This window comes from Mustela nigripes, chromosome 8 (assembly GCF_022355385.1).
Source record: "Mustela nigripes isolate SB6536 chromosome 8, MUSNIG.SB6536, whole genome shotgun sequence".
NCBI classification, from domain to species: domain Eukaryota; kingdom Metazoa; phylum Chordata; class Mammalia; order Carnivora; family Mustelidae; genus Mustela; species Mustela nigripes.
In genome coordinates this window covers 8,277,455-8,348,293 of record NC_081564.1, presented here as the reverse complement: position 1 = coordinate 8,348,293, position 70,839 = coordinate 8,277,455, and the positions used below count along the sequence as shown (strand labels likewise).

At 47.8% G+C, this 70,839-nt stretch overlaps 2 protein-coding genes across 3 annotated transcripts; one reads left to right on the top strand and one right to left on the bottom strand.

Moving 5' to 3' along the window:
- The first annotated feature begins 15,162 nt into the window (after positions 1–15,162).
- On the top strand, positions 15,163–21,664 carry MYL2 (myosin light chain 2). Of its 2 annotated transcripts, XM_059409942.1 has the most exons (6): positions 15,163–15,246; positions 17,395–17,470; positions 18,591–18,695; positions 19,311–19,389; positions 19,475–19,523; positions 21,566–21,664. In XM_059409942.1, exons 1-6 carry the CDS (start codon positions 15,211–15,213, stop codon positions 21,662–21,664), a joined length of 444 nt encoding a protein of 147 aa, XP_059265925.1. In that variant the 5' UTR covers positions 15,163–15,210. The 2 variants fall into 2 exon arrangements, with proteins under 2 accessions (XP_059265925.1, XP_059265926.1); XM_059409943.1 differs by lacking the exon at positions 17,395–17,470 and having other exon boundaries at positions 15,163–15,255; positions 18,551–18,695.
- Positions 21,665–22,482: 818 nt separating this feature from the next.
- On the bottom strand, positions 22,483–51,051 carry CCDC63 (coiled-coil domain containing 63). The gene is made up of 10 exons (XM_059409939.1): positions 50,978–51,051; positions 47,940–48,129; positions 44,013–44,132; positions 40,203–40,384; positions 38,950–39,131; positions 37,076–37,296; positions 31,624–31,698; positions 28,010–28,202; positions 24,811–25,014; positions 22,483–22,685 (listed from the first exon to the last, which is right to left on the bottom strand). Exons 1-10 carry the CDS (start codon positions 51,034–51,036, stop codon positions 22,540–22,542), a joined length of 1,572 nt encoding a protein of 523 aa, XP_059265922.1. The 5' UTR covers positions 51,037–51,051; the 3' UTR covers positions 22,483–22,539.
- Positions 51,052–70,839: the final 19,788 nt, after the last annotated feature.

The window sequence follows — 70,839 nt, the reverse complement described above, 5'->3', positions numbered from 1 at the left end:
GACATGGGCACCTCACCTTGTTTTGGTGGATGAAATGTATGGAGACTCTCCTGGAGGGCTTCTAAAAAAGATATTTCCCTCGGGCGCCTGGGTGGCTCAGTGGGTTAAGCCGCTGCCTTCGGCTCAGGTCATGATCTCAGGGTCCTGGGATCGAGTGCCGCATCGGGCTCTCTGCTCAGCAGGGAGTCTGCTTCCTCCTCTCTCTCTCTCTGCCTGCCTCTCTGCCTACTTGTGATCTCTCTCTGTCAAATAAATAAATAAAATCTTTAAAAAAAAAAAAAAGATATTTCCTTCCTTGACCGGAAGTAGACAGGCTACTTGGATCCGTGGCCACTGTCTTGGTAGCGTTAAGGGAAAGCCAATAGAATCACAGAAACACCACCAGGAACTCTGATCCCATCCAGGTACCAAATGGCCATGGAACTCCCTATTCCCAAACTCCTTGTTATAAGTGAAAAATAACTGTCTGTTGGTTTAAGCTGCTGTTAATGGTCTTCTGTCTCCTGTAGCCCAAAGCATCCCTTACTCATCCAGGGGTCCTAGCTCTATGTTCAGAACTAAGTTTTCAGCCTGTTCTCTCCATTTGTATTAACACTCACTCACTCACCTTGAGGACAGTCTCCGGGCAATGTACCAGGCAGAACCTTTGCCTTCCCTGGGGCCTGTTCCCCTGGTACGACCAGGATTCACCTCAGAGGCCCTAATTGGCCTCACACCTTCATTCCACAGCAGATTCTGTGATCTGTCCCTCTTTGTCTTTCTTGTCTCTCCTGTCTATTTTTGTCTTTTGTAAAATGCCCCGGACCCTGGCTGGGATACAGGAATATTAGCATGTACTCCTCCTTAATCCCTCAGGCTCCTGTTTGCTTGTCCAAAGTCACCTAAGAGAACAGGGCAAACCTAGCTTTTCTGTTCGGCTTTTCCTGGGGAAATAACATGGCTCCGTTATGTGTCCCAACCCCCAAATTCTCTCCTGTTCTCCTCAACACGCATAGCCCTAGAATTTCTCTTTCTGTCTCAGGTCTCAGAGGATACCTACAAAGGAGGAATAGCAAATACAGGAGCATGTGGCATGCGCCACCACTTTCTCATCCAGCGCCCACGGCAGACATTGCTAATCAATCACAGCACTCTCTCTTCCTGAGCCAGGATGGCCATGCTAAGTTGGAGTTGAGCTGGGAAGATAAGCTGACATCTTTGGTGGTCTAGTTAATTTATTCATTCTTACCCAGTTCCCCAGATAAAGGTCTCCAGCACCAGGCCCCTCTCTCCCTCGCTTAGCACAGTTGGATTTCACATTTATTTGTCTGATTATCTGATGAGCATCTGACTGTTTGCTTGGACTACAGGACAGAGATGGTGCCTATCTTGTTTATCATTTTCCCCCAGCACCCAACACAGTCCCTGGCACATAGTAGCCCCTCAGTAAGTACTTGTTAATTGACTGAATGCCCTGTTGCTACATTTATTGCATCCTGCCTTATCATCTTGCTAGTCTGTCTCTTTCTCTAGAACTTTCCAGGACAGAGACCAGGATTCATTCATCTTTCCAGAGCCCTTCATCCTGGCACATTATAGGTATGCCTATAGACTTGTTCCATAAAACTGAATATGAGGGGCCCCTGGGTGGCTCAATCAAGCATTTGCCTGCCTTTGGCTCAGGTCATGATCCCACGGTCCTGGGATCGAGCCCCACATGGGGCTCCCTACTTGGCTGAAAGTTTGCTTCTCCCTCTCCTACTCCCCCTGCTTGTGTGCCCTCTCTTGCTGTGTGTGTCTCTCTCTCTGTCAAATAAATAAATAAAATAAAATTTTTAAAAACTGAATATGAAAGGGACTGAAGACAGTCCTAGAGTGATTCCAGAACATTTGTGGGAAAGGCCTGAGCACTCTTTTATCTCAGAGTGAGCAGAAAAGCCATGAGCAGACATGTGGCAATGTCTAGAGACATCCTGGACTGTCACAACTGGGTGGCATCTAGTGGGGAAAGGCCAGGAACACTACTCAACATCTTCCAGTGCACAAGTCAGCTCCCCACAACAAAAAATTAGCTAGTCCCAAATGTCAATAGTGCTGATGACCTCACTCTATCCCCCACGTCCAACCATGTTGGAGGGGTCAAGGATGTCAGCTCATCTCCCTTGCCAACTCCAATTTAGCATGGTCATCCTGGCTCAATTAGAGAGGGTGCTGTGATTGGCTAGTGATGTCTGCCATGGGCACTGAATGAGATAGGGGTGTGCATTTACTATTCCTCCTTTGTCAGTACCCTCAGAGACCTGAAAGAAAGTTCTAGGGCCATGCATGGTGACACTGAGAAACCTTGATCTAGATAGAGAGAGAAGGGAAGAAAGGTCTAGACGAATGGAAGAGTCTTTATCTTAAGAGCGTTGGCAGTCATTTAAAAGTATGGGTGGTGACAACCAGCTTTGATTAGGTCCCTCTGGCTGCCATGTGGCAATGGTCTGCAGAGGGCCAAAGGCTGAAAGCAAGGAGACACTTGGGGAAGTTTTTGGAGTCACCCAAGTCGTGGTGGCAGAGATTTGATCGGGATAGCTGTGCAGTCTCTGCAGGCCTGAGCTGAGGGACATGAAATCAAGGGAGAAGTTTTGAGCTGGGCTCCCATTTGGGGCTGAACATTCTAAGTACTGAAGTAAGACTGCTGGGGATTAAATGACCATAGGGCCGTCCTTTACCTAAGAGTGAACAGAAAAGCCATGAGCAGAAAAGTCTTGCCTTTTCATCTAAGGGCAGGCTAGAATACCACGGGAAATAGGAAGGCAAAAACAAAGTAGCCTTTTGTTCAACATGATCTCAATGCAGCCTCACAGCATTGACCCCATGGGGTCAGTAATCTTACCAACCCATTTTACAGATGAGAAAAGAGAGGTTGTACAAGGAATACTTGCCATCCCTCATCCAGCTAGCAACTGGCAGAGGGAGCATTCTACCCCAGATCTCTTCCTTAGCCCTAGATGACAAGACACCAGGAAGAAGGGCCAAGTGGGGGGGGGGGGTTGGTGGACTTCAGTACCCCAAACCACCCTCAAACTCTCTACTGTCAGGGAATCCTCTCTCGCATAGTAATAATTCTCTAGGTGGTTCTCGACCACCAATTCTCAGTGGTTCTCGACCCAGATCATTTCCCCTCTAAGGGGAACAGCTGGCAGTGTCTGGAGACATTGTGGATTGTCCCAAGGCAGGGCAAGGGGCGGGGGTGTTGTTACATGCTAGCCTCTACTGGGTGCAGGTCGGGGATGCTGCTCCGTGTCCTGCAATGCCCAGGACAGCCTCCCTGCCCTTATTAAAGAATGACCTGACCCCAAATATCAGTAGAGCTGAGGCAGAGGCTCCTTCACCAGAATCAAAGCCCCATGAACACCTATGTCCGTGCAGGGAAGGGACAGGGGCCCCGGGCCTGCAAAGCTGTGTGTTGGCTGAAGGTCCTTCACCTGAGAACCTCAGGTCGGATGACGAATGAGCCAGGAGTGCGACCTTTATATAGCTCCAGAGTGGGGCCATGGTGACAGGTTTGGCTGTCACGATGCCATGGCCTCAGCAAAGGGGCTCTGACAGGCGGGCTGTGGAGGGTGCAGAAAAGCTGGTGGGGGGAGGCTGGGGCAGCAGCTGCTGCTGGAATTTGGGCCTCACCGAGAGGAACAATGCCCCCGGAATGCCAGGCATGCCACTAAGACAGCTGAGCCCGTGGGGCGGGCGGGTGTGGGGAGGCGGGCATCTGAAGGGCACCAGTAAAAATGGAATTGTCTGGGTGCTTCTGTCCCCTACACAGGCAAGGCAGGTGACCTAGAGCTAAAAATACCAGGAAAGAAAAAGCCACCAAAGGGCTGTCTGGCTGCCTGGGGCCAGATCCGACCTCTGGGTTCCCTGTTGAGTGGTGAGAGCTGGGGCCCAGATCCCCAAGCCCAAAAATCAGAATATCAGGGTGGGGAAAGGCACAAGGGTAGGGTCTGACATTCTCTTTTGAAACCTGGCAGGCACTTGAAGTGGGCCCTAAAGACTGACCGCTCCTATCTGAGCCTTTGTTTCCTCATCTGGAAAATGGGTCGAATATTAGTATCTTCCTCAAACCTTATTTGAAGATGAACTAAGATGATGGGTAGAGCACTGAGCACAATTCCTGTCACACAGAAAACTCTAGATAAGGGAGAGTCTGGATTCGTTGCGGACCTCAGATTGGCAAGCTCAAGGGGCAGTGACTGGGGACCTGCTCAGACCTCCTATCCCCAGTCTTTACTGCCTATCCCTAAGGATCCACCACCAGATTTTACAGCCCCTCCAGGAGCCAACACATGCCTGCTGTACTCAGCCAGTTCAAGGGTGTCCTTTCTCCGTCATGAAGCTGTCACGGAAGGAGGAACAACTCAAAAAACAAGCACATTTTCCAGGCATCACAGAGTATCTTCCTGCAAGAGCTCTGTGTGAGGAGCCTAGCAGGTGTGTGTGTGGGATGGGGGTTGCTGGAACAGTAAATGAGCCTGGAAAGGTAAACCATAATAACCACACACACACATGCACGTGCATAGGCATACAGGAACCCACACTCACCGTGTGTGTACTCGATGCCCAGCATTATGTAAAGCCTCTCACACACACAGCAGGAGTTGCCATGTGGACGGCACTTGGAACAGTGCCCAGCACAGAGTCAACACATAATAAATGTTAGCTGCTATCATTAGTATCACAATTTTCTAGTTTTACTTTAAAAACCATCTTCCGAGGTCAGCATCACTGTTTCTCCTGTTTATCAAGTAAGGAATCTGAGGTTTGGGGTGATTAAGTCATTGGCGCAGGGCGCTCACAGTTAAGGAAGTAGAGGAGCTGACCTGGAACCCAGCTTTCAATCATTGCACTATTCTGGTAGAGCAGGGTCAAGTGGTAAAAGATCTCCACTGTTGAGCCAAGGAGGGGAGATTTCTTCCCGATGTGGTGGGGAGCCATTGAGGGTTCTGGAACATGTATGGGTCATCATCAGAGTGAGGCATGGAGGAAAGTATTTAGACTGGGGGTGTGTGAAAGATAGGGGTAGAAAGTCATTAGAGGACAGGCCTCAAACCAAAAGAGATCTATTAACATAGTCCAGACCTGGGACAGGACTGGGGGAAGTGAATTTGCAAGACATTTTACATGCAGGGCACCTGAGTGGCTCAGGAGGGAGTCTGCTTCTCTCCCTCTGCACAGCCCCACCACTCATGCGCACTCTCTCTAAAATAAATACATCTTTAAAAAAAAAAAAAAAGACATTCTAGAGGCAAAATAGATAGACTTTGTCACCGGTGGGGCAGAATGAAATTGGCTGAGGATTTTGGTCTGGGTGCCTAAAAGAGCAGTAGTCGTTAATAGAAAAAGGGTTTAGGAGAGGAAGGGGAGAAAAAATAAACTCGTATTTGATCATGTTATCTCTTTGACTCCCATCTCCCCGGATCCAGGTGACAGCCTAGAGTAAGAGCTGACAGTTTCTTGAACACTCCCTGTATGCCCAGCACTGTCCTAGCACTTTCCAAATATCAGCTAACGATACTCATACTCATTCAAACCTCCTCAGAACGTTGAAGGGAAGGACCACTATTTTCCCCACTTCACAGATGAGGAAACTGAGGCAGGCTGAACTGATGTCGCTTGCCCAAACTGCAGTCTGCACACAGCGAGTGTCCCGGTTAATGTGGCTGACCCGTCTCTACTGGGCATGAGGCCTGGTCCCCCCGCGTCCAACTTGCTGGAGAAGCTGCCTTCCCCACTTGGTGGCTCCCGCTGACGCCTGCGGGGCCTTGACACAGGGAGATAGGTGCTATCACTTGATGACAGAGTCTATCAGCCACCAGGCTTGGGGCTGGCAGGGCCTGGTATGCCTTTGTTCTATCTGGAGATGGTTGACTTCACCACCCCCCTTAAAGGCACATGACGCCCCAAGGCATGTTGACCCGCTAAGCCAGTTACTTCCAGTGGTAACATAGTGAGCGTGTATCTGGCACTTTTCTGAGCTAGGTTCTGTCCTAAATTTTAATGTGTTACTAGATTAACTCTTTAACTCACTGATATTAATATATGAACTCATTTGGTTTGTCAAAGAATTTTACAAAACAACCATATGGAGAAGGCTTTCCTGTTTACCTTACAAGGTGGGGCATAACGGCTTGGATCTGAAATCCAGGAGCTAGAGAGGAGAAAGCACCCTACAAAAGAAATTAATTTTAAAATACCCCCAGCTGGGGCTGGATGAAAACTTCTGAAAAACCTAAAAACAGAAAAGACACTGACTCCCACGGCCTCATATAAAATGAAAGATAAAAACAGTGCGTAATGGTCAAACTAGCGTAAGAACATCCCACGATGTTCTGATTTTCCCCCACAATGACTGTTTTAAACCTTTTTAAAAATACAGCTAATCCTTTCCCAAAAAAGTTTGTGGAGTTTTTGTTTTGTTTTTGGCGCCCCGCTCAGCTGGCGTTCGAAAGAGCACATACTAAGTGGGCTGGCTGCGCGACCCGGCCCTGTCGCCAGCCCCTCAGTGGGGCACAGAGGGGAAGACACGCATCCCATTTCATTAGTGAGGTGAGGGCCAGGATTCCTCTCAAGGTCTCCAAGGTTTGTCCTGGAGAGGAAAGGCCCAAGTGGCGTGTGCGTGTGTGTGTGTTTTACCATTTGTGTGAAAAAGTGTATTTGTATGTTATGCATGTGTGTGGCATGATATCAATGTGAACAAATGTCTGTTTGCATGTACAAAAGAGCGTGGACATAGGCAAAAAAAGCTCGTTGCCCTAGACACTTAAGAGACACGCAGTTTCCCACAGGGGCCACTCAGGTTAAAAAAGCAAATGATTAAAAATATATCTGGAAAACATAAGTATTGGTGAGGATGTGGAGAAAAAGGACCCCTCATGCCTTGTTGGTGGAAATGCAAACTGGTGTGGCCACTGCAGGAGACAGTATGGAGGTTCCTCAAAAAATCAAGAATAGAACTGTCCTAGGATCTAGCGATCAATTACACTACTGGGTATTTCCCTAAAGAATACAAAAACTTTAATTTGAAGGGATACACGCACCCCTAAGCTTTGTTGCAGCATTATTCACAAGAGCCAAATTATGGAAGCAACCTAAGTGACGACTGACAAATGAATGGATAAGGAAGATGTGGTTTACATATGTGTGTATATACCTCTCTACACTGGAATATTATGCAGCCATAAAAAAAGAATGAAATCTTGCCCTTTGTAAAAGCACAGATGGATCTAGAGAGTATAGCAAAATAGACCAGAGAAAGGCAAATACCATGTGATTTCACTCACATGTAGAATTTAAGAAACAAAAAAAGTGAACAAAGGAGAAAAAAGAGACAAAACAAAAGACAGACTCTTAACTATGTATAGAGAGCAAACTGGTGGCTGCCGGGGAGGGGTGGAGAGGAGAAGGGGCTTGAGAGCACACCTATCACAATGGGCACTGAGTAATACACAGAATTGTTAGATCACTATATTGCACTCCTGAAATTAACAGAACACTGTATGTTCACTACACTGGAATTAAAATAAAATAAAAAAATTATAAAAACACAAAAACAAAAACATATAGCCTGGAAGATTTTATACCAAACAAAGACATTCATTCCCTCCAGGGAGGATTTGGCCACAGTGATAGAAAGGAAGCTTTGTAGTCGATATATTTCTGTGGTACTTTCAAATTGTTTTATATTAAGAATGCAGTCATTCAGGGGCACCTGGGTGGCTCAGTGGTTTAAAGCCTCTGCCTCTGGCTCGGGTCATGGTCTCAGGGTCCTGGGATGGAGTCCCATATTGGGCTCTCTGCTCAGCAGGGAGCCTGCTTCCTCCTCTCTCTCTCTCTGCCTGCCTCTCTGCCTACTTGTGATCTTTGTCTCTCAAATAAATAAATAAAATCTTTAAAAAAAAAAGAATACACTCATTCACATAGCACTGATTTAACTTTTTGTGGACATGAAACATGGACATAGAGAAGGTCACTGACAGAGAAGCCCAACTCCACAAATCCTCCCAAACACAGTACATCTGTGGAACCAGCACCCAGATCAAGATACAGAACATCCCCAGCAACCCCCCAAATCCCCCAATTACTCATTGCTTATCTCAAATTCTGATTTAACTGGACTTTCTATGTATATATATATTTTTGCTAAATCCAGAAACTCTGTAGATTCATTTTGCCTATTTGACCGTGCATCGTTTTGAAATTTAAATTTTGTTAAGATTTATTTTTAAGATTTTATTTATTTATTTATTTATTTATTTATTTATTTGAGAGAGAGAGAGAGAGAACACAAGCAGGGAGGAGGGGCAGAGGGAGAGAGAGAGAGAGAGAAGCAGACTCCCTGCAGAGCAGGGGTCTGGACGCAGGACTCCATCCTAGGGCCCCAAGAACATGACCTGAGCTGAATAAAGTCAGATGATGCTTAACCAACTGAGCCACCCAGGTGGCCCTGACACTTAAAATGTTAATGTTTACTTTAGGAGAACATCAGGAAAGCCCTGCTTCAACTCCCTGTTCAGCGGCTCTCCCTCTGCCCCTCTGCCTCTCCCCCTGCTCATTCTCTCGCTCTCAAATAAATAAAAAATAAAACCCTTAGCCTCCCTTCTACCCACTGAAAACACAGTCAACAAGGCAAAGGCATTAAATCCAAGTTCACATGGAGACATGGACCCTGAGACACTCCATGGTGCTCCATGACGAGGCTCCAAATGGTCAATGGAAAAAAGACTGTCTCCCTTTCAAAGATTCCTGCCCCTAGGCCTGGGAAAAGGCTAGAAACTTCCTGGACCCAAGTGGCGGTCTAAAAACCAGTCAAACAGCTAGCATTTATGGAGTGCTCACAATGGCCCATTGATTCAAACCTCATCAAAACCCTACGAGGTGAATGCTGTTATCATCCCCATTTTACAGATGGGGAAACTGAGACTCGGGAGAAACTGCAGAAGATCACACAGGCAAGCTGGCCTGAACTCAAACCTCATATTTGGATCGAAGTAGGGACCACCCAATTTTTGCCATCCATCCACTTAAATTTTAGCTTAGAAATCAGGTCTTAAAGCTCTAGGAAGTCACTTTATAGAGTTTCACTTGAATTTCCCTTGGTGTTTTGTTTTATTTTGTTTTAGTTTTAGGGAGTAAACCACATACGCGATTTAAAAAAATAATAATCAAATGAATACACTACTACATTTTTAAAAGAGAATATTGTGCCATATTACAGTTGAAGATAACTACCCACTCTTCTCAGACTTATTATATATGTGTCTCTGCTTACCTGAATGAACTTTTACTGATATCAGACCCTGGAAACAGGACCCGGCACATAGTAAGGCTTCAATAAATATTTAAGTAATTAATATCCTTCAAATTGGGGATCAAAATCATTCTTGCTTTAAAACAGAGTCCATCCACAAGCACTACTTACATTTTTTCCCCTCTCCTCTACCTCTTCTCTTGAAATTGTCAATGGGTAATTTTTTTAAATTACCATTCAATAAAATTGATCTTTTTCTGGTGTATAGTTGCATGAATTTTAACTTAACTTTCATCGTTGTAATTAATATTACTCAGCGGTTGATCTGTTTTTCTCCAGCTGCTCTGTTTCTCCAGATGCGGTATGTGGGTGGCATCAAAGTTTCCCAAAGGCATCCACATCCTAATCCTTGGAACCTGTGACTATGTTAGCCTACATGACTTCTGCCGATGTGGTTACTGAGGGTGCAATCAGGGAAGTGTCTTGGATTACCCAAGTGGACCCAGTAGAGTCTCAGGGGATCCTTAGAAGACAGGACAGAGGCAGGAGGATCAGAGAGTTTGGAGTCAGACACTGGAGGGATGCGGCCCCCAAATGAGCCAACGGACATGGGCAGCCTCTGAAAAAGGCAAAGAAAGGATTCTCCACCCCTGCCAACCCAGTTTCCATTTCTGACCTCAAGAATGGTGAGATAGTAAACTGGTGTTGTTTGAAGCCACCAAATTTATGATAATATTTTTATAGCAGCAATAGGAAACTAACACACTGGGTTTGTTTTCTGATTGTTTTAAAAGTTGCTATTCTTTTTTTTTTTTTAAAGATTACATTGTGAAATGAAATCTTTTTTTTTTTTTTTAAAGATTTCATTTGTTTATTTGACAGATATCACAAGTAGGCAGAGAGGTGGGGGAGGGAGCAGACTCCCCGCTGAGCAGAGAGCCTGAGGTGGGGCTCCATTCCAGGACCCTGAGATCATGACCTGAGCCAAAGGCAAAAGCCCAACCCACTGAGCCACCCAGGTGCTCCCAGAAGTTGCTATTCTGATTCACCTGCCCAGCCTTCTTCTCGGGCTTCTGGGTACCTCAGGTGGGCTAGTTATTTTTCTCTTTGGCTCCATGGGATTTGCCTGATGGGGGAACACTTCTCAGCTATAGGAATCCTACAGGCAGTAGAAAGGTAGAGGGTCTCCAGGGGGTCTTGGGTCTTGTGAGCCTATGGCTCATGGGTAAGATACAGCCCTCTCAGCCCTGAGGACAGAAAGGTTCCAGCCCACCCACTCTCTCCAATGCACTCTCTCTTTTTTTATATATATAAAATATGTTATTTATTTATTAAAGATTTAATTTATTTATTTGTTAGAGAGCAAGCACAGCATGGGGAGCATCAGGGAGAGGAAGAAGCAGGCTCTCCGATGAGCAAGGAGCCTGATGGGGGACTCCATCCCAGGGTTCTGGGACTGTGACCAAAGCCGAAGGGAGACACCTAACCGACAGAGCCCCCCAAGCATCCCTCTCCAATGCACTCTTGAGGTTGATGCTGAAATGCCTGAGAGTCTACATAGACCCAAACCCCAAGTCTTCCCAGATTCTCCACTCCTAGGACTTTGTCTCAGGGCTCCGGGGGGCGGGGGGGTCTCCTCAGTGGTGACCAACCCACGGGCGGGGGGGCACCTCTGGGTCTCCAGTTCTCTCAACAGATCCCAAGGCCTGACACACGACCTATGGGCCGTAAGTCCCAGCAGCCCCCGGGGCTCTGTGCTATTCAGGCCGCCATGTTCCCAGAATCCACCTGACATACATAATCTCACTCACCCCCCAGTAGCCTCATGGGGTGTGCACTATTATGGTCTCCATTTTCCTGAGGAGGAAACTGAGGTCCCAGGAAGTTTACAGCCCTGTTTGAGACCCTGCATCTCTAGCTACTGAACCAGAACTCTCCCCCAGCAACGCCTCCCAAAGATCCAGCTGAATACAACATGTCCACTGAGGACTAGCTGTGTGGGTGCCCTTCGGGGGCACACTGACACACCCACCTACCTCTGGAGGGCCTGAGCCCATCCGAACCCCTGAACTAGGGGCCCCCCAGCCCCTGCCACATTCTGCACAGCCACAGCGGCTGCAACAACCATGTTGCTTGGCTATTTATCGCCCCTGACTGCTCACACAAGGGTTTTAACGAAAATCCATGGTATGCCTATTAGCTAAGGAAACATTTATTCTGGGGTTGTCAGAGAATCTTGGACAGAAAAGCTCTTCTTGACTGAGCTGTGTACACAGGCATGGGTGTGGGAGCGTGTGTGGGGGTGTGTGTGCACCCGTGTGCGCATGAGTGTGCGTGTGTATTATGTGCTGCGTGTGTATGCACACGGATACGTGTACACACACCTGCACACGCACAGAAAAACATACCTTCTGTTATCAAAGATTCTGTTGGAAGATGCTCCTGGGTAATTCTGACGCACGTGTGACTGGAAAGAGGGAAAAGAAAATTTACATCTTTTTTTGTCACGGCAATAAACAGTTCCTGGGTTCATGCCCTTAAAACCGAATTTTGTTTTCAGCTGAGAGGGGTGGTGGGTGATGCCTGCCTGGGCCTCATCTCTTTCCACCCTGCCCGAAGCCTCATAAGGGAGGTCTTTTTGTCATTCCCACTTTATGCACTGAGAGAGGTGAAGTCACTTGTCCAAGGTCACACAGAGCTCAGGTTCAAATGCAATTGTGTCTGCTTTCCCAGCCTGCGGGATACATCACTCCACTCTTCCTGCTTCAAACCTTCTCAGGTTGGAGACATTCTAACAGCCCCCCCCCCCCCCCGTCAGGCCAGAAGGGCAGAATTTGCCTTACTCCTTTATTAACTAGATTGTTCATTCCTGGGAGTCAAGGGTCTTTTGTCAGTTTTCTCCCTTCATCACCCATGGAAGGTTCCAGAACATCAGAGCAGCTGAGAAGGTATCTGTAGATTCATTTGCTTGATAGGGTCTCTCCTTCCATGGTGGTGCTTGTTGGCCTTGTTCCCAAATCAGTATGTTCCGGGGCACTGGCAGCCCCCAGGACAGGTTAGACAAAGGGTCTCCTGCTCTGAACTCCCTTAGGGCTCTCCTTGCATCTGGAATGAAATCCCAAGCCTGTGATCAGCCCGCCTGCCTCGCTGGCTTCACCTGGTCCCCCGGACTCCCTCACTCCCTCAGCTCCAGCCACACAGGTCCTTCTGCTCCTCAAAGAAGCCAATCAATTCACCTTCTGCTCCGAGGCTTTTGCTGTCCCCACTGCTAGGAGCTTCCTCTTCCAGTCTCTGCTCAGAGAGGACCCTTGAGCCAACGAGAGGCAGCTCCTGCATGTTACTTTCACATCTATCTCATTCCTATGTAGGATGAGTTACTACCTGAAACTACCTGGGTTATGCATGTCTTAGTATCTCTGTCCATCTACTCCTTACTCACAGTGTCACCACGGCAGGGAGTTGGTCACTGGGCAGCAGTCTCCCCCTCACTAGCACGGTGCCTGGCACACAGTGGGGGGGATGAAAGCTGGGGACACAGACAATAAGGTGGTCTCTACCCACAGCGTGTCTGGAAAATGAACTATGAGCATGAGACGTGTGTGCATGGTTCCTGGCACAGAGCAAGCACTCGGTAAGTGAAAGATGTTATTTCCTCAATCAACAAGTATTCATTGAGCAGCTGCTGTGCAACTATCATGAGCGAGGAGCCAGGGAGGGAGCAGTTGGGAAAACTGAAAAGGACCCTGCTCTCCTGACCTGACTGTTCACTGACACTGAACAAAATAAATAAGTGAATTCCATAGTATGTCAGGAAGGGATAAGTGTTCTGCAGAAAAACAAAGCAGAGAAGGGGTTCAGGAAGGCAGAGGGTGAGTGGCTATTTTAAACAGGGTGATGGGAGAGGTCTCTCTGAGGAGGGAATACCTGAGCGAAGATCTGAGGGAGGCAAGAGACAGAGCCTCGCAGAGGTCTGATGGGAAAACACTCCAGGCGGAGGGAAGTGCAGGTGCAAAGGCCCTGGGGTGGGACCCTGATCACGTCAGAGAATTGTAGCAGTCTCCTCTCTGCAGTTTTCTTTCTCAAAATTGACAAGCACAAGTGCCTGCCGCCCAAGTGTTGCGGAGAGCGTGCTGCATCTTTCCCTGTGACCCAGCCGCCTGTCTCTTTAACCTTGAGTGCCTTTTTGGGTCTCATGTGTCACTGGGTGGAGAATGAGCTCCCCTTACTTCAGAAGAACGGCATGGGCTGGGGGGGCCTTAGGTGGTGTCCGCCTCACCTATTACTGCCAAAAGTGGTCATGGGGCTATTTTTAAACATGGAGAGGAAGTATTTATTGTTCCCCAGCTGAGGAGAGCTAGGCAGCCTGAGGGATTCTTCTTGGGAAGCAGTGCAGTGTCCTTTCCAAAATGGTGAGTAGTGAGGGCTCTGAGGTGTGATGCCGCGGGGTGGGGGTGGGGGGGAGGTGGGGGGGGGGGGGGGTTAGGAAACAGCACCTGTGAGTAGAGGACAAGAGGGGAGGGGGCGAAAGGTGGCTTTTGAGGGCTCCAGACCCTGGGGAAAAAAGCAGTGCTTGGTATGTGCGCACAGAGGAACCCCAATCAATGCCCCGATAAGCCACAAATAACAGCAGCTCCCAGGGACTCGCAAAAACAAAATAAGAGAGTTGGCTTTTTTATGGCTTGTCTACTGACCTCTCGAGGAATCAATAACTCCCAGGGCTTGCAAAATGGGATTGAACGCTTTTAAGGATCAAATTGTAATTCTTTTCTCTTGTTCAGGCAGCTGGGGAAAAGAATCTTTTTGTTTTCACCTTTTGAACTTGCAAATTTAAAACCTGTCTCCCTGGGTTGTTTGGTTAGGTGTCCCCCCCTCCCAAAGCAAGGAGCTGCCAAATCAGGGCCAGCCTGGGGGAATGGTTAGGAGCACAGACTCCAGAGTGCAATTCCGCTCTGCCTTTCTGTGACTGTGTGACCTTGGGCAAGTGACCCAACCTCTCTGAGCCCAGGCTGACTCTCCAGTAAAATGGCTATGGTAGTAGTAGCAGGGCGCCTGGGTGGCTCAGTCAGTTAAGCGTCTGCCTTTGGCTCAGGTCATGATCCCAGGGGTCCAGGGATCAAGGTCCGAGTAGGACTCCCTGCTCAGTGGGGAACCTGTTTCTCCCTCTCTTCCCCTCTCAGTCTCTCTCTCTCAAATAAATAAATAAAATCTTTACCAAAAAATCGCATCTAGTTGACTGGGGGATTAAATTAAATCACGTATGGATGGTGTTCAAGCATTTGCTCTATTTCACATGGGGTAGGGTAGGGACAAAAGTTACTCCGCTCTTCTCTGCACTGTTTGCCTATGCAAGGACAGAACATTTAGAGCGGAGATCTGGAGATTTCGCTGCCGCGCCCGGATCAAAGGAGAATGGGGGAGGAGGGAGCAGTGGGTTTTAACACCCTGAAAAAGTGTCATTTCATAAGGGTGTCCCTCATGGTTTAGCGAGCATGATGTTCCCCGCCCCCTCCAATCAATCCTCCTTCTGTGCATTACGGAAATTTTGTGACATGCACAGAAACAAAGGCGGCTGGATCTTGCTGGGGCTGGTCCGAAAGTGTTGCCTCCTTCCCCGGAGACCGAGACGCTTCCCCCCCTCCCCTAGTTTGCAAAGGAGGTTCTGCAAGGCTTACAGCTCCAGCAGAACCAGCGTGCTTAGGGACACATTATTCCGTGTCCTCTGATCCCTCCAATATCGCCGTTTGGAGATGAGTGTGGGCCTCATACCCCCATTTCACAGATAAGCAGCCGAGGCCCGCTCAGAGCTAAGACCACCTGACCTAGTTCTCTAACTCCCCAGCTTCTGATTCCTTTCACTGATGCTCCCTCGCAACCCCCTCCTCCAGGCACCAAAGAAAGCCAAGAAGAGAGCAGAAGGCGCCAATTCCAACGTGTTCTCCATGTTCGAACAGACCCAGATCCAGGAATTTAAGGAGGTGGGTGCAGCTGTTGAAAACTCCGCCCAGAGGGAGATTCCCACCTGTTAGAGAGAACGCTCGGGGCTAGATGTTTTTAATCCTCCAAACGACGCCAGATCCCACCTCAACATGTGCGTGGACTATTTAAAGAAATTATTTTTAATATTTTTTTCGATCATCAAAGCAAAGCACGTTTCTTGTTGAAAATATTGGCGGGGGGTGTGTGGGGGTGGGATTCAGAAAAGCACAAAGAACATAAAACGACCTACAGTTCCACCACGCAGACATAATCAGTTAACATTCTGATATTGTCATTTTTGTATTGCGCGTATATACTTTTAAACTGTTTTGCTATTTTTCTTTGGGCAATTCCTCAGCAACATTTTCTATCATGTATTGAAACCACTCCCTATGGTTGCAGGTTACCTTTGTTTAGACTGTTTTACGATTATGAATAACACATCTTTGCTTGTTTCCTTGGGGTAAATTCCTAAAAGCAGAACTGCTGGGTCAAGGAACTAAAAACCAGACCCAACAGCCCTCTAGAAATGCTATACTAATCCCCGCCCCCATCAGCCTTTTCAAAAGGAAAAAGTGCCATTTGCCCCCATACCTCCGTCAACATTGGATATTAATAGCCTAAAATATGATTTCTGCCAAACTGAGAGATGATAAAGAGTATCTCTTGGATTTTAAATTATATAGTCCCCCATTGTTGAACACTAGCCAGGTGGAAACGCCATCACATTCTATGGGAGTGAGCCTTATTAAGTAAACCTAAGTACCAATTAGGCCAAATTAAGCCACTGCCCGCAGGCTTAGAAGGATAGACTCTGAATTAATTTTCCTGCAGTCGTGATGGCTCACACTGAGTCATCCACACTCCCACCTGGGCCTTTAGAGGAAAATACACTGCAGAGCCAGGTGGGTTCTGTATCAAAAGGGAAACAATTTGGGGCTCCAAGTGGGCCGTGAACACTTGTACCCTTTTGTCCTCACTAATGTTCAGATCACAGGAATGTTGTGTCCCATAGGCCACCAGGGAGAGAATCCCCAGGACGAAATATTCATACCTGAACTTGAAATTGTCACCGTGCAGGGAGAAGACGCCACGCCCCTTCCCCCTCACCCTGTCTCAATCTCTGAATGAGATCAGCTGCTGGGGGGCGTGGGGAGGGGGTGCAAATACTTTCAGAAACAGCTGCAAAGAACTCAAAAAACCATGTAAAGGATAAGTCGTTTGTAAATTGAGCTGGGCATTTAAAAGGCTCTTGGGAGTGTTCCTGGGTGCTCCCTGGGAAAGATTACCAGCCCCGTTTTATAGCTAACTGGGCTCTGGTGGTAGGGGTCCGGGTGGGCGAGGAGACCCAGGTATTAACTTGATTTTTTAAATAACAATTTCGTGGAGATGTAATTAACACAATCCCAAATTCACCTTTGTATGCTACGAGCACAATTCGGTGGTTATTTACTGAAGTCAAAGAGCTGTGACTTCCAAACAGTTTCCTCACCCCAGAAAGAAACCACATACCCATTAGCAGTCACTCCCCTTGCCCCCCTCCCCCAGTCTCTGGCCACCACCCATCTGTTTTCTGTCCCCATGAATTTGCCCAGTCTCTGGCCACCGCCCATCTGTTTTCTGTCCCCATGAATTTGCCTGTTCTGGGCATTTCGTGGAAATGCATCGTACAGCACGTGGCCTTTCGCCGTGGCTTCTCTCACTCAGTGTCCTGAGCCAGGCCTCCTCCGTGTCCTGTGTCCCAGCAGGTGTCAGGCTCTCCTTCCTTCTTCTCGCTCAGGAGGAGTCCATCACGGGGCTGGACCACGGTGGATCCATCCATCAGTTGATGGTCACGTGGGCGGTTTCCAGGTTGGGGCTATTGTAAATAAAGCTGCTAGGACGTTCAGACACAGGTTTCCATGGGGACAGATGTTTTCAGTTCTCTTGGGTAAACGCCTAGCCCTGGAGTTACTGAATCCTATGGTAACTCTATGCCTAACATTTTAAGGAACGGCCAGGCAGTTTCCAGTTTTTGATTCTCGATCTCATGGCCTTCATGCTCCCTGAATCCCAGAATCTCCTTTCTCCCAGTCTATAGCCCAATCTCTTGGGCTCCTCCATTCAACTACTCCTGGGCTGACCAACCAACCTCCCCCCTTCCACAGGCCTTCACCATCATGGACCAGAACAGGGATGGCTTCATTGACAAGAATGATTTGAGGGACACCTTTGCTGCTCTCGGTATGTCCCCCTGCCAGGCCTGCAGGAGGGTCTCCTTAGCCCACCCTCCCGAGGTCAAGAGCTGTCATTTTTCAGGAAACTGTAAAGGTCAAGAGCTTGTCATTTTTCAAAGAAACAGCTCAATCATGGCTGGCCTTTAAGACAAGCTTCGGAAGACAGCAAAGTGTTGAGGCTTTTAAGTGTCTTGACATATTTTTCATTTTTCTTTTAAAATGGTTTTTTTGTGTGTGTGTGATTTTGAATGCAATGCCAGCTCGCTGTAGAAAATTTGCAAAATTCAGAAAAGTATAAAGAAGAAAACCATTAGGTCACATTCCACTGTCACATTTCAGCCTCTAAGTCTTTTCTAGGTACATCTGGTTTTTTGTGGGTTTTTTTGTTGTGGTTGTTTGAAGATTAGAATCATTCTATTTTGGATTCACCTCTTCAACATCTCAACAGTGTGAGCATGAGTATATGGAGCTTTTTCAAACTATATGTGTCCAACCTGCAACCACTCACCCCTCTCCACTCCCACTCCCAGAACTCAGCGCCACCATGAACAGCTGTGCAGGTTGTGCACTACACCATTCTACAGATTACTATTCATGTCTGAAGCCACTGCAGATTTTTATATTTAAAACATAAATTATCTTAAGAAGGAGTGGCTTTTAAAAATTTGCACAAAGGCACTATATGGGCTTGTGGCCAATGCTAATATCAGAATCTCTAAGGCTGTGTGGGTTACAGCAGTTATAATCAGAAAAAGTTCCCTCAGGTGATTCTGATCTGTCTTTCTCACCTCCAACTGAGAGGGATAATTTATAATATGAGCATTTCCCATTTAAGTAAAAAGTTAAAATATCTGTTTAAAATGTTCTGGGTTCTGAAGACACTATTATAAAAATAGCTAGCCCCTCCCCTCATTTGGATGTTTGGGTTGTTTCCAGCTGTCTGGCTATTATAAATGACACTGTGGAGAACATCTTTTCCAGTGAATCTGATCATGCCCACTCCATCTCTGATTGTCCCTATTCTAGATTCCCTCCAGTGTAATTACGAGGGCAGATGCCAGGGTCCTCAGAGCTAGTTCTGACCCAGCCTGGGGGGCTCTGCTCTGACTGTGTGTTTCCTGATGTAGGGCGTATGAACGTGAAAAATGAGGAAATTGATGAAATGCTCAAGGAAGCTCCAGGTCCAATTAACTTTACGGTGTTCCTAACAATGTTTGGGGAGAAACTTAAGGGTAAGTTCATGTGTAAGTCCATATATGTATATTCGTGTGTGTCTGCATTTGTGCATCTGTGTGTGTGTGTGTGTGTGTGTGTGTGTGTGTGTGTATTTTCATCTTTGGGCATGAAGGGCACCAGGAGGGCAGACAAGGGTTGGCAGGAGATGAAGACAGAGTAACCCTGGGGGGAGAAAAAATAAAAGCAGCAGTTCCCATTGCTCCAAGTCTTACCCTGAGCTAGACCAGACCTCATGCCACGCACGTTGGATGCATTCCCTCGTTTAGCCTCTAGGAGGAAGGTTCTCTTCTTACCTCTGGTCTAAGGCTCAGAGATGGAAAGCCACTTGCCTATGGCCACACAGCTAGCAAATGCTGGAGTTATGATTCAAATCCCAGTCTTTCTAAATCTAGATTCACGTTTCAGCACGAGTTTGCTCAGAAGTGACTGGATTCCCAGCCCACTCTTTCTCATTACCAAGGTTCAGCGCTCAGAGGAAGGCAGGGCCTTTCCTCCAAGCAAAACAGCCTGGGTTTGGCCCCTCCATCTTTGGAGGGAGCTGGGCCCTGCCTCCTGGGGTACCGTGGGTCCTCAGCCACCCACGGCATGTTCAACCCTGTTCTCTCTTTCAGGGGCAGACCCCGAAGAGACCATTCTCAACGCATTCAAAGTGTTTGACCCTGAAGGCAAAGGAGTGCTCAAGGCTGATTAGTGAGTAGGATGTGTAGCGGGGGACGTGGGGGTTCCCTGCTTCCCACAACTGCTGGTGCCAACAACTGCTGTTTTCTCTTGGCAGCATTCGGGAGATGCTGACCACACAGGCAGAGAGATTTTCCAAAGAGGAGGTAATGGCATCTTGAACACACAATCACCTTAGCTCCTGTGTGACCCTCTTTCTTAAAACACCCCTGACCCCACACTGACAGAGACCCTGCTTCTGGGCCCCTTCCTCATATCATTCTCTCAACCACCCTATGAAGTAGGGACTACTAGTATTGTCCCTTTATAGGTGGGGAAACTGAGGCCCAGGGAAGTTAGTCACTTGCCTGAAAGGACATCACCAGTGCTAAATGCGGGGGCCTAGATTCAAACCTAGGTCTGACTTTAGGTCCACCTTCTTCACAGTGCTCGGAGCCCTGGTTTGAGCACCAATTTCCTGATGGAGTGAGGGTCATTTGCAGGGGGCCACATACTGTCATGTAGGTTCCACACTGTGCAATTCTTCTGGCTGTTATGCTCGTAAAATACACTACCCAGTTATCTGCTGGTTTCAATTGTGTTCCAGCAGATGGCAGTAAAGTGTCTGTTTTATACACACACACACACACACACACACACACACACACACACATATTAAGCCGTATATATGACTTTTTCTGGTAGGGGCAGTAATATGCCTGGAAGAAGGGGCACTTTTGCTAATTTGCCCAAAGTCCTGTTAATAATATCAACGGCTCTGTTGATATTATTAGTGAAGTATTTAAAATAACCCCTTCTCAGGCTTGAAGCCATCAGTTTCCACATTTCACTAAACACTGTATTTAGGTTTCCCCCGGAAACTCAAGCACTTGAAAGAGCCTGCCTTCACCTCCTACCAGCCTGGTGACTTGGGTCAAGCTCTTTAACCTCCCTGTGCCTCAGTTCCCTCATCTATAAAGCAGGAAGGGTAATAAAACATTCCTGGTAGTACGCTGTGAGGATTAAACCAGTTAAGATGTATAAAGTGTTGAAGTATATGACAAGGACAGTGTTAATAAGCGTTAGCTAGTATTGGCTGAGAGGTATTTTTTTTTTTTAAGATTTTATTTATTTATTTGACAGAGAGAGTGAGATCACAAGTAGGCATAGAGGCAGGCAGAGAGGGGGTGGGGAAGTAGGCCTCCTGCCTCCTGCCGAGCAGAGAGCCCGATGCGGGGCTCGATCCCAGGACCCTGAGACCATGACCTGAGCCAAAGGCAGAGGCTTAACCCACTGAGCCACCCAGGCACCCCAGCTGAGAGATATTTTAAAAAATAACTAGTCCATACTTTTTTTTTTTTTTTAAAGATTTTATTTATTTATTTGACAGACAGAGATCACAAGTAGGCAGAGTCAGGCAGAGAGAGAGGGGGAAGCAGGCTCCCTGCTGTGCAGAGAGCCCAATGTGGGACTCGATCCCAGGATCCTGGGATCATGACCTGAGCCGAAGGCAGAGGCTTAACCCACTGAGCCACCCAGACGCCTGTCCATACTTTTTAAATGTGGAAATTGCACGTTGAAAAAAAAATCTAGATTTCTCGTTTCCCTCCAAGAATCAGATTCCCTCAAAAAGTCTGACCTCCTAGCGCATTTGGCTGCCTTTGGCTGGCTCTGTCTGGATGGGTTGTACGACTGTTTTTAGCCACAGTCCCCAGCAGGCCCGCTTGCTCCCTTACACAACCTGCTCAGCCCCTTTGTGTACATGCATTTGTCATCCTCGCTTTACCTGCTATGGGCTGGGTTCCCAAGAACATCCCCGCAGGACAGCCCGTGGGGTCAGCACCTGCAGACAAGCAAGGGCGGGCAAGGAAGGAGGGAGGCTCCGAGGGAGCTGCTGACCCCAGCTCAGGCCCAAAGAGTGTCTTGGCTGCACCCCACCTCCCAGGGAGCCATGGAGCGAGGCCCCCAGGTTGGATCCCATCCTGATCAGTTGGCTGTGGGCTGCCCCGCCCAGGAAGGCCATGACCTTGGGGCTGACAGCTCTCTGCAGCAGTGGGGTAACAAGGCCTTCCTGGAGGGGGAACGGAGCGTCGTGTCCCCCCACCCACCCCCACCCTGCTGCCTCTGGCTCGGCACGGGGACCCGCACACGGTGGTCCCTCTTGCTTTCCCTCCCGTCACATTGAGCACGTGCTGCTGCCTCATTACAGATTGACCAGATGTTCGCCGCCTTCCCCCCAGATGTGACTGGCAACTTGGACTATAAGAACCTGGTGCACATCATCACCCATGGGGAAGAGAAGGACTGAGAGGGGCTCGCCAGCCAACCCTGGGCTTGTCTTCGGTGGGGAGGTGGTGCCTGCTGTCCTCTCACTCTGCCCGGTGATGCTGCCGTCCCTACTACTGGCCTGTCAGCTGTGTGGCTGCCTTGTTACCCATTTCCATCTTCTTTGCAGCCTCAGTGGCCTATCGATACCACGCGGCCACACATCCCGCAGCTAGAAATCCATCCCGAAGCTGTGTTCAAATAAACAGGATGTTGTGTATTTGTTCCTGGTGTTTCTCTGACAGAAGTGCCTTGAATAAAGAGGATCCTTTGCTAGTTCCCATGAAGGCAGAGTATGAGCGAGTGATGCCCCTGCTGTCATTATTATTGAATCCTTGTAACTCTTTATTTGAAATAGATCTTCCACAGCCACTCAGGACTATTTCTATCAAGGGCCACGATTTATTGGAGTGTTAACTAGAGGACCACAGCCCTTTTCTGCAGAGCCTAGCTTCCATGACATCCTCTCCTTTAGGATGCCATTGGAATGTTTCTCCCATAGATGTGCTTAGACAGGCCCCGCGAGAAATGAAGAGGAAGAGGCCTCACATTCATTCTAAGAATATGGCTCATTTGGCAAAAAAATCACATCCGTTAATTATCAGAGGTTAATTTCTAATTTCAGAAGTACTAGCTGTTTGTTCTGGTCCCAATCTCAGGGTGTTTCAGGAGTCATGGTGACCTCATACAAGTCTTGCTTTCTGTCTCAGCTCTTCTGTCCTAATTCCTCTACCCCATCCCAGGGTGGCTCCCAGAAGCCTAGTCCAGTCTCTTTGTAATGAGTGTGAGGAGGCACAAGGATTATGGAAGAAAACATTTATTCTCTCTGGTTAAGGTACAAATGTAGCCCCGTCTGTCTCAACCCGTTAACTTCTTCCTGAGCCTTGGATCATCTCCCTTCTCGGGTGTGCTCTCTGAATGTAAGTCCCTGCTTCGAAACTCTCTTGCGATGTAGTTGCTGAACACGAGCTGCTGAAGGCTGCTGTGGTCCAGGGGCTGCTCGACTGCATCAAAGACAGGACTTGTGTGAGGAGTTTGGAAATGAGTCCCAGCGTGGGGTGGGTGTAGATAGCTTCCCTCCCAGGGACGGTGCTTCTCTGCCCCATTCATGGACGCCCAAGGCAAGGATGTCCAGGTGTGGTTTGGGGACTGTCCACACTGCTGGGAGTGGAGTGTGTGCATTCTTGAGGTTCAGGGAGAAAAAGCATCAGGGCACAGGGATGCACAAGACAGTGATTGTTTTTTTTCCCAGAAGAGGATGTGACGGTGAGTTTAGTTTAATGTCAAAGAGACAGGGCCACCATGTGCAGTTGTTCAGGATGTAGACTGCACAGACATCTGGTGGAGACAAGTGAATGGATGGGCTGAAATCCAACCCCCACTCAATTGCCAAACCATGTCCACACAGAAGGGGCCCCTTTTCACAATCTGTTCAGAGGGGGTATCCCTTTGAATTCACACGTATGGGCCATAGAGACTAGTGTTAAGAGAACCCACTGATTATCAACATTCCCTTGAGCAGAAGTGAAGGCATCATCTGCAAGTTCCTGACCTTGTGAGGGCAGCATTACGAGCAGCTGGGTCCTGCCACCCTCCTCTTAAGAACTCAAAGGCCCAAGGGAAGCGGTGTTAGGGTGGCTAATGCCAGACCCAGCTTTTACTCCTGCTAAGTTTTGGTTGCCTCGACTAAATCAAACAGGAGGGTGTGTGTGTGCATGTGCGCACACACATCTGTGTGTTGGCACTCTTCCCCTACTCCCCCACCCCATCACTGACACACCCGCACGCCTGAAGGGCTACTTAGAGAAGTGGGACAACTTTTTTTTTTTTTAAATCCAGTTTCCTCTGATTACTAAAGATGTTCAAGATCATTGTAAAAAAAATTTTTTTTAAACAATACAGAATTGTTTAACTTAGAAATGCAAAGTTCTCTGTAAATCACAAGAACCCACTGTACGTCAGCCTATAAATCCTTTGTTTTCACATGTGTTATCAGATATGATAACATATCATACCTTCCCTTCTTCCTTCCCTCACTCCCCCTCCCCCTCCTCCTCCTCTCTGTCTCTCTCTCTCCCATTATATACATCTCTCGCCCTATTATCCATCAGGGCTGTCAAGGGCTGTCTTGTACACTGTAGGATTTTTACCAGCATTCCTGGACACTAGATGCCCACAGCACCCCCCACCTCCCAGCTGCGCCAAACAAAAATATCTCCGGACATTGCCAGAAGTCCTCTGAGGGGTAAATCACTCCTGGTTGAGGACTACTGAATATATATATATATATATATATATATATTCCTATAATCCATATATATCACAATTATATCTATAACTTATATACCCTGTGTGTGTAAGAAAGGGAATGTATAGGGTCCCACTGCATTCTTTTCTGTGTCAGCATAGCATTCCCATGCATGGATCGGTGAACAGTAATTCCAGAAACATTTACTCAAGTAGGACGATGGGCTGCAGTGAACATCGTCCTACTTTGAGTAAATGTTTCTTGAAGGACCAGTTTGCATGGGTGAGATTAAGGGCCTAATGGGTGTATCCAGGTCTCAGGCTTGTCACCCCTGGGGCCACACTGCCCCCCCAAACCCAGATGGGGCTGATTTTCTCTCCACCTCCAGAAAGAAGGGCTGCCTCCGGCAGTGAGGGGAGCGTCATGAACTTCTGCCTGGGAAGAAGCCTGGCCTTGGGGGCCACTTAGGCATCTGGGTCCAGTCACTAGCCAAGTCACAGCTGCTTCAGCTAGGAGGTTGGGGGACACGGTGGGGGCGGCCCAAGGGTGGTCACAGGAGGAGTAAGACTCAGGGGCATGGGTGAAAGGCGGGATCAGGGATTCTCGTGTGTTGCCAGTTTGTAGACTGTGGACATTTTAAGGTTCATTTTAAATGGTCACAAAGTAGTGATTTAAAATACGTATATATCCAGGATCTCTAAAGTCCGGGGTCTTCATTGGGCTGTAGGGAGAAGCATCCCCCCGGCGAAACAGGTCCAGGGCCACAGCCACAGTGGAACCCAATGAGGCTCAAAAAGGGAAACTGAGGCTCTACACTGCAGACTCTCCCCAGCACAGGTCTCCTAGCAACCTGCGCAGGTCGTGGGAGGACAAGGACTCACCTTCATCCAACCTTTCGCCCAAGGGGTCAGCCCCGAACACTGGGGGGATGACCTTGATGGGTTCTGCAGGCTTAAGGAGGGCCGAGCCGCCCCAGAAGGGGTTGACGAAGGGCGGCTGGGTCTCGGTTTCTGCCCCTTCCATTTCCAGGATCCGCTTGTAGGACTCCAGCAGCAGCAGGTCATTGGTCTTCTTTTCGATGATGGCTGGGGAAAAAAACTGATCAGAACCAAGATGGCAGCCCAGAGACCTGGGTCGGGGGTGGGGGTGGGGGTGGGGGGGGGGGGGGGTGGTGGGGTGGGGGGGGGGGGGGGCGGGGGGGGGGGCCGCCGGCGGGGGTGGGGGGGGGGGGGGGGGGGGGTGGATCTCATCCCAAGAGGAAAACTTGTTTCGAGACAAACAAAACAAAACAAAAAACCCCACCTGACTTTATAACACAAAACAGATACACATACAGAACATAAACGACTATATAGTGTACCAAGAGTGTTAAAACTGCCTGAGGACCACAACTGGGGAAAGCATGTCTAAAAAGATTCCTAAAGAGGCAATAGTGAGGGAGGTTGAGAAACACTGGGTTACGCCGAAAACTAGGAGCCCCGGGCAGCCCCTTAAATGCCTGATTTTTCTCTCTTTTAAAAAAGATTTTATTTATTTATTTGACAGAGATCACAAGTAGGCAGAGAGGCAGGCAGAGAGAGAGGGGGAAGCAGGCTCCCCGCCCAGCAGAGAGCCCAACATGGGGCTCAATCCTAGGACTCTGAGATCATGACCTGAGCCGAAGGCAGAGACTTAACCCACTGAGCCACCCAGGCGCCCCTACAACTGATTTTTCTCCTGTACACACTCTGTCTCAGGCTTCCCCACCTTTGCTCATGCAGGCTGTTCCTTCTGCCCAGAAGGCCTTTCCCTATACCCCTCCCCCAATAATGCCTGCTGGCATTTTAAGACTTGGATCAGAGCTCTGGTCCCTGCAGGAACGTTTCTCTGAGCCTACTCCGGGGACCTGCCCCTCCTCTGTGTTTCAGTCACCAGAGTGGTGCGCTCATTCACCTATTCAACAAATGATTATCAGACACCTGCCGTGCCAGGCGCAGTGCTGGAAGTTCCCCAGGCATGAGGAGAACCAAAAGGACAAGAACAGTAACTGGGAAGATGCAGGTCCTGACCTGATGAAGCCCATAAGCTTCAGTGTGTGTGAAGAAGACGGAGAGAAAGACAAATTTACCAAGGAACCTTGTTATCCTGATGATCATTATCTAGATTGTGTAACCACTGGATTTGGATACAATGTGGTTTTTTAAAAAGATTTTATTTATTTATTTGACAGAGAGAGACACAGCGAGAGAGGAACACAAGCAGAGGGAGTGGGAGAGGGAGAAACAAGCTCCCCACTGAGCAAGGAGCCCGATGTGGGACTTGATCCCAGGAATCGGGGATCATGACCTGAGCTGAAGGCAGCAGCTTAACCAACTAAGCCACCCAGGCATCTCTGCAGAAAGGACATTTAAACTGAGATCTGAGAATTCTAAGACAAGGATACCAGGAACAGCTTGTGCAAAGGCCCTGGGGTGGGAATGCGTTGAGCGGAGGGTTGCAAGAATACGCAGGAGAGTGTGCCATGAGGTGGTAAGCAGGGACGGAAGTAGGATGAGAGGGAGGTGAGAAATGGAAGCAAGGGCCAGGCTGTGCAGACCCGGATAGGCAGTGGGCAGGAAAGAGTTAACACAGCAGTCCTGACTGCTGGCCTTTGAAGGGCCTGCTTCCCTGGTTGGCTCCAGGCTAGCATCAGGGAGCTTGGGTTTCAGGAAGGTTCCTATCATCATTAACTGATAATAGCAGCTCCATGTGCCTAAACTGTGTATACAAAACATGTTTCTGCTAAACACCTGTTGTTGTTGTTGTTTTCCCCACACTGTGAGCTTCTCTAGTGAGCCTCCCTGGTGGACAACATTTCACCCACATTGTCACAACACAGTGCTGGGGGGATTAGCACATCCTGTGTAACCCCGCTGGGAGAGGACCCTTGGAAGCTGGCCCCTGGCTTCCTCCAGACTTCACCCCGGGCCCCTCTTGCCTTTTGCTGATGTTGCTTTTTATCCTTTTGCTCTAACAAATCATAGCCATGAGTACCACTATATGCTAAGTTTATAAGGCTCCTAGCAAATCACTGAACCTGGCAGGAGGTTCATGTGGGAGGGGGCATGATGGGAAACTCCCAAACACAGACTGTATTAAGAACCGTAGGTTTTATTCGAAGAGCAGGGTAAGCCATTCATTTCAAATTGTCACGATCTGTGGGAGGTGCCTCCCTCCTCCTCCACTCTGAGCTCAGGCCTATGGCTAGAAATGTGTGTTCTAGTTCATAGGTATCTGCTACATCCCAGGCACTGCTCTGAGCACTTTATTTCTTCCTTTCCAACCTGTATGCTTTCCATTTCTTTTTCTTGCCTTATTGCATGGCTTAGGACCGCCACTGTGATACTGAGTAGGAGCAGTGAGAGCAGACATTCTCGCCTTGTTCCTGATCTTAGAGGGAAAACACTCAAATTATCACCCTTAAGGGTGAGGTTAGCTGTAGGCTTTTTTGTTGTCGTTGTGTTTTCTTAAGAGAAAGAGAGAGCACAAATGGGTAGGAAGGGCAGAGGGAGAGGAGATAGCTGACACCCCGCTGAGCAGGGAGCCCCATGTGGGGCTTGATCCCAGGACCCTGGGATCATGACCTGAGCTGAAGGCAGACACTTAACTACCTGAGCCCTCCAGGTGCCCCCAACTATTGGTGTTTTGTAGACGCCCTTCAAGGTTAAGACAGTTTCCTTCTAGTTTCAGTTTGTCGAAAATCTTGACCATGAACGGATGTTGAATTTGTCAAACGCTTCTTCTGTCTCTACTGACATGATCATATAGTTTTTCTACAATTAAATTTTATTTAATCTTCCCAACAAACATTGAGGTGTGTATTGGGATTACTCCTCATTAATTTTTTTTTTAGATGAAAAAATTAAAACGCAGATTCAAAAAGTTGCCAGTGGCAACAGAGCTAGTAAGAGTAGAACCAGGATTTGAACCCAGGCGGGCTGGCATTATGGCCCATGTGCTTCGCACCAGGCTCGCCGCCACCCAAGAATAAGCCCTCATGCCTGCTCATAGAAAGCTCTGGAAATGGATCCTAACGGTCCAGTGGGCCCCAGCTTGACTCACCAAAGTACTGTGGAAGGTTGTTGTCGGTGATTTTCCCTGTCTCCCCTAAGTGCCCCAGGATGGTAGTGGCATCACAATTAATCTTTTTAAACAGATTCTCCACCGAGGTCTTGAGATACTCCAAGGTCTTGCTGATTTCGTTGTAGCTGTTTTCATACACGTCTGCCTCCTCCGTGGTCTTCTTCAGTTTCTCCTGGTGACAGACCCCCAATTCCCAGCCCACATTAGCCAGACTGCTGCCCTGGACTCAGTGGCCCCATGAGGACTTTCAGTGCAGATGGGAGTTTGGGGTCCTCTGGAAATGGGGTCTCTGAACTACAGGATTTCAAACCACTCAGGAGGTACAAAATCAATCTACTAAGCATTTTAATTAATAAATGCTCAATTAGCATTTAAAGAAAGAAAGTAAATAGAACAGAAGAGAAAGGAAGAGAAAATACTAGTATGCATTTTAGGTAAAGAGGAGAAATACTGTTAAATGCACATTTTGTTTCACTTACATGTACATGTGTCAACATGTGTACTGGATTACTACGTCTTTTCATTTTTTTTTTTTAAATAGGCTACACACCCAGCATGGAGGCCAAAGTGGGGCTTGAATTCACAACCCTGAGATTAAGACCTGAGCTGAGACCAAGAGTCGGATGCTCAACGGATTAGCCACACAGGTGCCCCAGGATTACAGTATCTTCTAGAAACTGATGATTCACTTTTTTTAATTGTGACCCCCAGGAAGGAATAACATTTTACATCACAGCCCAATGCATGCAACATACATACATATGTCCGTACACGTGCGTATGGGTGTATGTTTATATGTATTATCTAATCAAATGAAGTAAAAGTTTCACTAATCAATGCTCTATGGCGTGTTTTAATATTTTCTGTTCTGTTTCATTACTTTTGGATGATTTGGTTTAAAAAACTGATTTTACCACTTGCAGTTTAAAACATTATCACTCTAACCCAGTGGTTCTCAAAGTGGGGTCCCAGGACCAGGAGCATTCGCTTTACCAGGGAACTAGTTAGAAATGCAAATTCTTGGGCTCCAGCCCAGACCCTGACCCAGAGGGTCTGGGGATGGGCCTGGCAACGTGTGTTTTAAAGAACGTCCAGGTGACTCTCACGCACGATGAAGTTTGAGAAACCCTGCAAGTCCATTGGCTCACAATCTTGGCTTCTCACTGGTATCACCTGGGAGCTTCAAAACACCTGCTGCCCTGACCAACACCACCCCAACCCCCCGCCCCAGAGATTCCGACGGTTTGGTCTGGGGCACAGCCTGGGCCTTAGGAATTTTAAACCCTCCGAAGTGAACCTGATTGGCAGCCCCGGGCTGACAATCCCTGCTCTGGGGTGAGAGCTTCTGGTGCCTTCCTGTCTCTCCCTCTGAGTTCCTGGCTTGCTGAGGTGAACTAGGCCGTGTGAGGAACCATTCCCCGTGACTCCGTATGCCTCACCCCAAATAACAGTCCTAAGGGGCAGCCCTAGCCACACACTGCATTTTCCAGGTGCCGAAACGAAGTTTCCAACCCACACGGCCAGGAGAGGGAGGCCAAGCTCTGAACTGTCACTCCACCACCACCACACCAGGCAGCTTCCTGTCCCCAGTTCCCAGGGCTGCGGGTCCTCGGGGACAGCAAGAGCTGCCCTCTCCTTCTTAAAGGTGGGTTAAGGAATCCCATGGTTAACAGCCTGATGTGATGGTGACGGCACCTCACAGTCACGGTCACGGTCACACACGTTACCTCAACACCTCCTTACGACTGCTTCAGTGTCCAGATGAGGAAAATTGAGGTTGGAGAAGAAAAGCGACCTTGTGTTTAGCTTCCTTCTACTGAGTGGCCTAAGTATCTGACCTTTAGTCAAGTGACTAAAAATACCTAAAGTGACCTTCAGGTTTTATCTCTTGAGAAGTCATTTTGAACCAAGGCGATGGTGACTTGGAGTTTTCGCTCACAGGACTACCACAATGAAAGCCACGTTTAGGATTCTCTACCCTACAGCGTGCCTAGTGTGTGCACTCGTGACTTGATGTTACCTTTGTGGCCCACTGCAGCGAGGATGGTCATTATCTCCATTTTACAAGTGAGAAAACAGAGGCTCAGAGAGGTGAAGTCACTTTCTCAAAGTCACGCAGCTAGGAAGTGACTTTTGGAGAGTCATACCCAAGCATTTGTTCCCAGGGCCCAAGGAAGCATCTGGACGCTGGGTGGCCCTGAGCCAAGGACATGGGACCCCCAAGCACGTGCTCAGCTTGAGGAGGGTCTCCTTGGACTTGGGCCCTGACTGGAAGGTTTTTTGTTTGTTAGTTTTGAAAAAAAATTTTTTCTGCTTGGAAGTTTAAATCCTCTTATCTAGGTTCCTGGGAGAGGCCGCTTGCAATATAGGTGCCTTATGCTTTGCTGCCCCCCGGTGGCCAACCAGAGAATGGCACTGCCATCCCTGTAATCAGGGGCTTATCAACAAAGAACAAAATAGGTCACAGAGAAGGAAAGAGAAATGACCCTGGACCTCAGTTCCTGAGCCAGGAACTGCTGCATTAGAGCAGGGCTATGCGGCCACACACTCTGGGTTCATATCTTTGTCAGACGTTTGCTATCCATTCTCCCCTTACACCTTAGTAACAAACTCCTGATCGTATTGGGGGTGGCAATATGCCCAGCTCAAGCTCTACTTCCAATCCTCCTCTGCAATAGAGATGGTCAGTGAGATGTAAATGCAGAAGGCATTGGCTGAGTCTTCACAGAAAGAAACATTTAAGCTGCCTAACCTTCAGCAAAGTTGTTTTTGCCTTCCTGACTTTCTTCCTGCCTGGAACATATATGTGATGGCTGGATCTTTGGCAGCTATATTACAACCATGAGGCATCCTTGGGAATGTAAGCCACATACTAAAGATGGCAAACAGGAGCAGCCTGGGTCACTGATGACATCATGACCCTCCCTAAAGGACCTATCTCCAAACTTATTTCTTAACAAAGTAAATAATGCTACCTTGCTTAGGCCGTTGTTACTTTGGTTTCTTGTGATTAGCAACTAAATACAATGTTAAGCTCTTATACAGCATCCCAGCTCCATAACGTTGGTCAAGTGACTTTACCTCTCTGAACCTCTTTCTTCATCTGTACAATGTAGAGATCCTAGCAACTACCTCATGGGACTGTTGTGAAGATTAAATGAGATAGTACAAGCAATGCACTTAGCCCAGTGTCTGGTATGAAGTAATTGCTCAAAAAATGTTCCTAATAATTGTTATTGATTGAAAGTAGGCCACAGCCAAGACAAAGGGGAGAGAAAAAAAATTACTGAGTCAGAGCTCTGTCTGGGATTTGCCAGTCTGGGATGAAATTAGAGACACAAGTGCCTGGGCTAGGCTCCCTGAAGTCAGGGAGTCTTTAAAATGGACAAAGAGGCTTTAGGGACAAAATTCTGCAGCAATATCTATAGCAGAGGTGGCTCGAGACAAAGGCTCAGGACATGTCCAGACATGAGCCAGGCCGATAGTCTCATGGGGAGATAAGGTACTCCTCCCGAGAACCACCGAACAGACCGCCTGACAGACAGACAGACAACAGAGACTCCCACGTTCCTCCCTCCCCACCCTTGTCTTACCTCCAACTCTCTCAGGATGGAGCGGTTGTCATCATGGGATGATTTCTGCTGGGATCTCAAGAAGATGATCTCATCCTGCTCACAAGAGAACCAAACCATAAGGAGGAGTGGGTGCCCCCCTCCCCACCACACCTGCAGCTAAGCCTGTGCCTTGAGGCGATGAGGGGGATTTAAATTGTGTTTCCAGGAGCCCCCAAACCCCTGAGCCCCTCTTATGCCCATGGAGGTTCTTTCTCATGTTTCTTTTTTAAGATTTATTTTTATTTTAGAAAGAGAGAGAGAATCTCAAGCAGACTCCACACTGAGCGTGGAGTCCAACGCGATGCGGGGCTCAATTCCGGGCCTCTGAGATCATGACCTGAGCCAAAATCAAGAGTCTAGCATAAATCAGAACCATCTGGAGGTTTGTGAAAACACAGACTGCTGGGCCCCTCTCCCAGAGGTTCTAGGCCAGTAGGTCTGAGTGGGGTCCACGAATGTGTGTTTCTCAAAAGTTTTCAGGAGCTGCTGCTACTGTTGATCCAGGGACCAGATTCGAGAACCCCTAGGGCTAGAACAGTGTGTCCAAATGCAAAAGGCTACCTTTTGAGTTAATTTCATCTCTAGGACTCCCATGGAAATAGTAGGACATGTGGGCTAAGTGGCTGCTCAGGGCTGTCTGTCATGTTATTACTTATTATGGCCCCCAGTTAGAGACTTAATGTGTACGGATAGTGGATCAGTTAAATCAATGATGGTACATTCATGTCATGAGGGGAATGGGTCTTAAATAAAAATATGGTTCAAAATGCAGATTCCTAGACAATTCTTAGGGAATCTGGGTTTGTAGGTATGGGATAGAACTTGGGGAATCTGCATTTTTAAGAAATAGCTTATGATTCTACTACAGAGCATTCAGGGTCTCCAGAAGCCACTAAAAAGAACCTAGAAGGGCGCCTGGGTGGCTCAGTGGGTTAAGCTGCTGCCTTTGGCTCAGGTCATGATCTCAGGGTCCTGGGATCGAGTCCCGCATTGGGCTCTCTGCTTGGTGGGGAGCCTGCTTCCCCTTCTCTCTCTCTGCCTGCTTGTGATCTCTCTCTCTGTCAAATAAATAAATAAAATCTTGAAATTTAAAAAAAGAACATAGAAGATGTTGGGATATATCTATGATGAATTTCAGGGGAAAAAATTTCAAAACAGCATGAACGGTCTAGAATGATCCAGTACTATAAACAGGCACTTTTCTGCCTCAGGGTCTTTGCACTTGCTGTTTCTTCTCCCTGGAACATTCATTCCCCAGGAATCTGCATAGCTATTCCCTCACCTACAAGTCTGCTCAAATCTTAGCTTCTCAACTTCCCATGCCCTCACTTAGCTCCAGAACCCCTCTTTACCTGTTACACTTTATCTCTTTTTCCACATCATTTCCAATTTCTTTTTTTTTTTATTAAAAGATTTTATTTATTTATTTGACAGAGGGAGATCACAAGTAGACAGAGAGAGAGAGAGGAGGAAGCAGGCTCCCTGCCGAGCAGAGAGCCCGATGCGGGACTCCATTCCAGGACCCTGAGATCACGACCTGAGCCGAAGGCAGCGGCTCAACCCACTGAGCCACCCAGGCGCCCCTCATTTCCAATTTCTAATGCACTCTATAATTTATGTATTTATTAGGCTTGCCACTTATTGTTTGTTTCTCTCTGTCAGAACAGAAACTGCTGGAGGGCAGACCTTTCTGTCATTTTGTTCACTGTGCCATACTAAGTGTCTAGAATAGTGCCTGGCACATAGTAGTTGCTCAGTAAATACTTGCTAGATAAACAAAACCAAAAGAATATTTTTTGCAATCAGAATATATAAATCTCAGAGCACCTGGGTGGTTCGGTCAGACCTGCCTTTGGCTCAGGTCATAACCCAAGGGTCTTGAGATTGAGCCCCACATTGGGCTCCTTGCTCAGTGGGAAGCCTGCTTCTCCCTCTCCCTCTGTCTCTACCCCCTGGTTTGTGCTCTCTCTCTCTCTCACTCAAATAAATCAATAAAATCTTTTTTAAAAGAATATGTAATTCTCTTTATACTATATATAATCACTATGTTAAGTTTTAAAAGCATCACCCCCCCCAAAAAAAAAAGAAGTAAGAAGGAAAAAGATCAAAATGTCAACAATGATTATCTCTAGGGAATGGGATAATGGATGATTTAAAAAATACAATCCTTAGGTATTTTCCAAATTTTCTATAATGAACATACCCATCTAAGGTTTTTAAAACATAAAGCATTTTCATTAAAAACAAGCATTTTCAGGAATTGTTCAGCAGGTAGTCCATTAAGTCCCAAAAGCCACCGTTCTAGAACTTCAAAGAAAAGCTCAGAAGCTACTGTTCTGGTCCAAACATCATTCTACAAATGAGGATCCTGAAGCCCAGGGAGATCACGGACTTGTCTGTCCTTCATCAGACACACACGTGTCAAGGCCAGACACAGGCTGTGTAGCTTAGAGAGGGGGTACTATCAGGGTGAATGGGAAAGATCAAGGTCAATTTTGTTTAGTAACCATTTCTTGATCGAGTCAGTTTCTGACTAGCGTTCTCACATCCCTCTCCTATGGTCTGTCCTTGTCATCCCACTGGGACTAGTAAGACGCTGTCTCCCAGAAAATGAGATTCAGTGTCCTGTCCACTTCCCAGGTCCCAAATGGACCCATCATCCATCCTTTCATCCTTGAAATCTCTGTGCCCGAAGACTTTCCATGCAATACTGCGCGTGGCCACCTGAGGGCAGTGGCGAAGCGTCTACCCCGGAGGCAGAAGGTTCAAAGGCCCTCAGGGCAGCGGGCCTGAGGCTCCAGAGCAGATGGGATCCAGCTGGTGTGGGTGGATGAGTGCCAGCTGCCTTCAGCTCCCGGGGTGGGGTGGGGGGGCCGCGGAGCTGGAGCTGTCAGATCCGATTTTCCAAGAGAAACCAGAAATCCAGGTTTTCATGTGGAATACCCGGATTTTTAAATGTTGGCAACTAATAATTTTTAAATTTGGGGGGTAGGGGAGACCAAGCAAAAGAAGAATGAGAGTGGGGTTCAACCAGTTCAACCACCTCTGACCCCGGTGCTCTCTCCAGAAGGGGTGAAGTCGGTTGGTAGAATCCTAGTTGTTTGGGGTTTATATATTTTTCCTATCTGAGCCCTAGTTTGAGCAGAGGTGCCACAAGAAAACAGGGAGGTAAGGGTCCAGGCAACCCCTCCAGCCACCCCTCCCGCACCCCAACCCCTTCATCCCAAACTGCTCCATTTTACCTGTTTTCTATACCATGTTTCCTCACAGCCTGGGTTTAAATGAAAATGTTCTGAAGCTTTATTTATTTATTTATTTATTATAAAAGTTTGGAAAGTACTGCTCTAGTCCAAAGAGATCATTCTATAGATGTGGAGACTGAGGCCGGGACAGGGCAGGAGTAGCCACCTGTCATCAGACACACTGGTCCTGACAGAGTCTGAGTGGCTGAAGGAGAAAAGGGTACTATCCTCATGGTGAGTGGCAAGGTCAAGGTCAGTTACTGTTTTGGAGCTACTTCCTGGTGCCTCCCCCTGTGTGCAGGGCTATCCTGGGCATTGGGAAAGCAGAGGGAACACACGTTTGTGCCTAGAAGACACAACTAGGGGATGTTTGTCCCCTAGAAGATCGCCTTCCAGAAGGGAGACATGGGGCTCTTCAAGCTCATCTCCCCCAGCCCTGCCCCCTCTCCTTTTTCCCCCAAATCCATCTGCCTTGCTTCCTCACCCTCTGCTGCAGACCCAAAGGCTATGGCTCTGGACTCCCTTGTCCCCTGCCTTGGGTTGCACCCAGCCCCTGGGAGGCGCCAGCTGGAGATTAGTAGGTGGAAAGAGGTTGGGGGTACTTGCCCCCTCCCCACTGTCCTCCAGCCTTTGCAGATCACTAGCTTGGCCACAGTCCCTCTAGGATAGACACAGAGACACCCTCCTCCACACACCTCATTCCTGATTCCAGAAACAGCTCTTTCCTCTCACCTATTCTAGAGCCCTTTCTCGCCGGTCCTGCACTTTCCATTGTGATTTCCTTAAACCTTTGAAATAGTCCCTCTTTAAAAAATCCTGCCTCCATGTACCCATTTGGGGCATGCCCTCTGTTTCCCATGACCACACTGGTACCACCACCTTCCATCTCATCATGTTCGCATGCCACCTGTACGATTATTACCTATCCCAATCTATTATTGTCTATTAATAGTTTTCTTTCAATCAGTCAAATTGTGTTCATTTTATTATGCTCATCATTATTTTTTTTACTGTTATTACTACTTCTCATCCTAAATAATAATACCCATTAAATCACAAGGTTGCAAGCTATGTTTGTCCTACTCTTCATAAAAATTAATTCACCACTAGTAAATTAAAATGTCTTCACCTGTATTCGGGCTACTAGCTATCTGTACATGACCAGTGCACCTGCACCATATTCAGGAGACACTGACACTGCAAAAGGCTCCCTTCACCATACAAACAGCACAGGGACCCCCAATGGGAGGAGTTATGAATTCCCAGTGGTGGTGACATTTGTGCGGGTCAGGACTAATGAGCAGTATTTGGTCAGAAGAAAAGCAGGAGTCGGGGAGGAAATGGCATGAAGAAAGCCTCAGAAGAGGGAAGTGCACAGGACAGCGGAGACTGGCAGCCATGGAGGGTACCTTTGGGGTCGTGAGAGGAGGTGAACCTGCCAAGGCAGTTTGAAGCCCAATTTTGAAGGGCCCAAGTATCACACTAAGGAGTTTAGATTCTATGCTATACAGACAGTTCCAAAGGCTGTTTATGTGTGTTCTGGAGAGTAAGCAGCCCAAGGAGCCAGTAAAGTTTGGGAAACTATGGTCTCAACAAAGGTAAATAGGTTTCTTTACTACAGGACTTGTCAGAGCCTTTACTATGCTCAAGTACATCAGTTCTCTTCAAGATGGATTGACCATCTCTCCTCAATTCTGTGAAGCTGTTGATTAATAGGGTTCAGCACACTCTTAAGGCAAAGGGCCAGATAGTAGATATTTTAGGCATTTCAGGCCACATATGATCTCTCCTGTGTATATCCTCTTTTTATTTCTCCTTTTAACTGTAAAAACGTAAAAGCCGTTCTTAGCTCATGGCCTGTACAAAAACCGACCACAGGCTGTATCCAGCCATGGCTCTAGTTTAGGGAACCCTGGATTATAGAACATGCCACGGATTATAAGTGTCACTATTGGGGGTGTGGGGGCAGGACCACATTGTGTGTGTGCGTCAACTGGAAGACAAAAACCAATTTCAGAAAGGTTAAAATGTAGGGAGGATCCCTGGAGGAATATAGTGTCTCCCAAACCGACTAGACCTCAAGGCCCTCTTTATAGGGCATCTCGAGGAGTGTTTCAAGGAAGCTGCTTTGAGAAAGGCTGTGGTGAGGATGTGCAGGTCCCAGGCCTAGGAAAGAAAAGCCACCTGACCTGGATTCTCTGGGTCTTCTTGTGCATCATCTCCATGTCATTGTTGAGCTCTGTGACGTATGTGAACCTGGCGAAGTTCTTCTCCTCCTTGGCCAGAAAGTCCTCGACAAGCTGATTTAGGTTCCCATCCTCGGTCAGCTTGAGCAGCCGGAGGTGGGCCACCTCATAGCTCTCGAAACTCTCACCCTTGGTCTTCTTCCTGTGCTTCTTTCTCTTGAGAGCTAGAAAGGAGAAGCCGGCAACCGTGAATCTGAAGGGAAGTCTCTCAGAGCAGTGCTGGGCAGGGAGACGTGCTCTGTAATATTGTCACTGTGCCCTGGGGAGGAGACTAGACTTCTCCAGGAGAGGGGGCAAGCGCTTTACTCCTTAGTCATGCCACAGATGTTTAACTGAGCATCTACTATGTGCAGACATTGTGCTGGGCTCTGCAGACACAAAATCCCTGTCCCATGGAGCATGCAGTGGAGGAATCAGACAAAACGAGGAAAGAAAAGGAGATACCCATGTAAACAGAAGAAACACATCACCATACTGTGGCTCCGGTCACAGAAGAGCAGTATCAGGGGCTGTGACGGGGGAGCTGTGTGGCGCGGCAAGGCCTCTCAAAGGAGGTGACATCTGAGCAGCGTGAAGATCAAGGAAATCCTGTTGGCAGGCTCAGACCTTGGCAAATTTAAGGAACTAAAGCCAAGAAAGTATTCCAAGCTCTGCTCTCTCCCGCCTAATGCCTGTCACAGCCCCACCTTTCCTGAACTCAGTCTTGTCTCTGATTTAGCCTCCAAAGGGCCATCACAAAGATCTTTCTAGATCTTCCTAGGCACAACTGGCCCTGCGACTCCTTTACCTGTTGTTATTTAGAGAGTGAGAGGTGGGGTTTCTCAGAAACACACTTTTTGCAACGCCACAGTCCCAAATGAAAAGGCAGGAGGAGGCAGGAGATGTGAAAAGAACGAAACACAAATACAGCTTCCACGGGGTGTGGTGGGGGGCTCTCTGAAGAGCTGACTTTTCAGTCTGTTCAGGAGAGAGTAAAAACAACAGCCGTGAGACTGCTGGCCTCAGAAAGGGCTCTTCTTGCAAGGCTGGCCCCTGGCCGTATCTGGGCACTTAAATGGTAAATGGTCCCGTGGATTGTTATCAGACATTCCCTCAATGCTAGGAGTGCCTCACTGTGGTTACACCGTGCAGACGGTGTGTATGGTTTATGCTGAACACGTGCTTTCCTTCCGGAGGCTGAACTGGGGCACACAAGGGAGAGGACCCCTACATGGCCAGCCCCTAGTGAGATCTTAGGGATGGAGGCTCTAATGAGCTCCCCTAGTAGATACCTCTTCATAAATGTCACAGGGGGATGCCGGAGCAATTAAGCATGTCCTATGTGACTGCCCTGGGAGAAGATTCTGGAAGCTTGTGCCTGATTTCCTCCAGACTTTGCCCCATGTGGCTTTCCTCTTTGCTTGCGTGCGCTTTGGGTCCCTACCGCATAGCCATGCATGTCACTGCATCCTGACTCTTGTGAATCTTCCTAGCCAATCACCAAAGCTGGGGACCCAACACCCAAGTCTGCTCCCCCAGACAATGGAAGGGGAGCCTCAGAGTAAGGACACAGCCTGTGGGTTAGGGTTGGTGGATAAAATACAGGACACCCAGTTAAATTTGAATTTCAGACAAACCGTACATTTTGATCAAGTATAATTATGACTTAATTGTAGATATGCAACAAATAACTTTTTACTTAATCTTAAAAATGTATTCACTGTTTATCTAAAATTTAACTTTAACTAGACATAATGTTATTTGCTAAATTTGACAACCCTACTCAGAAGGGCCCCCTCAGTTGAGAGTGAGCGACAAAGAACGCCCGGAGAGTGTACCTTCTTCCTTTTTGGCTTGCTCCTCAAACTCCAGACGGTCATTCAGCTTGATAAGCAAGAAAGACTTGAGCTTGGTCTCATGGGCATAGATGCGCTCCAGCTCTCGGATCTCCAGATTGTACTGAGAAATGTCCTTCTGCTGACGGTCCTTCATGGCGGCCATCCGAGCCATGGCTTCCAGCCTGTGAGAGGTGGGGCCCAGTCTGGGTGTCCAGAGGCTCCCTTTCCCCTCCCTTCTCCCTACCAGAGTGGAGGGAATTGCTGCCGATGACCATCACTTCTTTTACTCATGGAGGCTCTGGGGATGGAGGCTCCTTACCTGAGTCACTGGAGCTGCCAGCTCTAGACCATAACCAGGAAATGATCTATCATCATCATCATCATCACCACCACTATGACCACCACCGCCACCATGATCATTATCACCACCACCACCACCATCACCGCCACTGTCACCATCATCACCACCACCACGACCATCACTACCACCACCATCACCATTATCACCACCGCAACAACAATCACCGCCACCATCATCGCCACCATCATCACCACCAACATCACCATCACCACCACGACAACCATCATCACCACCACCACCACCACCACCGCCACCACCACAACCATCGCTACCACAACCATAACCTCCACCACGACCACCATGATCATCACAACCACCACCACCACCACTACAACCACAACCATCACCACCTCATCATTATCAGCACTTGTCAATTACTGTAGCCCAGCCAACCCTTATATACATATACTATTTAATCCTCACTAACCCCCAAAGCGTCCTACAATAATATAGTAGCGACAGAACCAGAATTCAAATCCCGATCTCTCCAACTCCAAAACCTATGCTCTTCACAGCCCAACTAATATTCCTCTTACCCCTACAAGTATGAAGCCAGGAGATAACCCAGGACTCAAAGCAGGGGCATCTGGAGGAGAGGGCCCAGAAGAAAGGTTTGAATCTCAACCCTCCACTGTTTACCTAGCTCTCGGGTTCAGTATTTTGGCAGCTCAAAGCCTTCATATCCTGGTCTATAGTAAAAGATGGCTATAACCACCCAGGCAGCTGTGAGGGTTGAATGATCCCCAGAGCATCAAGCACTGTGCCTGGCACACAGTCAGCGCTCAGAGTTATGATGAAGAGGTAAGATCTCTCAAGACACAAGCCCACGGGCAGAGGTGCTTAGCAGGGGGCTAAGAGGCATCTCTGCCCCTACGGTCTCCCCCCAGCCCACCTCTGCTCATAGGCCTGGGAAGACTGCTCAATAGCCATATTCATGGTTTTCTTCTGCATCAGCAAGCGTCGCTGGAGGTGCTGGTACACATTGTCGTAAGCAGCCTTCTCATACCGCAGATCCTCGATCTCCTTCCGGAGCTTGGCATTGGTGGTCAGCATCTTGTCAAAGTGCACGGTGACCTGTGGGCAGGGCTGTGCTTCAAAACTGAGCTCCCTCCTGGGGCACGAGACAGGCTTCCAGGAGGCAGCCAAAGGGTGGGAAGGTCTCCCCGCCACCTCCCGCCGGAGGTCCAGAGCACAGAGGCTGGAGTGCTAGGTGAGAGGCTGAAGTTGGCCCCCAAATGGCTAAGTGGTCTTTTTTTTTTTTTTTAAGATTTTATTTATTTATTTGACAGACAGAGATCACAAGCAGGCAGAGAGGCAGGTAGAGAGAGAGGGGGGAAGCAGGTTCCCCACTGAGCAGAGCGCCCGATGCGGGGCTTAATCCCAAGACCTTGAGATCATGACCTGAGCGGAAGGCAGAGGCTTAACCTACACTGAGCCACCCAGGCGCCATGGCTAAGTGGTCTTAGGCAAGTTTCTTGCTCCCCCCTCCCCAACTCCCTAGATTTTAAGTTTCTTGATGACATGTATACTTAACTTCCAGTTTTTAGCAATGGCAGGGGAGAGGGGAAAAGGTAAATGACACCACAAGGAAACAATCAGCCGAATCCAGAACTTTCTATATCACAGAGGACCCAGACTCTTCAACTGGTTGATGGCTGGGAAAAGCTGTTGGGGGCCGGATGGTTCTTTATGGTGGGGAGTTATCCTGTGCTTGGAGTGTTAAAGAAGCAATCTCTATGTTCTACCCACTGAATGCCAGCAGCACAGCCCCCAACCCAGCTGTGACAAGCAAAAATGTCTCTTTGGATACAATGTCCCTTTAGGGGCAAAATCATCTCTGCTTGGGAACCACTGCTGTCAACCAGATAAATTTAAGAGATCTAATGATCACGTGAAACTTGACTGGCTCCAACTTTAAAAGACATTTTGGGGCCAGCCAGAGAAATTTTAAGGTGGGCAATATTAAGGAAATAGCATTAATTTTGTAAGGTGTGATATGGTTTCATGGCTATGAAAGAAAATGCTTGATCTTTAGAGATGCAAACAGAAGTATTTAGGGGTGCAATAGCACGATGTCTATAATTTACCTTAAAATACTTCAGGGGAAAGAACAGTGAAACAAATATAGTAAAATGTTACCGATTATTAAATCTAAGTGATAGGCATGTGGGTGTTCATTATTTCATTCCCTCCACTTTTCTGTACATCTTATTAAATTTATCTTAAAAAAAGTTTTTTATGCAAAGTGCTCACGTAGACACGGAAAAGAAACAAAGGCAGAAAATATTCCTAATGGATATAAAGTAGCTTCGAGCAGAGTTTTCCAACACATGTTCTGAGAAACTTTGGGTTTCTGCAAGAAGGGGGAAGGCGAGGTACGCCACCAGAATGCAAAATTTGAGAAGGTACTCGCTCTCCCAGTGTCAGCCCTGCATTTCCATGAGCCTAAGAAGGAGTGCCTCAAATTTTGCATCCTGGGCTCTTTACCTGCCTAGCCCTAGTTCTGGCCCTGTGTTTCTCTGTAGGATGTTTCTGTGGCCACCACACAATGGAAGGGAATCCAGGAACAGAATCATTCTTGTTCTTTCTCTGTCTTCTACTTATCATTAAGAAGATATTGGTCAGTAGTCCTTCACACTTTAGTGTGAATTTTACTCTAGGACTGTTGATATGCTACCTATCCTCCGATTGTGGGATAAAAATGGGAGGGCTCTCAGACCCCACTGAGTAAGTGGAGGAGGCTTTAAGTCCTGTGGTATTCTGGGACCCTGAAATAACCTTTAGAGATGGCTACCTAATTTACCAAAAGGCACAGCCAGACCTGGTCAGGGAAGGGGGTAAAGTGGATCCGTTTGAGAAGTAAAATAGCAGCACTCCTCTCAGAAATGGAAGAAGGGACATTACTATAGACCTTACAGAAATAAAAAGAATTATAAGGCAATGTACTAAGAACAACTGTAAAACAACAAATTAGGATAACTGAGATGAAATGGACAAATTTCTAGAAAGAAACAAACTACTTAATTGACTCAGGAAGAAACAGAAACTCTAAATAGATCTATTACAAAAAAGCACAGCTCTGTAGACAAGTCATCATTAAATCATGAATGCAAAAAAGAAAATCATGCATGCATTTGTTCATTCATTCATTTGTTCATTCCATCAATAGATGTTTGCTAAGTACCTACTCTAAGCTTCACACTGTACTGGGCATTAATGATTCTTAACCAAGGGGACCTTCAGTTTCACTGAGGTTGTTTAATAGTACAGAAACCTGGGTCTAAGCCTTACAGGTTCTGATTCAAAACCAGTGAATCTAGAGAATTACTGACTCAAAACCAGGAATCTACTTTTTAACACACATCCTAGGCCCTCTGAGGCATGGGTGCAAATCACTGGGCATGGATATTAAAAAGACACTGCCTTGTGTTCAGTCCACTTCCAGGTAACTGGGAGACAGAAATCAGATCCAATTAACTTCAGCCATCCCTGGCTAAAGCCTAGTGGTCAGAGTTTGGGGGAAGGTAAGTGCTTTGTATAGTGAGGCACTGACCGGCTTCCCTCCAAATCAATTCACTTGTCCTCTCTCCTGGATTATGTTGTGGGAACTATTATTTCACTAGTCAGACTGGAACGTGTTTGTATGTGCTCAGCATTCTTTCTTCCCTTCTTTTTGCTTTTTTACCACTTCTTCTCAGCTCTCAGTCCCCATTCTTGGATAGAGCTGTCCTCTCTTGACTTGGGGGAGGGGGAGTGATCCAAAGGTAGTCATGTGACTCAGGTCCATGTATTCTTCTGAGCACAGTGATTGGCTGAGGGATGAACACTTGATCCAAGATAGCTCAATGGGAACCCTCCCTGGAACTTGTGATTGAACTCTTAGGAAAGAGATGGTCCTTTTCTGCTGGTGTTTGTTCACATTGGGGGCTGCCCAAGAATTAAGTCATCTCCATCCAAAGGAGAGATGGACAGAAAAAGTATCCTGAAGACACGTTTGGAGCACCTGGATCCAGCTATGCCTGAAGGCCCCACTTTGCCCCTAAATTTTTCTGCTCTATGGGCAATTCATTTTTTATGTGTGTGTGTGTGTGTGTGTTTGTGTGTGTGTGTGTAAGCCAGTTCATAATTCAGAGACCCCTGCTTAATGCACAAAGTCACTATAAATTGAAGTGATCAGGAAACATCACTTTTCTCTTTACTAAGTTATGCATGTCTATGCTGAATATTTCCTAGAGACAATATCAACAACAACCAAAAAGCACTAGGTCTAATAGAGGCATGAGCAGATTGCAATGGGGGAAGAAAGTCTTACTAATTCTCTTGCTGAAGGGTAATATTTGAGCTGCTTTTTTAAAATGAGCAAGTTTTTAAGTCAAGGCACTAAAAATAGTCATCCCGGGAGAGGTGGGGGATTAGAATAGAGGACGTGGGGGCAACAGCATGGTGCATAAAGTGCGGAGAGCAAGAAGGAGAAAGGCACCTTGGGTAACAATGGGCCGAGTGGGTGGAACAGAGTGGGTGGCACAGAGTGGGTGATGAGTCTAAAAGGCTGCCTGGCTTGTATGAACGCCATTAGTTCACCTTCTCCTGACTCAACCAACAGGATGGGTAGGTTCTGCTAATGGCTCCACAGACATCATTCTCTACTCTGAGCAAGAGAAGGCAGAGCTGTTTGCAAAGCTGCAGAGAACACCTTACGTACAAGATTCAAACGGGTTTCCAGAGCGTGGATCTGCTTCTGCAGTTTCCGGGGGTCATTGGCTTCCTGTATCTTTGCGAAGATCTGTTTTTGGTTTGTAATTTTTTTTTCCATCTGAACAATCTGGAAAAAAAAAAAATGAAGAGAGAGAAAGAAAACCCCCAGCTGTGTTAAATTAACATCTGTATGGGTACAAATTATACAGTTCACTAATGTAAGCATGCTAAAATAAAAACTGCAATGTTCCTTCTTTTCCTACAAATAGAATTTTAATTTCTTTCTTGAATGCATGTTCAACTCAACTACACTTAGCCAGTTTGGGTAAAATGAGGCAATTTAGAGGTTTTGCTTTTACCTGCGCACATGAATTTCACTCACCTTTTGGTCCAAGCTTCTTTTGGTTGGGTTTCATATCACCTGTGGCCAAAAGGATTCCTCACACACCAGGCCCTTAGGATCATTGATTCTGACTTCAAGTAAGTGACATACACTCTTGCCATAGCTGGCAGGAAAGAATTTGGGTCTACCCCAAACCAACGATAAGAATTTCATTTCCCTTTGCCAGTGATTGATCTAGAAGTAGATATATACTCTAGCCCTGGCCAATGAAGGAAAATCAGCTGGAAAGATTTTGTGAAATATTCTTTTCCTCATTAGAGTGTAAGAACCTGCCCCTCAGCCCTTCTTCACATCACTGAATGTGATGATATGAGAAGCCACACCAGCTACACTTTGGCATCCATCTTGAGACCAAGAGGATCAGAGAGAAAAAGACCAACCCTCCTTACAGAGCTACTAAAAAAATTCCTGGAATGACCTTTGTCCAGACAGACTTATTATGTGAGAAAAACAAACTTCTATTCTTCCAGCCACTTCCAGTCAAGAACTACATTGCTTGTAGTCCAATCTGTTCTCACCAGTACATCAAACAAGATGGCTGCTCAGATGATCAGGCATCAAGGGAACCAATGGGACTCAATCTCATAAGGCATGTAAAGGCTGTTTAGGAGTGATAATAGCAGCCAGGGTTTGGTTCAAGTCAGTCAGAAGTCTGTTCTGTTTGGTTCTCTTCTCCTGGGCTCTGCACAGGCGGCACCCAGCACCTTCAACACAACGTTGGCTCAGTAGATGGGGGGGCAGCCTCCCGGGCCTACAGCGTTGCCTGTCCTGAAGGCATACCCGCCCCTGCCTGAGCTGACCCAGAGACCTCAGGCTCCAGCTCCTCTTCAAAGGAAGGTGTAGGTCAGCATGTCCCATTCAGCCTCCTATTCCCTTCGGTGCCTTTATGTCAGATGTTGCTTTTGTGATGCTGAGAGTAATTAGGCCTCTAATTTGTCTTTGGGAGGACAAAGACAAGGCCACCAACAGGAATATGTTGCCTATGTGAGGTGCTCTCTTCAGCATAAAGGCACAGGCTTATTTGCTTTTTGAGGCCAGGTAGGGCCCCAGGAGGTCCCTGCCTCCAGTGACCTCTAGCAAGGAAGCAGCTCTGGAAATTGTGAGGTGGGCACAGCAGCAGGGGGTTCTGGGACCTGCCCACCCTGAGATGGAACTCAGCAGAGAGGGTTTTTGTACAGGTCAGTGAGAACCATATTCTCTTGAGGATCCCAACATAGTTGCGATGCCTGGGTGGCTCAGTCAGTTAAGCATCAGTCTTCAGCTCAGGTCGTGATCCCAGGGTCCTAGGATCGAGTCCTGCCTCGGGCTCCTTGCTCAGTAGGGGGCCTGCTTCTCCCTCTGCCTGCTGCTCTCCCTGCTTGTGCTCACTCTCTCTGACAAATAATAATCTTTTTAAAAAGTAGCTTGCCTACTGTTTCTGAGGACCCACATCCCCATCTTTTCTTCAATTTTCCACTTTCTTCACTGTTATTGCCTTTCTCTTTCATTCATATAATCATTCATTCATTCATTCATTCACTCATCATTGATTATTAAACACCTGCTCTGTGCCAGACAACAAAGGGTATGATGGCAATCAAGACAGTATGATGGTTTCTGCCCTCACAGAAACTTACAACCTAGGGCTAGAAACAAGCTATAAAGCAGAGTTAGTCCTGGGAAAAGGGAGATAAATAAAGTATTTTGGACACGGACAGCAGGGGCATCAGGAGAGGAAATGAAGGAACAACCCTCTGGCAGAAAGAGCATTTGGGCTGAGACCTGAAGGATGAAGAGGACCTCCCCAAGCAGAGAAGATGGGGAAGGGCAATCCAGGCAGAAGGAACAGCAGGTGCAAAGGCCTGCAACTGAGAGAAAGCACTATGGGCTCATGAAAGTGGCCAGTGTGGAAAGAACACGGGGGCGGGGGTGGGGAGGGCAGGAGTGAAGGTGGGAGGGGCAGGAGGGACCCAAGGCAGCCGAGCCAACAAACCAAACCATTGGAGTTTGGCTCTGAGCTCACGAACAATAGGAAATTACTGAAGGGTTGGAAGCAGAGGAAATATGGGATGATAGTTCCAGATTCTCTGTCAGTAAATACTTATTGAGGACCTACTACGTGCCCGGCAATGGGATAGGCGCAGGATGGGTAGAGAGAGGAACAAAACAGACATGGTCCTCGCCATTCCTGGAGGTGACAGGTTAGAGACAGATGACTCCTGTGTTAAAGTCTAATTACCACTGGGAGAAGGGCTATGAGGGACGTGACATGGGATGTCATGAGCGGAGGTAGGGGAGTTGGGGGAGATCTTCTGTGTGCCCCCACAAGGCTCATTCTCCACTCTATCCCACCCACCCGGTTCTGGGCCCCAGGAGGCTGATCCAGAAGGAGCCCATGATGACTCCCTTGCACTGGGCGAGAAGAAAGAGGCTGGGGTATTTATTGCCCCGGCTTGCTCTCTGTCTTCAGGTTCCAGAGTGTTTGCCTTGCCCACTGCGGCTAACCCTACAGGGTTTTCAGTGTCCCTACTCTGGGCTCACACCCTTGTAAATAGAGCCTTATAAAACTCTTCTCAAAGTACTATTGAGCATACTTTGTTTGTTTGTTTGTTTGTTTGTTTGTTTGTTTTGGCCAGGAACCTAACTAATGCAAGGGGGATACACTTTAATCAGGAGAAAGGGTACAGAAAAGGCGCTCCTGAGAAAGTCACATTTAGGCTGAGCCATAAAGGACAAGAAGCAGGGATCAGGGTAACATGTGCAAAGGCCCCGAGATATGAACAGTTTTTGCATATTTGGAAAAAGACAAGTGTTCTGCAGCTGAGGGAGATGAGTTGAGAAAGGAAGGACATGGGATGAGAACAGAGGGGCAGGCTGGGGCTAGACCACACAGGAGCTTTCAAGCCATAGTAAGGGATAGGACCATTAACACGGCCCAGCAAATGTCTCCAGCTCTTTGCCTTCTGGATACACGCACTTCCATTTGTGGATGGGTGGAGTTGACCATTTAGCGGATGGGCTGTTGGAGTATATATGGATTTGGTAGACAATTTTGAGCCTCTGGGTCATGGGCAGAAGTGACGTGCCACTCCCAGGATGCCGTATTCAATTGCCAGTATGAGACTCTCCAGAACTCTCTTTGTCACAGCATCTAGCGATATTCAAGATGGTGGATACCCCATCTGCCTGGTCCCAAATGAGAAGATACAAGAGCCCATAGCCAATCCATGAGAGACACAGCATGAACAGGGAAGAACCCTCTATTGTTTTAAACCACTGAGTTGAGGGTGGGGGTGTTAATTGCTGCATAACTTAACCTCTCCTGATCGGCACAGTAGGGTTGGGAATTTACTCTGAGTGGAGAGGGAAGGTGCTGGAAAACATAGTGGAGGAATGGACTGGGAGAGTAGAGGTCACAAGGCTGGGGAGGAAGCTCGGTCACTTTTAGAACATGGGGCATGAAATCTGGCCAAAGGCATCATGGGTACTCCCCCCCCATTCCAGCCCCCTCCTCCCCACACTCCAGTTAACCCTCCAAGGGAAAGACCACACCTTCTCATCCAGTTCTGCCAACAACACTTTCATTGATTTAATCAGGGTCTCATAGTCGTCCTTGGTCTGCAGCAGGAAACACAGCTCCATGTAGTTTTTCTCATTCAGATCCAAGTTCTTTGAGGACTTGATGAGACCCAAAAGCAGAGTGATCTCATCCTGCTCTTCCTGCAGGGCCTTGATTTCCTTGCTGTTGGGAAAGCAGCACGTCATTAACCCTGCAGGCCGGGAGTTCACACCCTGCGCCCCGGAGTTCACCTCACTCTGCGGCTCCAGGCTCCTTAGCACTGCAAGCACAGGCAGACAAATCACCTTCCTCCCTGGAGGGTGGCAGGGGGCTTACTGCAGGTCTCAGGTCTGGGTCTAGAGCTCTGGCCATCTGCAACCCCAAAGCTCTGCCCCCTCGCTAGGGGCCTTTTCTTCCTAGGGAACAATTTGCAGCTGTGCCTGTCAAAACCCATTACCTACGGGGGTGGGGGGAAGTGTTCTTTCTTTTGCCAGCAGCTCACAGGCATCTGTCTGATTTTGCTGACTTTCTTTCTAGACTTCACAGCCAATTATCTCTGGTAATGAGAGGCAAGCCCATCAGGCAGGCATTTTCAATTTCGCATCAACACAGAGGTGCGCAGTAACCTCCAACCTCCCCCAGTTTCTCTACGCAGGGTGCTAATGATTTATGAAATCGGCTGACATGAGTCTCCTCCTCTCTCTCCCTCTCCCTCCTCTGGAGAGGACAGCGGTAGGACTGTGGACAAACAGGGATTTTTGAATGAAAAAAAGGCTCGGGCGATGGCAAATGAACAATGGGAAATGGCGCTGAGGCCGAGTTTCTGGCAAAGTCTGAGCACCTGACACAGCAGACAGCATGGTCCACAGCCTAGCTGCCTCGATGTCCTTTGGGAGCTTGGAAAAATGCAGAAGTTCAGGCCCCAACCCAGGACCTATTGAATCAGAATCTGCTTTGTAACAAGATCCTCAATCAGGCATATGCACATTTTAAAAAAGATTTTATGTATTTGAGAGAGAGCAAGAGCAAGGAAGAGGGGGAGAGAGAGAGCGAGCGAGCACAGAAGAAGGAGAACCAGGTTCCCCGCTGAACAGGGAGACCCATTCTGGGCTGGATCCCAGGACCCTGAAATCATGACCTGAGCCGAAGGCAGACGCTTAACTGCCACCCAGGTGCCAATGTTCAGTAGAATTTCTATAATGACAGGAATGTTCTCTATCTACTGTCCAACAGCATCCACCAGGCACCATCAAGTGCTGTTGGGCACTTGAAATGTGGCTAGTGAACTTGCAATGTGGCTAGAGAACTTGAAATGTGGCTAGTGCAAGTGAAGAACTGAATTTTTAATCTTCTTTCATCAACTACAAATGTACATAGTCACATGTGGGGGCGTACCCCTAATTCTAGAGCTGCTTGTCTTCTAAACCAGCTGGGACCTTTCTCTCCCTCTTAAGCCCTTCTTGGGAGGGGGTCTTTGTTAAGATGGAAGAGAAAAAAAGAGCAGGAGAGTCCACCAGAGTTGGGAGTTCGGAGGGCACAGTAAAAGCAAAAGGAAGGTTTGTCTGTCTCATCAGCAGGGCTGGGACTGGGGGTGAGGTGCCCCTAAGTTTAAGGAAGCCTTCACTCTTGGGGGGTACAGGTGCAGGACGAGCACTGAGGAAAAAGCACCTCCTTAAATACTGCAACCTCACTGAGCTCTTCTGAGTCCTGGCCCCTTTACAGGTGTTGCACTAGAAGAATCTAAGATCTCTACTTTTCCACCCACTTCCTTTCAGGTCCATCACAGTGAAACCAGATCAAATGGACTGTGGTAAAAGTAGAACTAAGGGTAAGATTTAAGAAAAACTGTCAGAGACCCACCAGGGAGGAGGCTTTTCCTGATGCTCACCAGGGGTAGGCTGTGAATCAGGCCTACCAGGCACAGAAGTGCAGGTTGTGGACTGCACCATCCAAAGGGAGTTCTATCTGCTTGAAAAACAATCATTGATTCCTTGACTTATTCTACTTTCCTGGGGGATGCTTCATCTTGTTCGAAAAAAATCCCTACGTAATGACAGTGTTTCCAACAGATGGCAGTAAAGTGTCTTAAGAAAGGGCACATTTTTATAATTTACATGAATCTCCCCTATGGACTAGCTCTGTGTGAATTAAATCTACTGAAAATCTGAACCACCCCACTTCCCCTACCCTCTGAACTTCACACAACATCCAAGATTTGTTTTTAATAATTTTCTTTCTAATAATGGGAAGTTTCCGTCTGTATAAACGTTACGGCTGTAGCTAAGGAATTACATTCCTTTGAAGGGAATCTGAAGATATTTGTTTATTCAACCCCAGGGAACACTTTTCTATTGTCTAAAAAAGCTATCCACATCATAATTTCTAGGACAACCCAATTTCAAATATTTGTTCTTGCAGATTCCATAACGACGCACAGCAGGAAACATCTTTTGGGATAGCCGCAGCCTGGCGATTTCCTCCTCTCTGGTAACCCCTCACTCCAGTTGCTAGAACCATGGTAGCAAACCTCAAGAGCCATTTTTGTATACTAAGTCCCAGTTCCCGCCCCCTGGCCACAGCTGATTGGGCCAGGCGTAGACACCTGACCAAAGCTAAGCCAATCAGATTCCCCCCTTCCTGGGAGCGTGGGATTCGAATTGAGTCACGGCAGCCGTGGCCTCTGGGTGTTGTCCTGGGTAGCTCAGGAGTTGGGGCAGCCATCCTCCACCAGCCAACGCTGAGATGAAGATGCGGAACAACAAAATCCACGTGTAGAAAGAAACAGGAACCGGAAGTTTTCATTTGGGTCCTTCCCTGAGACATGGGCGTCCTGCTCCCCCTTGGGGCCCTGCTGACAGGCTGGCTTCTGAGAATAAATCCCCCCTGCCACTGAAGCTGGCCCACCTAGGTACCCAGGAGGGCTTCAGAATCAGATCCCCGCCCAGAGGCGACATGAGAAGGCAAACTGCATGAAACCAAATCCAAAGTTTTCTCCAAGTTCACTCAGTATGAAACTCTGAACATCACTTACCGCTGGTTCGAGATCTTCTGCTGGGAACGGAAGTTAAAGGACTTCCGACTTTCCACCATCTTCCTGAACTGCTGCTTTAGCTTCCGAAGCTCAGCCTCAGCCAGCTGCTCTTTGACCTTCTCCGAAGGTTCCGGGATGGTTTCGGAGCTTTTTCTCCTGTGCTTCTTTGGCTGGGTGAGATGGGGAGAGGCATTGAGCAACTGGTTAGGTGATCAGAGAAGCCTACATGTCAGCTCAAGGGCAGAGGGCAGGAGAGCATCTGGGGGCAGGACTAGAGGTGGAAGATCACCCTTGGGTGATGTCAACTGCTTATCTGTTACACGGAAAACCTGCTCTGGGTTGCCAGGGTAGAGAGGAGGCTGGGCCTCATTATTGCATACTGAAGAGGCGGCCTTGCTGTGTGACCTTGGGTCAATCACTTAACGTCTCTGAGCCTTCAGTCTCTCATCTATAAAATGGGTGCATATAGATTTGTTTTCAGGATTAGATGAGCTAATATGTGTATTTAGCGGCTATCACAGTGCCTGACCCACAGGAAGCGCTCCATACACAAGAGCTGATACCTACCATCGGCATCTTGAAGGACTTGTGCTTTCGCTATGCTTAGACACCGGGTAGATCAAAGCCAGTGAGTGCTCCTCTCTCTCTGTCTCTGCAATGTCCTGTCCACATCGGCAAAAGGAAGACAATGTGTGAGCTACCCGGCTGGCAGTGTGGGACCCAGTGGCCCCTTTTCCCGTCCCCACCCCCTGCAGTTCTTTCCTTCTCCCACTACTTTGGCACATGTGGAGGACACGGCAGATGGCGGCCCGGGTGTGAGAAGAGCCTTCTTCTTCTTCTTCTTCTTCTTCTCTCTTTTTTTTAATAAGCAATGCAAGCCTGAAACCCGTTCCTCTCACAATTTATTATTAGGAGCCAGGCAGATGGTTCTGGCATATTGGTTACCCTCCTGCTCCCTGTGTTCCAGAAGAAGAGGGGGCAAATGGCATCAGGGCAATGTGACCTCTGATGAGTTAGTCCATGCAATTAGTCCAGCATCAGCTTCAGCTAAGGATAGAATGCACACTTATATACACCTGCCTTTTAAAGCAGGATCCAGAGGTACCAAGAGGCACTTTTATCAAGTCATAACTTGAACTTCATCTGGGCCATGAATTCAGAGGAGGGGAAGACAATGTTAACCCTACAAGACCCGGAGGGCTGTGAGATCCACGGCACCCCGACTCCCAGACTTGAAGGGCTAGATTTCTAAAGCAGAAACTTCTAGCTTTGCCACCCACTGAGGGTGGGTGGGCAGTTCAGTGGGTTAAAGTATTAGTTGTGTCAATCATCAGATCTCGGCAAAAATTCCTCCTCCTCCACTTACTAACCTTGGGCAAGTCATTTCCGTCCTCTGGGCCTCATTTCCTCCTCTGGAAAATAAGAGAAGTTCTAGAAGGCACCTCATAGGTTGGGAAGCCTTAAGGCACCTCACTGAGCCTGGCACATAGTAAGTGCTCAGCAAACAGGCTGGAATGATAATGGTATTGTATGGAGTGTTTCATCTGGTGAAGGTCCAGTGTAGTAACTGTTTATGAGGGCTGAGGAGAGTGCGGTATTCCTCTAGCTTCTGGTGACAACACCTGGATTTGTTCTGGGAAACCATCCTCACCTTCACTCGCCGTCATTTTTTGACCCTGGGACTGACCCCACCCCTTCCTATCAGATTGGAATATGTGACTCTGGAAGGGCCAATCAGAATGCCAGATCCCTAGCTTATCTGCATAATCCCCACCCCCCCAACCCCGTCAGCGTGATCATTATAGGGTTGGGAACTTGACACAGACTCATCCCAGCAGAACGAATAGTGGGGTTTAAGCTTGAACACTCAGAAGAGAAGGATTTTGTTTCCTGCTGCTCTTGAACCTATTGAATGAGGTAGAGAGTGGCTGGCAACGTTCTTGCCTCTGCAGGGAGCCTGAAAATAAAGCTAACATGGAGAAGACAAAAATGGTGAGAGATTGAAACTTGGGGACATCATTCAAACCCCTGGACTTAACCAAGCCTGAGAGATGCCTCTGGGTCATATCCAGTTACACAAATAACATACTCTCTTAAAACAATCTGAGAGGAGTTTTCTATTGCTTGTAACCAAATGAGTTCTCCTGCCCAAAGTGCTTAATTCCATTAGCACACAGACTAAACCCCTACCGTGTGCTAAACATTTTAGGGAATCCAGTGGTAAGTCGGCCTTCAAGGTGGTATGAATTTTGTCTAGGGTAATACAGTGGAAAGGGCTCTACAAAGGAAATAAATTTTAATTTGGGTTTTGAAGGATGAATAGGAGTTCAACAAGAGGAGAGGAAAAGTGGGGAAGGAATTCTGGGTAGAAATTACTGGCTGGCCCAAGGTTGAGAGGCAAGTGGATGAAAGGAATATTCAGAGTGGTGTGTGATCTAATATAAGTGGTGACATCCAGGGAGAAGTGATTGGCGAAGTCTGGAAAAGTCTGGAGGTTCCTTAAAAGCAAATCTTTTGAATGGGGATACTCATACCGAACTCTCAGCATAAACTAATGTGTATAAAGCTCTTAGCACAGTGCCTAGCACATAACAGGTGTTTGATGAATGTACCTTGTTTGTGAATCAGGACTGTCAAGTATCAGTTTATCTTGCCCTTGAGTTATTTGGTTGTGTTGTGTGTTTTTCCCGGGGAACTGGAGGCACCATCCACTTCCCACCTTTTTGCTGATACCCACTCCACACACCCAGAGCCAGGCTCCCCTAGAGAGCTAGGCTCTCCCTAGCTTCCAGACACCAACATAGGTCTTTCTCTGTCTGTGCCCCCTGGGCTGGGCCCACTGTGTTCCCTACAGAGAGCTTCATCCCCATTCTCACAGCTGAGCCTTCAGAGCCCCACCAGTATTCCAGCCCCTGGCTCACCTCTCTCTCATTCCAGGGTCTCAAACTGCAGGCCTATGGGTGGGTTCAACCTTCTTTCCACCCTGTTTAGCAAGCAGTGTTTTTTTTTTTTTAATTTTTTAAAAGATTTTATTTATTTATTTGACAGCGAGAGATCACAAGTAGGCAGAGAATTAGGCAGAGAGAGAAGGGGAAGCAGGCTCCCCACTGAGCAGAGAGCCCGATGCAGGGCTCGATCCCAGGACACTGGGATCATGACCCGAGCAGAAGGCAGCAGCCCAATCCACTGAGCCACCCAGGCGCCCCTTAGCAAGCAGTGTTTTAAAATACGAATGTGGGTATTGTACTCACTCTCCTGGCTGCAGACTTCACTGCTCCCTAGTGCCTGCCTACCTAACTCCTCTCTCCAATTCCCACATTCTCTGCAACTGCCCAGAGCTAGCAGGAATTTGACTTTGCGATTCCAGAGAGGAAGCTCAAAGCCTGCCCTCAAGCACATGCCCTCCGCTTCCCTGGGCTTCAGTCCAGCCACTACAGCATCCATAGTCTGGGGCACAGGATAAGCTCTTAGCAAATAGTGTTTGAATGAATGAAGAGATCACCTTTCCCAACTAACATTTAATTAGCAGGGGCAGGGAAGGCAGGCTCCTCCTCTGCTGCTGAATGTTTACAACTGTCACTAAAGGAAAAGCCAGACCCATGACTGCATGGGTTATAAAATGCCAGGTCTGAGAGAGGAGCTTATAAAACCTGAACAAAGGCCGCCCAACCTGGTGGTAAGTTAAAGATGTACTTGGGGCATTAGCCAAGTAGGGGTACAGAAATACAGTTTTTTTAAATGGGATATTTATAGGGTGAAATGGGAGTTTGTTGAACTTTCTTGAAGTTATTTTACGCATTGTAGTTTATGTTTAATTGAGGGAGCTTACGGGCAGCTTAAAGGAAATGGGCTGGGGGCCGTCACCAGCAGGGGGAGCTGTGGAGCAGCAAGTGGTGAAACTTACCCGGGGCCGCCAGCCCCAGCTGCGTGTCAGATGGCGGGGGCAGTTCCGAGGGCACCGAGACCAATGCTCGCTGCGCGGCCCCGCTGCACCCACCCCCAGCCCCGCGTCTGGAAGTTCTCGGAGCCCTGGAACTGGCGCCTTTGTGACCCGCACAGACAGGCGTTCTTCCCTGGAAGGCTCTGGAAGAGAACCCAAGCGAATGGCGAGAAGGTGGACGGTGGAGGACTGACATACCTCTCAGCGACCCCTTTCCAGAGTAGCTACCTTCACGATAGTCAGTAACAGCCACTCCCACCGCCACTCAGTCGCCATCTCAGGGGCTCCCTCATCGCTGGCACCTGCATTCACACTCTCCCCACAGCCTTACCGCAGCTGCGATGGGTACACCCTCCACACGCACCAAAACGGACCCATTTCTTCCTGCTCTGCAAAAACAAGAGAGAAACAATTTAAGACAACACGAACTTCACCAGCAGTGGGGACATTGCCTGTCATTTTCTTCAGGAGGACCCACACCCACCCTCTGTGAGCATGACACAGGGAACCCTAGTCTGACCCAGGTCACTCCTGGCAGGAGCATTTTTCACAGGCCAAATGGAGTAGTTTAAAGATAAACATTTTCCATACAAATGGCCCCAAAACACCAACTGACCACTTCTTTCTGGGCTAACTTCAAGAAGCAGCCACATTGCTCAAGGCAAATGATGGGGGTATTGGTTTTCTAGGGTGATCATGATTCAATGTGATTTTTACCTTACCCACTAGGCCCTGGAATAACTATATGTAGCTCAGTCACACTAAGATCTCCATTGTCTTATCCCTAAACTCTCGGGACAAGATGTGTTTTAGAACTTACTGTATTTTTGGCTTCAGAAAGTTAATGTGGTGCACAAGGAAACATGTTGTCCCTGATGTTGCTGGCAGCCACGTTGTAACCATGAGGAAAGTTAGTGTAATGGTATATAATGTATGGGGTTTGGGCAACATGTCATAACCAGGGACATTAATGTTTCTTCAAGGAAACGTGAATATTCATGCCAAGTAGAATGAAGATTTGGGGCAGCCTCCTGTCAGGCCTTGATGACTCACATGAGATGTTTTGGGGCAAGTGTTCCCAACCTTATTTTACAGATGAGGGAACAGGCTTGAAGAAATAGCGACTGCTGCAGTAAGTGGATAAGCCAGGACTGGAATGCAGGGCTGTCTGTCTCAGGGGCAACCCTGAGTGAAGCCATAGCCCCAGACCCTAGCAGCTCTTCTGGAAGCTGATAGCTACCATCTCTCTGCTATTTAAAGGGCCACCATAGCCCTCAGCTCCATACATAGCCTAGTGACTCACACATTTCAAGTGTCAGCGACTGAAAAACGATTAAGTTCAATTAGGTCCAGGACTTGTTAAAAATAGGTTCTCCTCTGAAGAATTTACTCTCCCTGCCTTTATGGATGCAGATCTCAGCAGCCCCCATGCAGAGAAGTGTGCGGCTTTTTAAATTAGAACCTGCCAGAACTGATTCTGCTAAAGGGATCTTCAGCCCCATCGGCGGGGCTTGGAGCAGAGTGAGATACCAGCTTGCCAAAGCAATGAGCCAGCGGTGAGAAATGTTGGCGATAACAGAGTCCACAGAACGGAGGAGGAAATTAGAATCAGGCTACAGAGGAGCTGGGCAAAGGCAATTGGCCAGAGACCAGGAAGCTGATTGTCCAAATGACTCTTTGGCTACAAGGATCAGACATCCACTCAAAATAGTTCAAAATGATTTTTTTTTTTTTCCTTCTCCAGCATCTGTTCCCCCTTCTTCCTTCCTGGCAGATCCCAATTTGTTCAGGTAACCAGCCCTCTCCCATTCAGCCGATGGAAATTGATTTGTACGTGTATCTCCAGGGTAGATCTCAATTAATTACCCTTAGCCAATCCTTTCCATCCTCCTCGCCAATGATTGGACCAGGAACACAAATGCAAGCCAATCATGGCACAGCATTCTCCTGGAGACTGCAAAGCGTCAAGAATAGGTATATAACTGACAGTGACCTAATCAGACAGAAAGGAAGTATTTATAGTCTGGGGTTGGAGGGGAAATGCTGCATGGATGGGAACAGGAGGCGTGTTGTCCCTGTTGTTGATGGTCCCTCTTCTAACCATGAGATAAGCCAGTGTGAGATCAAAGCCAACACTTGATGGAGAAAAAGGGCCTAAAAAGAGTTGCAGAGCAATATAGCAGGAACTCTGATTATACCATGCCTGAAATCCATGTTGGCTCTGTACTTCCGGTTACAAGAATCTGTAAATTTTCTTACTGCAGCCAAAATCATGCTAAATTATATGAATACCAAGGTTATCATGTGTAAACTGGAGACACATTCCTATGAAGAACAAAAACTAAGAACTAGAAAGCTATCAGAAACCAAATCAGCTCTTCTCTCCAACTCTGTCTTTCAAACTACCTGGTCTCCCAACCTGACCTCTTGTTTTTATTTTTATTTTTTTAAAGTAAACATTACCTCCGATGTGGTACTTGAACTTACAACCCTAAGGATCAAGGGTTCCATGCTCTGCTGACTGAGCCAGTCAGCTGTCCCTGACCTCTTATTTTTGAAGACTATTTTCTTTGTTCTCTTCTCCTGCCAGCTTGCTTCTTTTGAGTTCCCACTTTGGAACCCAGTTTAAAAACAAAATAAAACAGAGGAACCTGGGTGGCTAAGAGGGTTAAGCCTCTGCCTTCGGCTCAGGTCATGATCTCAGGGTCCTGGGATCGAGCCCCGCATTGGGCTCTCTGCTCAGCGGGCAGCCTACTTCTCCCTCTCTCTCTGCCTGCTGCTCTGCCTACTTATGATCTCTGTCAAACAAATAAAATCTTTAAAAAACAAAACAAAAATAACAACAAAAACACATTGATGTTTTAATCTCAACTGAGGAAAGAGAATCCAGTTGGCCCGGTCTAGATTTAATGTCCACTGTCGGCCCAATCACATGGGGTCTGGGAAAGATGATGAGAGAACACAATCACCACTTTCGAAGAACCGTGAAAGTAATCTCATAAATGGGAGGACAGGCAGGGAGGGCACAGTGTTACAGGGGAGAGAACATTGGACAAATTGTTCAGAAATCCTGGTTCTAGTCCTGGCTCTGCCACTGATTTGCTGTGTGCCCTTAGGAGAGTCAGTTGACTTTTCTGAGCCTTAATTTCTTGAGACTGCCAGGGTCGAACTGCAAACTTAAAAACCTAAATGGATTGCTAAATATTTCACTCTATCTATGTGTTCAAAATAAAAACAGTAGTAATCCATAAGATAAGGGTCAGGCAGTCTGATGGGATTCTGACTTCTGCCAGAATGTTTTTTGTTTTTTAAAGATTTCATTTATTTATTTATTTGACAGACAGAGATCACAAGTAGGCAGAGAGGCAGGCAGTGAGAAAGGAGGAAGCAGGCTCCCTGCTGAGCAGAGAGCCCAATACGGGGCTCGATCCCAGGATCCCGGGACCATGACCTGAGCCAAAGGCAGAGGCTTAACCCACTGAGCCACTTAGGTGCCCCAGAATTTTTTTTTTAACAAAATAACAAATAATTTTGGAAAAAGTACATATGGCTTGGGTGTCCCTAATTCATATTTACAGCTTCAGAATCCTCCCCAGCAGGATTCAAAACTGACTCCCTCTTGCCCTTCCTTTCAGCCCAAAACATTGACTGTAATCTCAGTGGTAGGCTTCTAACATAGGGAGTGATGAGAACCGCACATCCTTCAGAAGGTAATGTGGCCTCCCACAGCATGAGTTCTAAAAATGTTTATACCCTTCAACCCAGGAAACCTAAATCTGGGGGTTCTTCCTAAGAAAATAAATCAAAGGGGCCCCTCGGTGACTCAGTTGTTTGAGTATCTGGCTCTTAATTTTGGCTCAGGGCCTGATCTCAAGGTCCCAGGACTGACCCCAGCAATAGGCACGCCGCTCAGCAGGAAGTCTTCATTTCTCCCTCCCCTCCGCCCCTCCCCCTGCTTGTGTTCTCTCTCTCTTTCCCAAATAAATAAATCTTAAAAAAAAAAAAGAAAAGTCACAGACAAAAACAAACAAACAAACCATAGACACAAAGATGTCCCTTGTAATAATATCTCTGCAGTGACAAGTGGAAATAAGTTAAAAGCAACAACAACAAAAAAATATGTAGAGTGAAAGAAGCCAGACTCCAAGAAGCTCATGCTGAAGGATGCCCTTTATATAAAATACAAAATTGGGGCGTGCACCTGTACAATTAGAAGTCAGAATACAGGTTATCTGCTCAGAGGGAGTTAAAGCAGACATACTGACAGGCAGTCGAGGGACTTCAAATGTTCTATTTCTTTTTTTTTTTCTTCTAAGATTTTATTTATTTGTCAGATAGAGAGAGAGCACAAGCTGGCAAAGTGGCAGGCAGAGGCAGAGAGAGAAGCAGGTTCCCTGTTGAGCAAGGAACCCGATGTGGGACTCAATCCCAGGACCCTGGGATCATGACCTGAGCCCAAGGCAGTGGCTTAACCCACTGAGCCACCCAGGTATCCCCAAATGTTCTATTTCTTGACCTGATTACATGGATAAGCTCACTGGTGACAACTCATCAAACTGCATTTCTGATAGGTATCTCCTCTATACATATATTGTGCTTCAATCAAAAAGTTTTCTTTCTACAGAGATGAACGAGAGAGGGATTTTTTAAAATTTTTTATATTGTGGCATATCTATTAATGGGACATTCTGAAATATTGAAAAATAATTACAAATATAACCACCTCTCTTGGGCCTGCGCATAACACCCCTGTATGGCTTGCCCACCCTACCCATTCTTTCTCTACACTTCTCCGCCTGCCCTGAGTCCACATCACCCACGGGCTCCCTTGTCTTCCGGCTTCCGGGTGGGTGTAGCCAATGGGAGGGACCCGCAGGAGATCAGCAGGCTGCGGGAGACGGAGGTGGGGCATTTCTTGCAGACTCCTTTGTTGGAGCACCGTGTCTCTGCAGCTGTCTGGATGGCTATCCCCGCAGCCCCAGCCCTCTCTGGGCTTCCGTCACTCTGGTCTCTTCCTATCTTCCTGTCAACTGTTGAGTTGATAAGCCAAAGCTGGGGCTTCCACCTCAAGACTTCTGTTAGGTCAGACTGAATTAAGCATCAATCATATTTCTTAAGCCTTTATTAAGGGTAGCAATGACTTCCCTGTGTCGCCACAGTCTGTGCATCCACCTCCCTTCCCTCGCCCCGAACCCTGTCCACACTCTGAAAGAAGAAGTCTCTTCTTTAAAGTCCCTTGACCCACTTGAGTGGGAGTCAGTTCTCTACTGGGGCTCTATGTCATGGCCCCTCCCCCACCTCCTCCTGTGACTAGCAAGTGACCTTCCCAGACTTGGTTGCTGCAGAGAGTCTGCCCTCTGGAGGGGATGGGAACCAGCCTGGGAGTGAAGCCAGCATTGATTTCAATTTGGCACCAGGAGCCGTGCCAGATCCTTCCATCTTTTTTAACTACCTGAGCCCTCCCCCTCCCATATGTGTAACCAGCCTCTCCCCCTCATGGTCCTGCTCCCCCACCCACGGGAGGTTATGGACAGGTAGAGCACGCTGAGCTAGCGGGAGAGAGAGGGAGAGAGAAGACTCTGGGTGCCTTATGTTAGCCTGGTGCTCCACGAAGTATGAATACCCACCATGCCACCCCGTTGCTCTAACAAAAGACCGGCTCTGTCTGGCCTCCTCTTCATGGGACACTGAAGCTTGCGTGAGGCCAATACCACCAGTTGTCTCACCACCTCCCCTCTCTACTTTCCCTTCCTTCTTTTTCCTGCTTTTACTGAGAGTGACCAACTCCAAAAACTCCCCTGGAATTGGAGCTGGCCTTGTGACTGGCTTTGACCTAAAGAATGCACTAGAAGTGAGGCCTTAAGAAAGCCCTGGCACACACAAACCCCCCACCCCCACCCTTTTACCCTGGATGCCCTGGGAGGGGCATCTGATCACTCCAAGACCACCATGTGATGCGGAAGCCCAAGCTAGCCATGGGACGCGGGACCACCCAGAGGAGCATCCAAGCCCTAGACACGTGAACACAGCCTCCTTGGCCCTTCCAGCCTAGCCCCGCTGCCAGCTGAAGACAGTTCAGTGGATGGCCCCACTGCCATCCTGTCCCTACACCACGTGGGACAGAAACACCGTCCCGCTGTAGTCACCTCCACCCGCTGGGTGCAAGAAATAATTGCATTGTTTTCCACTGCGAAGTTCTGGCATGGTTCCATGGCAACCGTCCCCGAAACCTCTTTCCTTCTTGGGACCACAGGGAGAGAGACATCACCAACACGCTGGGCAGGGAAAAAGGCAAAGGAGAGAAACGGTGTGTGTCCTGGATGATACTGTGGACTTGACAAGCTAAAGCTGGAAGCTTCCACCTCAAGCCCTCTTGGTATGTCACATTGAATTAAGCATCTTATTTCTTAAGCCTCTCTCAATCAGTTCTTCTGGTACTAATGGCCGAAGTCACTCCAACCGGTCCAGCAGATCGGTTACAGAGTCGGAGTGAACTGATGCTTGTAGGCGCTGCAAGAGGAAAGGACTGCCTCTCCCAAGGTTAGCTCCTTCCAGGGAGAACCAACAACCCACCTGCCAGCGCACCTTTCACATGCAAACCAGCCAGTCACAACACCTACCTTATCAAGCTCTTAGCTCCCAGCTGTTATCCCCCTGCCCTAATCACCCCAGGCGACAACTGGGGACAGAGCCTGCACCCCTGGGCCTGCTGTAATTATTCAACTGAGCCAATCTTCATCCTTCCCAGCTTGCTGACCCTGGCTTGCCCATTCCTTCCTGCAGAAATTACAATAATGTCTCTTGCCTGAGCCTGGTGGCTTCCCCATGTGGCCCCCTGTGAAATCATAGAAAATATACACAACACACAGTGGACCCTTGGACCACACGAGTTCGAGCTGCATGGGTCCACATATATGTGATTTTTTTCAATAAATCACAGTACAGTGCTATAAATGTACTTATGATTTTTAACATTTTCCCCTCTAGCTTACTTTATTGTAAGACTATAGTATATAATATGTATAATATATGAAATTGTATTAATCAACTATATTATCAGCAAGGCTTCTGCCCTACAGTAGACAATTAGGAGTTAAGTTTTGCAGAAGTTAAAAGTTATACGGGGATTTTTGACTGGGGGGGGCAGTGCCCCAACCCCTACATTGTGCAGGGGGCAGTCAACGGTATTGGTCTCTGGCCCCAATTTCTGACACAGAACTCCTAAAACCCCTGGAATTTCCTAAGTGACAAGAGCACCAGAAGCATCTTTTGGTCTTTGAAATCCTGGTTCCTAACACAGTTCCTAAAGCCTTTGGAACTGACATATTTGCATTGATATGTAGTGCTTTTCACTACAAGGCTGACACTGTGCTGGGCATTTGCAAACATTCATTTAAACATCTCTCTGAGGTGGGTACCATTATTATTCAATTTTACAGATGAGGAAACTGGGGTCCAGGGAGGGGAAGTGACCTGCCCAAGGTCACACAGCAAAGAAGTGGAGGCAGGACCCAAATCCAGCTTGTCTGGCTCTATTCAGTGACAATCAGCTAGCATTGGTCATAACTGACCCCTTGAGAAATGCATGAACTCCCAGCTCACTCCAGCGGCAGCCCCCCAGCAATTTTCGATTTCTGTTCCTCCCAGACCCCTCTGAGCTTTTTTCCTACCCCCCCCCCACCCTGAGGTGTCTCAACCACAATGGTAGTTTTCCTAAATGACCCCAGTAAGCAAGCCTCAGGCCACTATGTCCAACTTCCGTTTTCTGGGTCCCAGGATTTCTCGAAAATCGTCCTCTGCTCTGAGAGGTTTAGATTAATCCCCTTATTTAATGGCTCAGGATCAGGCTGACAGGTCACCTGCTTCAGCCTAGCCAGACTGGATTACCTGCCATGACCCCAAAATTCACTCAGGCACACCTGCTACTGAGCTGTTGGCTGATTAATAACAGCAGGGAGTTTGGGGAGGGAGTGTTTTTTGCCTTCTGGGAACGTCTATGGCTTGAACACAGAGGCCACCCGATGTAGGGCTGTAGTTAAACGTGCATCTCTTCACTCCTCATCCCCAGCCCCTCAGCTGCCCACCCTGAATTGGCATCACTTGGAAATGCCACCAAATTCGACATCATTTAAAAACCCAGAAAATAAAAGCTGGTTGAGTCAATAGTTGTCAAACTAAAAAATTTGAGAGTGACCAGAATGTTTTCAAATCATGCATGTGATGAACATATTTGAGCCTTCCCTACCTTCTTCTGGTAAGAGCACCCCAAGTTCCCTTTTCCCACCCTGAACCTGCCAGCTTTTTTGGGGGGGGGGTGCCCCCTGCTGTCTGAATGTAGGTGGTTTGGTTCAGGAGGCTGCGTTCCTCCACCTTCAGCTCAGCTCCTGTCCCCTGTGATACCCTAACTCCTACACCAGTGGCCCTTTTGAAATCTGCTCTCATCCTCAAATCTCTCTCTTTTTTTTTTTTTTTTTTTTTTTTTTTGGCTTCCTTTACCTCTTTGCCTCAAGCCCAAGGACTTATCTGCTTCCCGTTCATTGAAAAAGCTGCTCTAACCCTCTTCCTTTCCAGTTGCCCTCAGACACTTAGCTGCAAGGGGGGATTCAATTTCCCAGCAGTCCTCTTGTTCACCACTCTGAGTTACTTTTCCTTCCTTCCTTCCTTTCTTTTTTTTTAAGTTGGCTCCACGTCCAATGCAGGGCTTGAACTCATGACCCTGAGATCAAGACCTGAGATCAAGAGTTGGACACTCCACCGACTGAGCCACCCAGGCACCTCACTATGAGTTACTTTCCACTGCATACCAGGCACTGTGCTCGGGATTTCTGCAGCCATGAGCTCATTTGTTATGTGAGAAAATCACGTGGGGAAGGTACACAGCTCATGCAATCTCCCGAAGTTCCAACGGTCACGGACACTGAACCGCATCCCCGATTTGATAAACCAGTGGTGGGCAGGAGGGGATGGTGCTTATAGGCTTGGGCTATGGAATCAGACTTGAGCTCAAATCCTACCACCGCCAGGTGCTAGCTGTGCGACTTGGGCGAGTGACAGAACCTCTCCGGGCCTCTCGGCCATGTCGCCTAACTCCAGGAGCTATCATTCACGTTGGTGCACCAGGGGGCGCTATTTACACGGACAACAGTGAATGACACCCCTGGAGTCCTGCAGGGAGTGGCGCCCACCCCACCCCTCTGATCATTGTTGTCCAGGTTCGCCCAGCAAGAATGAGCACTCAGCAATCATCCCAATCACCTACTTCCCCACCCCCAATTTACAGAACAAGAAACTGAGGTTCAGAGAGGTTAAATGATACCTCGCAGGTTAAACAAGGGACTGAGGCAGGATTTGAATTCAGTTTCTTTTCCCAGAGCCTGGGAGCTCTCTAGGCTGCTGTCCTGTCTCTGTGAATATCTCCAGTTTGGAAAGCTGCTACACTGCGTGTCTTCACAGCCACGTCCAAGTCTTTCCCCTCACCTGTCATCATCTCCAGAGGTTTTGGATTTTTTTTTTTTAAATAGTTTTCCCTGAAGTGCAAACTCCTTCCTCCCCTCCCACCTCTGTAGAGCTTCATACAGACCCTCACTTGCTTTTGAGCGATCTCATTCCAAACTCTACCCGGGCTGTCTCTAACTCCAGACAAGGCTGGTACTTGGTCCCTGAATGCCGCTCCATGGCAGACATTACTAATCAATCCCGGCACCTTTCTCTACAGATCTGCCATGCAGTAGTCCAGGTGGGCAGGCATTACTGATTCAGGCAATAGGTCAAGGAAAAAAAACAAAACAAAACACACTTGCCATTTTTTCTTCTCAAGACTGTAATCTCATTGAGAGCAGAAGTGGAGTTTTAATCAGCTCTGCCTACTCTCTGCCCCAAAAATAGTAGTAAGTTTCCATAGATCAGCAATTTTGGGTGGATGGAGAAACCTGGCTTTCCTTCTTACTAGCAAGTGACTCTGAATGAATCCCTTTTTCTTGCTAATGTCAAACAGAATTGGAAGCTCAGAAAATGAAGGGACTTGCCCAAGGTCACATAGCTGGTAAGAAAGGGAACAAAATTATGTCAAATAGAAACAGTAAGTTCTCCTTCACTATATGCTATTGGAGGCGGGGATCCATGTGAAATTCTTAGTACAAGGCTTGACACATGGTCCAAACTCAGTAACATCAGACTTTTTTTTTGTATAAACAGGGACTGGCTCTGTTCCCTGGCCCCAGCCTTATATAAAACTGTTCTCTGTCTCTCTGGCCAGAATCCTTCCTTAATATAAGACCATAGAAGGCCCCCAGAAAACCCAGGTTATTGGCTCGTAGATATTGAGAATTTGCCCTCTAGAAAACTGGGGCAGAGTAACTGAGTACTTTCCAGAATCCTGGGCCAGATTCAGGAGCTGTGAGATTGTACTCCTGACACGCTAGTTTGCCCAGCTAAAAAGCACAGGTTGGAATGCAGATCCCAAAAGGTTCCTCTGACATTCAAAACTGTCTTCTCCGGCTCCCTCCCCGTGGCCCAAAGCATGCTGGTGGGTGGCATGTTATGTAAGGAGCTTCCCAGCCCGTTGTGCAACCCTGGGCTGCCACACAGCTGCTGGGAAAGCTGGGACCCAGGAGGCTGGGCCTGGCTCTGAAACAGATCACTTCCTGCAGGGTCTCGCTGGCCACGGAATGCACAACCACGGATGAGGGCTTTCTTCCTTCCCTTCTGCCCACCTCTTTCCTCCCTCCGCATAGCCCATCCCTCCCTCCCTCCCTTTTCTCTCCCTTCCTTCCTTCCTTCCTTCCTAGTCCTCTCTCTTTCTTTCTTTCTCATAGCCTACTGATAGAAAACCTGGATCATGGAGCCATGGGTTCAAATCCCAGCTCCACCACTTATCAGCTGTGGGACTTTGGGCACGATGCTTAAGCTCTCTGTGCCTTACTTTCCTCAACTATTAAATGGGGATAATAATAATACTGACCCTTACAATACAGCCTCACAGTCCCTGGCCTCACAGAACCTAGAGCCTAGGAAGGGAGAACCAGCATTGAATAAATAATTCTGCAATTAACTGATAATTAATGATTATTGTCATGGGTCTGGGGAGTCAGGGAATGTCTCCCATGCAGTTGTGACTTGTCCATTAATTGTCTCTTCTACGAGTTTATAAGCTTTGAGAGGGCTCGGATCGTGTATGTTTTATTCGCTAATGTTTGCCTGGCATCAGGAGGCACTCAGTAATTATGTTTGGATCAATGGATGAATGAATGTGTTCCACTGGAGACCAGACGCGTGGGTAGGAGTAAACCAAGGGACAAGAGTAGATGGAAGAACATCCCGGGAACAAGGAACAGCAAGTGCAAAGGTCCTGTGGCTGGACGGGGGTTGGAGTGTTGGAGGAAATGAAGCAAGGACGATATATCCAGAACAAGCAGAGGGACAGGGAGAGTAGAGCAGGCCACATGGGTTCTTGGAAGCCACATAGTGGATTTTCTCCAGCAAGTTCGCAGCTAGGGCTGTAATTGGGGCCGAGCTGGGTGTCAGTGAGGCCTGGGTGCAGATCCCAGCTTCCCCACTGTCTGGCTGCATGACAAGCTGATTAGCCTCTGTGGGCCCCAGATCCTCATTTGCAAAAAGTTCATAAGAATAGTAATCTACTGCTTGGTACTGGGGGAGGCCTGTGGATAGTGCCTGCTACAAAGGTAGTGCTCAAGAAATGGAGTTGTGTTTATAATAATATTGCTACAATTGACTCAAGTATCCTCCTTCTCTCTCACTGCCCCCTGCAGCTGGGTCTGCCCCTTAAGGAGTGTCTCCTCCTCTAGGTCCTCCCAGGGACATAGCTGTCCTTGTCCTCCCCACTCCTTCCTGGGTCCCTCAGCCCCCCCGCCCCCCCGGGGCTGTTCTCCCTGAAGTTCCCACAGCCAAGAATGAGGAGATGGTTCCCTTGGCTCAGGGCAGAATCTGTATCCATGTTGCTAAGCAACCAATCCTCATCCAGATGCCAGCTGCAGCATGGGCAGAGGAAGGAGGAGAAAAGAGAATCGTCAGCACTCCGGGGGAGCCTCCTGGGGTGCCCCCAAGACCTCAGCCTCCAACCAAGGCTGTGACATGAGAGAGACAATGCAGATGACCCACGTGCCACCCCCTGGATCACTGCCCTCCCTGAGAGTCAGCACACAACAGTGGAAAGCCCCTGCGGTCAAGAGCAAATCCAAATGCATCCAGACCCCAGCTCTACAATCTACCAGCTGTGCAGTCTCAGTCAAGCCAGTGAGCCTCTCCTAGCCTCAGCCTGCTCATCTCTACAATGGGAGCAGACCTAACTACACATTCATCATAAAGATTACAGGGGGTGATGTACATGAAAATGCCCCACAGAGTAGATACTCAAAGAATCCTAAAATACGGATGTATAGTCGGGGATGAGTCCACTAATCTTGTCACCCATCAGGACAATAAAGTTCGAACTCCTTAGCCTGCCTTTCACGGTCCCCTCATTGATCTCCAACTTTCTTCTGTCAGCCTGATTACCTATAAGTTTAGGGTCTGTCAGTCTCGTCTACTGATCTAAAAAAAAAAAAACAAACCTCTATTGGTATATAATTCTCATATCTTCCATTCACCCATATAAATGCAGAAGCCAGTGCTAATTGGTATATGCGGAGTTGTGAAACTATGATCACAATTTTAGAACATTTTCATCACCCAAAAAGAAACCTCACATCCCTTAGCAGTCACTTCCCATCCCCCTGGGGTTGCTGCTGGCAACCACTATCTACTTTCTGTCCCTGTGGGCCTGCCTATTCTGGGTACATCACATCAATGGAATCCTATAGCATGTGGTTTTTGTATCTGATTTCTTTCACTTAACATAATGTTTTCAAGGTTCATTCATTTGGTAGCATGGGTCAATACCTCATTCTTTCTGATGGCTGAACCACAGTCTACAGTAGAGATAGAGCACATTTTCTTTGTCCATTCATCGCTTGAGGGACATTTGGGTTGTTTCTATGTTTTGAATCATGAATAATGCTGCCACGAACATTCACAAGTTTTTGTGGGGGCGAATGACATTTTGAACCCGATAAGTCTTAGTCTGGCAGGGAAAGGGTGGGGGGTTGTCCTGTGGGTGGAAGATGTTTAACAGCATCCCTGCTCACGCCCACTCCTCCTGCCGTAATGATGACCCAGAATGTCTCCAGACATTGCCCATTGTCCCACAGGGGGCACCATCACGTGGCGGGGAACCACTACACTCATCGGCTCTTAGCAGTTCCCAAAGCCTGTTCCCTGAGCAGAAGTACCAGAAGATGCTCTGAGGAAAATAACCTTCTGTGGACAAGTCAGTTTAGGGAAGACATACAGCCTGCCTATTTCACTCCTGTCCCTGAAAATTAGTGGTAGCCTATTTGCATTTTTGAGGTTCCCAGAAGGCCTGCGACAGTGACAGTAACACAAACAGTGGGTTGTGCAGCTCAGCCCCTTTCTTAAACTCTCCTGACCAAAGAACCCTGTTTTTAATCATCCTGGGACACCCATGACAGTGACCCTGGGAAACATTTTCCAGGCCCAGCTTCTCCTCTCTGACCACACTGGTCTGCTTGCCACTTTCTTGGATACGTGTTGTACATTTCAGCCATGGAAACCCTGTTCATATCATGTCCCCAGTGTGGCAGGAACTGTCCACAATAGCCACTCCCCACAACTCGCTTGCTAGAGGAAACTTGGTTTTATTTAGGCAGCAGTACACCCAACCTCAGGGGACAAATCACGATTAGTCAAAGCCGAATGTGCCAATCTTACTTCTCTTTGCCGATGATTGGTCTAGGGGCAGACACACGTCTTAGCCAATGAACTAAAGATGGAAACTTCTAGAAAATATTTTTATACCTGATAAAGAGCTGTACAAAATGAAGGCTCTCACCTGCTGAGTCACAACTTCATGCTTGGGATGCTGCCTTGTGAGGACATCATGTGTGGAGCATAGGGCAGCCACCTCGACAACAGGAGGGGACAAGGGTAGGGAATAAAGCAATACACTGAAGATGGCGGGCCAGACAGAGAAAACCTGGGCCCTTTATGGCATCACTGAATGGCAGTATCAGCACTGCCCAGCCCACCTCCAACTCCTTGATCTGTGAGATGAGGAATGCTATCATAACTTGTAGCCAGAGCGTATGCCCACGGATACCCCTTGAGCCAGTCAATTTTTGCTCAATAACAAAACACCAAAAGACTTAGTGGCTTAAACAACAAACATTTACTATTTCTCATGACTCTGGGTCATTGTGTCCTGGAGCGGCTTATATGGGACTGAAAGATCTAGAAATTCTTCACTCACATGCTCAGTGGGCTCAATGAGCACCGCATCCCTCATCCAGCAGACTGGCCGTAGCTCAGCTCCCTCAGACGGTGATTACAGGGTTCGCAGCAGGAACAGACACTCCCCAATGCACAATGGCTTCCAGGCCTTTGCATGCATCATGTTTGTTATGCCCTAATGGGCCAAAGCAACCCACATGGCCAAGTCCAGAGTGCAGGGCTGGAGAAACGGACTCCACTTCTTGATGGGAGGGACAGCAATGCCACAATGCCAAGGATAAAGGAATGGGAAGGCCTGGGGGCCCCACTGCAATTCAAGGCCCTTACCCGGAAGGCCCAGCAGTGAACACAGGGCTGGCCCACACTGTGCTCATAAACATCTGTGGAATAAAGGAATGGATTCCCTCAGCCTCCACTGCCTGTGGCCTCAGATCGTCCCCCAGATTCCACATCGGATGGGTCAGGCTGAGGACCTCTAAGGCATGACATAGAATTTGGCTCCCGAGTTCCCCATACCAAGGTGGTACCTGTTCCACAGGGTTATGGGATATAACCCCACAACTGCAGTTAGGTTAGCCAGACCAGTACAGATAGAGGCTCAAATCCCAGCTCTGTCACTGTGTTTGATACTGAGGTTGGCTCAATTAAAAAAAAAAAAAGTTTAAAGAAGAAAGGAGCTTATTTCTCTCTGATGAAAAAGTCCAGGCCAGGCCAACTGAGGAGACCCCCAGGGCAGGATTGGATTCCCCAGCCTTTTCAAGGGTGCAGGGAGTGACATGTCAGTGTTTGGGCCCTGAACTTGGACAGGAAATCCTCTTCTCAGGAACATGGCACGTTTTTCTTGGAGGGGGCAATGGTTATTCTTTTCTGATCTCAAAATGACCCAATTGTCTTAGATGCCCACAAACTAGCAAGTATCCAACAGGACCCAGGAGGAACCTGGAATTCTGCTGGGGGGCTCTCATATTTAGAATCCCCCAGAGACTTGTTAAAAATGCAGGTGGCAGAGCCCTGACCCAGGAAATTCTGAATCCGTAGGTCCAAGTACAAATTTTTTTTAGTGTCCACTTGTTTCTATACCTTCAGAGAGAAAACGCTTATATGGGATTTATTACATGCTAGACTTAATGTAAGTGCTTAATAAACAGTAGCTGATGTCATCTCTTCCTTGAGATTATTACTCCCACTTTACAGATGAGGGAACCGAGGCCCAGAGAGGTGAGTAATTTGCACCCAGCCTTGTAGCTAGCAAGCAACAACAGTAGGATTTGAACCCAAGCAGCCAGGCTCAGAAACCAGGCCCCACTTCCTACCTCCTCTGCTTCTTATGGTTCTAGAAGCAACTTCTGTTGGCATTTCTGTTCTGCTCCTTTCAGATAGCTAGAAACTATCCAGCTTTCAGATTCGCCTTATCAGCATGCGGATGTTGAGGAGGACAGATAGACATTCAGAACAGGGTTACCTGGGTTGGGAAGTAGGGCAAAAGGATGGAAATTGGGCAGCTGGGAGACAGAGAATGGAGGGAAATTTTCCACAACACCTTTTCAAAGAGTTTGGTTTTTTTTTTTTTTTAATCATGTGAATGCATTTCCTACTCAAAAAAATAAATATACTGATT

Coding starts and splice junctions, on each gene's coding strand:
- MYL2 (XM_059409942.1), top strand. CDS start 15,211: ATGTTCGAACAGACCCAGATCCAGGAATTTAAGGAG. Junction 17,471..18,590: donor GGACACCTTTGCTGCTCTCG/GTATGTCCCCCT, acceptor TTCCTGATGTAG/GGCGTATGAACGTGAAAAAT. Junction 18,696..19,310: donor GTTTGGGGAGAAACTTAAGG/GTAAGTTCATGT, acceptor TCTCTCTTTCAG/GGGCAGACCCCGAAGAGACC.
- CCDC63 (XM_059409939.1), bottom strand. CDS start 51,036: ATGGTGGAAAGTCGGAAGTCCTTTAACTTCCGTTCCCAGCAGAAGATC. Junction 37,297..38,949: donor GCAAGCCAAAAAGGAAGAAG/GTACACTCTCCG, acceptor TCTCCTTTCTAG/CTCTCAAGAGAAAGAAGCAC. Junction 25,015..28,009: donor CAACCTTCCACAGTACTTTG/GTGAGTCAAGCT, acceptor TTTTTTCCCCAG/CCATCATCGAAAAGAAGACC.